Genomic DNA, 72,089 nt, shown 5'->3' with positions numbered 1-72,089 from the left:
AGCCATTTTTGACATTTTTTCACATTGGATCTTTAAAGACACTGTCAGTGGTTCACAGTATTGCTTGTCAAAGACATGTCTATTAAGATAGTGAATGCTGCATTCGAAGAGGGACTGCTCGATTCTTTCTCGGAAATTTTGCAATCGTCAAAAATCTAAAACACCCTTTTCTATTCAAAAAAGATATTCTACATTATAAGGTGTCGACTTTAAGTTAGCAATGGAACTTAAATAATAACTAATGTTTAACTTAGTACAAGACTTTTACAAAAGGTTGCCACATATGTAATATGATGGACACATCAACCTTCAAAAATAGGTCCCTTCTATGTTGCTTGGTCCTTGCAATTCTAAGGTATTACTAAATACCTAGGTTTTCTCTAGAATGGTAGATAAAAGTTGAAAGCTAAGTTGCTTTAATTTTCTCCTATTCTTCTACGTATTACAAGATCAAAAAGATTAAGATTCATGTCCAGTGGCACATATTACAGTCATATCGGGATTCATCATTACACGATGCTGGAAAATTCCTATTGTCAAATTCAATTTCAAATGCATAGATTCTTGCTCAATGAAGGATAAGATCTGTGTGTGAAACGTCTGATATATACAATGATTGATTTATTCATTATTGGTCTTTAACGCCACTTTTATTATTATTTGCTATTTCATGGCGACCAGCTATATAATGGTGAAGAAAGCTGGTGCACCAGGAGAAAACTACTGACATTCGGCTGGAAAATGTCAAACATAGTTTTGGAGTCTGGCCAAGCTTCGAACTCTGAAATAAGCAATGAAGCAATAATTTGTACTAATGAAAGAAGCTTTTTTCTCACTTGATCCAGTTTTCGTTTGATAGATAGTTGTGTTCTTTTATCTTTCAAATTGAATATAGCAAGAGGTTTTATAAAGAGTGTAAAAAAATAGAACAGTAGCCGAGTGCATAGTTCGTTTTAATACATTTTTGTCGTTGGGATGCTATCTTGTTGAGTGAAAGAAAAAACTCGCATATATCTGGCTTTCATTCAAACCAAACACATATCTTTTGGTATTTATGTTGCTAGATTGCTGTTTCCTTGACGTTTACCCCATATTGCATATTGATGCACAAGACACACGTATATATAATATATATATTAAAACATGAAATTAAGGTGTTATGTCATGCGTAAATAAGCCAGAGAAAAAAGCAAACGAGAAACTCAAAGAACTCAATAGAAAACGACGAAATGATCTGATGTTTAATATTGACCTGTTTGGTCGCTCGTAATCGGTTGTCTATGAATATAGTTCCTGTAATTTTTTATGAAGGTAAGCTATTTATGTTGTGGGTTTTTTTTTTACATATAAAAATCTATAATGGCTAAAAGTTTTATTCATGTTATTTCTTTAATAGTGAACTTTGTGATATTTTTATTATGCTGTAGATCATTGAGCCATTGTTGGACTACGTGTTTAAGTTGTACGAAGGGCAACTCTGCCTTTTCAAGCAGCGACTTTTCACATGGGACAACATCCCTAATGCGCCTTGAAATGAGGAACTCAAAAGTCACGTGTAAAGAAAAAATCTCTGTGTAGTGATATTGGACATATTTCTATTTTTAGCAAATGACTGAACTTAATTATTTGTGGTGATTAGGAAAGTAGAGGAACATAGAATAAATGTGTAAAAACTATGGAGCTATTGAATGTGTTCAAAGTATTAAATTTTCAAAGAACTTATTGTGTTAAAAAGGGGATATTTTACCACAAGGAGCCGCATCACAACAGGATGTTCGGGGTTTGCTAATTTACGGAAAAAGTAATCTCACTTCGTACCCCGAAAATTTAACCACATATTTGAAAATGTCACAGCTTCGAAACAAGCTATCATACATATCCAAGTTAACGATATGGACTGAGCTACAGGAAAAAACGTTACCATTACCGCCTATGTAAAAACAATTAAAGATTTTGACCCACATGTGTCTTGTGACTTCATTTCATATCTAACCAGTTCCGATTAAATAAATTTTTGAGTTAACGCCAAGACTAGCATCTTCTTTAACTTTTGTTTCATTCTACAGACTGTGTACCTCGAATGTTTTAACTAAAAAAAATATGTCTTCACTGGGAATCACAGAGCTGAAACATGCACACTTCAGTTTAGCAGGGACATTACTCTGTAAGCCATTTTTGACATTTTTTCACATTGGATCTTTAAAGACACTGTCAGTGGTTCACAGTATTGCTTGTCAAAGACATGTCTATTAAGATAGTGAATGCTGCATTCGAAGAGGGACTGCTCGATTCTTTCTCGGAAATTTTGCAATCGTCAAAAATCTAAAACACCCTTTTCTATTCAAAAAAGATATTCTACATTATAAGGTGTCGACTTTAAGTTAGCAATGGAACTTAAATAATAACTAATGTTTAACTTAGTACAAGACTTTTACAAAAGGTTGCCACATATGTAATATGATGGACACATCAACCTTCAAAAATAGGTCCCTTCTATGTTGCTTGGTCCTTGCAATTCTAAGGTATTACTAAATACCTAGGTTTTCTCTAGAATGGTAGATAAAAGTTGAAAGCTAAGTTGCTTTAATTTTCTCCTATTCTTCTACGTATTACAAGATCAAAAAGATTAAGATTCATGTCCAGTGGCACATATTACAGTCATATCGGGATTCATCATTACACGATGCTGGAAAATTCCTATTGTCAAATTCAATTTCAAATGCATAGATTCTTGCTCAATGAAGGATAAGATCTGTGTGTGAAACGTCTGATATATACAATGATTGATTTATTCATTATTGGTCTTTAACGCCACTTTTATTATTATTTGCTATTTCATGGCGACCAGCTATATAATGGTGAAGAAAGCTGGTGCACCAGGAGAAAACTACTGACATTCGGCTGGAAAATGTCAAACATAGTTTTGGAGTCTGGCCAAGCTTCGAACTCTGAAATAAGCAATGAAGCAATAATTTGTACTAATGAAAGAAGCTTTTTTCTCACTTGATCCAGTTTTCGTTTGATAGATAGTTGTGTTCTTTTATCTTTCAAATTGAATATAGCAAGAGGTTTTATAAAGAGTGTAAAAAAATAGAACAGTAGCCGAGTGCATAGTTCGTTTTAATACATTTTTGTCGTTGGGATGCTATCTTGTTGAGTGAAAGAAAAAACTCGCATATATCTGGCTTTCATTCAAACCAAACACATATCTTTTGGTATTTATGTTGCTAGATTGCTGTTTCCTTGACGTTTACCCCATATTGCATATTGATGCACAAGACACACGTATATATAATATATATATTAAAACATGAAATTAAGGTGTTATGTCATGCGTAAATAAGCCAGAGAAAAAAGCAAACGAGAAACTCAAAGAACTCAATAGAAAACGACGAAATGATCTGATGTTTAATATTGACCTGTTTGGTCGCTCGTAATCGGTTGTCTATGAATATAGTTCCTGTAATTTTTTATGAAGGTAAGCTATTTATGTTGTGGGTTTTTTTTTTACATATAAAAATCTATAATGGCTAAAAGTTTTATTCATGTTATTTCTTTAATAGTGAACTTTGTGATATTTTTATTATGCTGTAGATCATTGAGCCATTGTTGGACTACGTGTTTAAGTTGTACGAAGGGCAACTCTGCCTTTTCAAGCAGCGACTTTTCACATGGGACAACATCCCTAATGCGCCTTGAAATGAGGAACTCAAAAGTCACGTGTAAAGAAAAAATCTCTGTGTAGTGATATTGGACATATTTCTATTTTTAGCAAATGACTGAACTTAATTATTTGTGGTGATTAGGAAAGTAGAGGAACATAGAATAAATGTGTAAAAACTATGGAGCTATTGAATGTGTTCAAAGTATTAAATTTTCAAAGAACTTATTGTGTTAAAAAGGGGATATTTTACCACAAGGAGCCGCATCACAACAGGATGTTCGGGGTTTGCTAATTTACGGAAAAAGTAATCTCACTTCGTACCCCGAAAATTTAACAACATATTTGAAAATGTCACAGCTTCGAAACAAGCTATCATACATATCCAAGTTAACGATATGGACTGAGCTACAGGAAAAAACGTTACCATTACCGCCTATGTAAAAACAATTAAAGATTTTGACCCACATGTGTCTTGTGACTTCATTTCATATCTAACCAGTTCCGATTAAATAAATTTTTGAGTTAACGCCAAGACTAGCATCTTCTTTAACTTTTGTTTCATTCTACAGACTGTGTACCTCGAATGTTTTAACTAAAAAAAATATGTCTTCACTGGGAATCACAGAGCTGAAACATGCACACTTCAGTTTAGCAGGGACATTACTCTGTAAGCCATTTTTGACATTTTTTCACATTGGATCTTTAAAGACACTGTCAGTGGTTCACAGTATTGCTTGTCAAAGACATGTCTATTAAGATAGTGAATGCTGCATTCGAAGAGGGACTGCTCGATTCTTTCTCGGAAATTTTGCAATCGTCAAAAATCTAAAACACCCTTTTCTATTCAAAAAAGATATTCTACATTATAAGGTGTCGACTTTAAGTTAGCAATGGAACTTAAATAATAACTAATGTTTAACTTAGTACAAGACTTTTACAAAAGGTTGCCACATATGTAATATGATGGACACATCAACCTTCAAAAATAGGTCCCTTCTATGTTGCTTGGTCCTTGCAATTCTAAGGTATTACTAAATACCTAGGTTTTCTCTAGAATGGTAGATAAAAGTTGAAAGCTAAGTTGCTTTAATTTTCTCCTATTCTTCTACGTATTACAAGATCAAAAAGATTAAGATTCATGTCCAGTGGCACATATTACAGTCATATCGGGATTCATCATTACACGATGCTGGAAAATTCCTATTGTCAAATTCAATTTCAAATGCATAGATTCTTGCTCAATGAAGGATAAGATCTGTGTGTGAAACGTCTGATATATACAATGATTGATTTATTCATTATTGGTCTTTAACGCCACTTTTATTATTATTTGCTATTTCATGGCGACCAGCTATATAATGGTGAAGAAAGCTGGTGCACCAGGAGAAAACTACTGACATTCGGCTGGAAAATGTCAAACATAGTTTTGGAGTCTGGCCAAGCTTCGAACTCTGAAATAAGCAATGAAGCAATAATTTGTACTAATGAAAGAAGCTTTTTTCTCACTTGATCCAGTTTTCGTTTGATAGATAGTTGTGTTCTTTTATCTTTCAAATTGAATATAGCAAGAGGTTTTATAAAGAGTGTAAAAAAATAGAACAGTAGCCGAGTGCATAGTTCGTTTTAATACATTTTTGTCGTTGGGATGCTATCTTGTTGAGTGAAAGAAAAAACTCGCATATATCTGGCTTTCATTCAAACCAAACACATATCTTTTGGTATTTATGTTGCTAGATTGCTGTTTCCTTGACGTTTACCCCATATTGCATATTGATGCACAAGACACACGTATATATAATATATATATTAAAACATGAAATTAAGGTGTTATGTCATGCGTAAATAAGCCAGAGAAAAAAGCAAACGAGAAACTCAAAGAACTCAATAGAAAACGACGAAATGATCTGATGTTTAATATTGACCTGTTTGGTCGCTCGTAATCGGTTGTCTATGAATATAGTTCCTGTAATTTTTTATGAAGGTAAGCTATTTATGTTGTGGGTTTTTTTTTTACATATAAAAATCTATAATGGCTAAAAGTTTTATTCATGTTATTTCTTTAATAGTGAACTTTGTGATATTTTTATTATGCTGTAGATCATTGAGCCATTGTTGGACTACGTGTTTAAGTTGTACGAAGGGCAACTCTGCCTTTTCAAGCAGCGACTTTTCACATGGGACAACATCCCTAATGCGCCTTGAAATGAGGAACTCAAAAGTCACGTGTAAAGAAAAAATCTCTGTGTAGTGATATTGGACATATTTCTATTTTTAGCAAATGACTGAACTTAATTATTTGTGGTGATTAGGAAAGTAGAGGAACATAGAATAAATGTGTAAAAACTATGGAGCTATTGAATGTGTTCAAAGTATTAAATTTTCAAAGAACTTATTGTGTTAAAAAGGGGATATTTTACCACAAGGAGCCGCATCACAACAGGATGTTCGGGGTTTGCTAATTTACGGAAAAAGTAATCTCACTTCGTACCCCGAAAATTTAACCACATATGTGAAAATGTCACAGCTTCGAAACAAGCTATCATACATATCCAAGTTAACGATATGGACTGAGCTACAGGAAAAAACGTTACCATTACCGCCTATGTAAAAACAATTAAAGATTTTGACCCACATGTGTCTTGTGACTTCATTTCATATCTAACCAGTTCCGATTAAATAAATTTTTGAGTTAACGCCAAGACTAGCATCTTCTTTAACTTTTGTTTCATTCTACAGACTGTGTACCTCGAATGTTTTAACTAAAAAAAATATGTCTTCACTGGGAATCACAGAGCTGAAACATGCACACTTCAGTTTAGCAGGGACATTACTCTGTAAGCCATTTTTGACATTTTTTCACATTGCATCTTTAAAGACACTGTCAGTGGTTCACAGTATTGCTTGTCAAAGACATGTCTATTAAGATAGTGAATGCTGCATTCGAAGAGGGACTGCTCGATTCTTTCTCGGAAATTTTGCAATCGTCAAAAATCTAAAACACCCTTTTCTATTCAAAAAAGATATTCTACATTATAAGGTGTCGACTTTAAGTTAGCAATGGAACTTAAATAATAACTAATGTTTAACTTAGTACAAGACTTTTACAAAAGGTTGCCACATATGTAATATGATGGACACATCAACCTTCAAAAATAGGTCCCTTCTATGTTGCTTGGTCCTTGCAATTCTAAGGTATTACTAAATACCTAGGTTTTCTCTAGAATGGTAGATAAAAGTTGAAAGCTAAGTTGCTTTAATTTTCTCCTATTCTTCTACGTATTACAAGATCAAAAAGATTAAGATTCATGTCCAGTGGCACATATTACAGTCATATCGGGATTCATCATTACACGATGCTGGAAAATTCCTATTGTCAAATTCAATTTCAAATGCATAGATTCTTGCTCAATGAAGGATAAGATCTGTGTGTGAAACGTCTGATATATACAATGATTGATTTATTCATTATTGGTCTTTAACGCCACTTTTATTATTATTTGCTATTTCATGGCGACCAGCTATATAATGGTGAAGAAAGCTGGTGCACCAGGAGAAAACTACTGACATTCGGCTGGAAAATGTCAAACATAGTTTTGGAGTCTGGCCAAGCTTCGAACTCTGAAATAAGCAATGAAGCAATAATTTGTACTAATGAAAGAAGCTTTTTTCTCACTTGATCCAGTTTTCGTTTGATAGATAGTTGTGTTCTTTTATCTTTCAAATTGAATATAGCAAGAGGTTTTATAAAGAGTGTAAAAAAATAGAACAGTAGCCGAGTGCATAGTTCGTTTTAATACATTTTTGTCGTTGGGATGCTATCTTGTTGAGTGAAAGAAAAAACTCGCATATATCTGGCTTTCATTCAAACCAAACACATATCTTTTGGTATTTATGTTGCTAGATTGCTGTTTCCTTGACGTTTACCCCATATTGCATATTGATGCACAAGACACACGTATATATAATATATATATTAAAACATGAAATTAAGGTGTTATGTCATGCGTAAATAAGCCAGAGAAAAAAGCAAACGAGAAACTCAAAGAACTCAATAGAAAACGACGAAATGATCTGATGTTTAATATTGACCTGTTTGGTCGCTCGTAATCGGTTGTCTATGAATATAGTTCCTGTAATTTTTTATGAAGGTAAGCTATTTATGTTGTGGGTTTTTTTTTTACATATAAAAATCTATAATGGCTAAAAGTTTTATTCATGTTATTTCTTTAATAGTGAACTTTGTGATATTTTTATTATGCTGTAGATCATTGAGCCATTGTTGGACTACGTGTTTAAGTTGTACGAAGGGCAACTCTGCCTTTTCAAGCAGCGACTTTTCACATGGGACAACATCCCTAATGCGCCTTGAAATGAGGAACTCAAAAGTCACGTGTAAAGAAAAAATCTCTGTGTAGTGATATTGGACATATTTCTATTTTTAGCAAATGACTGAACTTAATTATTTGTGGTGATTAGGAAAGTAGAGGAACATAGAATAAATGTGTAAAAACTATGGAGCTATTGAATGTGTTCAAAGTATTAAATTTTCAAAGAACTTATTGTGTTAAAAAGGGGATATTTTACCACAAGGAGCCGCATCACAACAGGATGTTCGGGGTTTGCTAATTTACGGGAAAAGTAATCTCACTTCGTACCCCGAAAATTTAACCACATATGTGAAAATGTCACAGCTTCGAAACAAGCTATCATACATATCCAAGTTAACGATATGGACTGAGCTACAGGAAAAAACGTTACCATTACCGCCTATGTAAAAACAATTAAAGATTTTGACCCACATGTGTCTTGTGACTTCATTTCATATCTAACCAGTTCCGATTAAATAAATTTTTGAGTTAACGCCAAGACTAGCATCATCTTTAACTTTTGTTTCATTCTACAGACTGTGTACCTCGAATGTTTTAACTAAAAACAATATGTCTTCACTGGGAATCACAGAGCTGAAACATGCACACTTCAGTTTAGCAGGGACATTACTCTGTAACCCATTTTTGACATTTTTTCACATTGGATCTTTAAAGACACTGTCAGTGGTTCACAGTATTGCTTGTCAAAGACATGTCTATTAAGATAGTGAATGCTGCATTCGAAGAGGGACTGCTCGATTCTTTCTCGGAAATTTTGCAATCGTCAAAAATCTAAAACACCCTTTTCTATTCAAAAAAGATATTCTACATTATAAGGTGTCGACTTTAAGTTAGCAATGGAACTTAAATAATAACTAATGTTTAACTTAGTACAAGACTTTTACAAAAGGTTGCCACATATGTAATATGATGGACACATCAACCTTCAAAAATAGGTCCCTTCTATGTTGCTTGGTCCTTGCAATTCTAAGGTATTACTAAATACCTAGGTTTTCTCTAGAATGGTAGATAAAAGTTGAAAGCTAAGTTGCTTTAATTTTCTCCTATTCTTCTACGTATTACAAGATCAAAAAGATTAAGATTCATGTCCAGTGGCACATATTACAGTCATATCGGGATTCATCATTACACAATGCTGGAAAATTCCTATTGTCAAATTCAATTTCAAATGCATAGATTCTTGCTCAATGAAGGATAAGATCTGTGTGTGAAACGTCTGATATATACAATGATTGATTTATTCATTATTGGTCTTTAACGCCACTTTTATTATTATTTGCTATTTCATGGCGACCAGCTATATAATGGTGAAGAAAGCTGGTGCACCAGGAGAAAACTACTGACATTCGGCTGGAAAATGTCAAACATAGTTTTGGAGTCTGGCCAAGCTTCGAACTCTGAAATAAGCAATGAAGCAATAATTTGTACTAATGAAAGAAGCTTTTTTCTCACTTGATCCAGTTTTCGTTTGATAGATAGTTGTGTTCTTTTATCTTTCAAATTGAATATAGCAAGAGGTTTTATAAAGAGTGTAAAAAAATAGAACAGTAGCCGAGTGCATAGTTCGTTTTAATACATTTGTCGTTGGGATGCTATCTTGTTGAGTGAAAGAAAAAACTCGCATATATCTGGCTTTCATTCAAACCAAACACATATCTTTTGGTATTTATGTTGCTAGATTGCTGTTTCCTTGACGTTTACCCCATATTGCATATTGATGCACAAGACACACGTATATATAATATATATATTAAAACATGAAATTAAGGTGTTATGTCATGCGTAAATAAGCCAGAGAAAAAAGCAAACGAGAAACTCAAAGAACTCAATAGAAAACGACGAAATGATCTGATGTTTAATATTGACCTGTTTGGTCGCTCGTAATCGGTTGTCTATGAATATAGTTCCTGTAATTTTTTATGAAGGTAAGCTATTTATGTTGTGGGTTTTTTTTTACATATAAAAATCTATAATGGCTAAAAGTTTTATTCATGTTATTTCTTTAATAGTGAACTTTGTGATATTTTTATTATGCTGTAGATCATTGAGCCATTGTTGGACTACGTGTTTAAGTTGTACGAAGGGCAACTCTGCCTTTTCAAGCAGCGACTTTTCACATGGGACAACATCCCTAATGCGCCTTGAAATGAGGAACTCAAAAGTCACGTGTAAAGAAAAAATCTCTGTGTAGTGATATTGGACATATTTCTATTTTTAGCAAATGACTGAACTTAATTATTTGTGGTGATTAGGAAAGAAGAGGAACATAGAATAAATGTGTAAAAACTATGGAGCTATTGAATGTGTTCAAAGTATTAAATTTTCAAAGAACTTATTGTGTTAAAAAGGGGATATTTTACCACAAGGAGCCGCATCACAACAGGATGTTCGGGGTTTGCTAATTTACGGGAAAAGTAATCTCACTTCGTACCCCGAAAATTTAACCACATATGTGAAAATGTCACAGCTTCGAAACAAGCTATCATACATATCCAAGTTAACGATATGGACTGAGCTACAGGAAAAAACGTTACCATTACCGCCTATGTAAAAACAATTAAAGATTTTGACCCACATGTGTCTTGTGACTTCATTTCATATCTAACCAGTTCCGATTAAATAAATTTTTGAGTTAACGCCAAGACTAGCATCATCTTTAACTTTTGTTTCATTCTACAGACTGTGTACCTCGAATGTTTTAACTAAAAACAATATGTCTTCACTGGGAATCACAGAGCTGAAACATGCACACTTCAGTTTAGCAGGGACATTACTCTGTAACCCATTTTTGACATTTTTTCACATTGGATCTTTAAAGACACTGTCAGTGGTTCACAGTATTGCTTGTCAAAGACATGTCTATTAAGATAGTGAATGCTGCATTCGAAGAGGGACTGCTCGATTCTTTCTCGGAAATTTTGCAATCGTCAAAAATCTAAAACACCCTTTTCTATTCAAAAAAGATATTCTACATTATAAGGTGTCGACTTTAAGTTAGCAATGGAACTTAAATAATAACTAATGTTTAACTTAGTACAAGACTTTTACAAAAGGTTGCCACATATGTAATATGATGGACACATCAACCTTCAAAAATAGGTCCCTTCTATGTTGCTTGGTCCTTGCAATTCTAAGGTATTACTAAATACCTAGGTTTTCTCTAGAATGGTAGATAAAAGTTGAAAGCTAAGTTGCTTTAATTTTCTCCTATTCTTCTACGTATTACAAGATCAAAAAGATTAAGATTCATGTCCAGTGGCACATATTACAGTCATATCGGGATTCATCATTACACAATGCTGGAAAATTCCTATTGTCAAATTCAATTTCAAATGCATAGAATCTTGCTCAATGAAGGATAAGATCTGTGTGTGAAACGTCTGATATATACAATGATTGATTTATTCATTATTGGTCTTTAACGCCACTTTTATTATTATTTGCTATTTCATGGCGACCAGCTATATAATGGTGAAGAAAGCTGGTGCACCAGGAGAAAACTACTGACATTCGGCTGGAAAATGTCAAACATAGTTTTGGAGTCTGGCCAAGCTTCGAACTCTGAAATAAGCAATGAAGCAATAATTTGTACTAATGAAAGAAGCTTTTTTCTCACTTGATCCAGTTTTCGTTTGATAGATAGTTGTGTTCTTTTATCTTTCAAATTGAATATAGCAAGAGGTTTTATAAAGAGTGTAAAAAAATAGAACAGTAGCCGAGTGCATAGTTCGTTTTAATACATTTGTCGTTGGGATGCTATCTTGTTGAGTGAAAGAAAAAACTCGCATATATCTGGCTTTCATTCAAACCAAACACATATCTTTTGGTATTTATGTTGCTAGATTGCTGTTTCCTTGACGTTTACCCCATATTGCATATTGATGCACAAGACACACGTATATATAATATATATATTAAAACATGAAATTAAGGTGTTATGTCATGCGTAAATAAGCCAGAGAAAAAAGCAAACGAGAAACTCAAAGAACTCAATAGAAAACGACGAAATGATCTGATGTTTAATATTGACCTGTTTGGTCGCTCGTAATCGGTTGTCTATGAATATAGTTCCTGTAATTTTTTATGAAGGTAAGCTATTTATGTTGTGGGTTTTTTTTTACATATAAAAATCTATAATGGCTAAAAGTTTTATTCATGTTATTTCTTTAATAGTGAACTTTGTGATATTTTTATTATGCTGTAGATCATTGAGCCATTGTTGGACTACGTGTTTAAGTTGTACGAAGGGCAACTCTGCCTTTTCAAGCAGCGACTTTTCACATGGGACAACATCCCTAATGCGCCTTGAAATGAGGAACTCAAAAGTCACGTGTAAAGAAAAAATCTCTGTGTAGTGATATTGGACATATTTCTATTTTTAGCAAATGACTGAACTTAATTATTTGTGGTGATTAGGAAAGAAGAGGAACATAGAATAAATGTGTAAAAACTATGGAGCTATTGAATGTGTTCAAAGTATTAAATTTTCAAAGAACTTATTGTGTTAAAAAGGGGATATTTTACCACAAGGAGCCGCATCACAACAGGATGTTCGGGGTTTGCTAATTTACGGGAAAAGTAATCTCACTTCGTACCCCGAAAATTTAACCACATATGTGAAAATGTCACAGCTTCGAAACAAGCTATCATACATATCCAAGTTAACGATATGGACTGAGCTACAGGAAAAAACGTTACCATTACCGCCTATGTAAAAACAATTAAAGATTTTGACCCACATGTGTCTTGTGACTTCATTTCATATCTAACCAGTTCCGATTAAATAAATTTTTGAGTTAACGCCAAGACTAGCATCATCTTTAACTTTTGTTTCATTCTACAGACTGTGTACCTCGAATGTTTTAACTAAAAACAATATGTCTTCACTGGGAATCACAGAGCTGAAACATGCACACTTCAGTTTAGCAGGGACATTACTCTGTAACCCATTTTTGACATTTTTTCACATTGGATCTTTAAAGACACTGTCAGTGGTTCACAGTATTGCTTGTCAAAGACATGTCTATTAAGATAGTGAATGCTGCATTCGAAGAGGGACTGCTCGATTCTTTCTCGGAAATTTTGCAATCGTCAAAAATCTAAAACACCCTTTTCTATTCAAAAAAGATATTCTACATTATAAGGTGTCGACTTTAAGTTAGCAATGGAACTTAAATAATAACTAATGTTTAACTTAGTACAAGACTTTTACAAAAGGTTGCCACATATGTAATATGATGGACACATCAACCTTCAAAAATAGGTCCCTTCTATGTTGCTTGGTCCTTGCAATTCTAAGGTATTACTAAATACCTAGGTTTTCTCTAGAATGGTAGATAAAAGTTGAAAGCTAAGTTGCTTTAATTTTCTCCTATTCTTCTACGTATTACAAGATCAAAAAGATTAAGATTCATGTCCAGTGGCACACATTACAGTCATATCGGGATTCATCATTACACGCTGCTGGAAAATTCCTATTGTCAAATTCAATTTCAAATGCATAGATTCTTGCTCAATAAAGGATAAGATCTGTGTGTGAAACGTCTGATATATACAATGATTGATTTATTCATTATTGGTCTTTAACGCCACTTTTATTATTATTTGCTATTTCATGGCGTTCAGCTATATAATGGTGAAGAAAGATGGTGCACCAGGAGAAAACTACTGACATTCGGCTGGAAAATGTCAAACATAGTTTTGAAGTCGGACCAAGCTTCGAACTCTGAAATAAGCAATGAAGCAATAATTTGTACTAATGAAAGAAGCTTTTTTCTTACTTGATCCAGTTTCCGTTTGATAGATAGTTGTGTTTTTTTATCTTTCAAATTGAATATAACAAGAGGTTTTAAAAAGAGTGTAAAAAAAAGAACAGTAGCCGAGTGCATAGTTCGTTTTAATACATTTTTGTCGTTGGGATGCTATCTTGTTGAGTGAAAAAAAAACTCGCATATATCTGGCTTCCATTCAAACCAAACACATATCTTTTGGTATTTATGTTGCTAGATTGCTGTTTCCTTGACGTTTACCCCATATTGCATATTGATGCACAAGACACACGTATATATAATATATATATTAAAACATGAAATTAAGGTGTTATGTCATGCTTAAATAAGCCAGATAAAAAAGCAAACGAGAAACTCAAAGAACTCAATAGAAAAAGACGAAATGATCTGATGTTTAAGATTGACCTGTTTGGTCGCCCGTAATCGGTTGTCTATGAATATAGTTCCTGTAATTCTTTATGAAGGTAAGCTATTTATGTTGTGGCTTTTTTTTTTTACGTATAAAAATCTATAATGGCTAAAAGTTTTATTCATGTTATTTCTTTAATAGTGAACTTTGTAATATTTTTATTATGCTGTAGATCATTGAGCCATTGTTGGACTACGTGTTTAAGTTGTACGAAGGGCAACTCTGCCTTTTCAAGCAGCGACTTTTCACATGTGTCTTGTGACTTCATTTCATATCTAACCAGTTCCGATTAAATAAATTTTTGAGTTTACGCCAAGACTAGCATCATCTTTAACTTTTGTTTCATTCTAAAGACTGTGTACCTCGAATGTTTTAACTAAAAAAAATATGTCTTCACTGGGAATCACAGAGCTGAAACATGCACACTTCAGTTTAGCAGGGACATTACTCTGTAACCCATTTTTGACATTTTTTCACATTGGATCTTTAAAGACACTGTCAGTGGTTCACAGTATTGCTTGTCAAAGACATGTCTATAAAGATAGTGAATGCTGCATTCGAAGAGGGACTCCTCGATTCTTTCTCGGAAATTTTGCAATCGTCAAAAATCTAAAACACCCTTTTCTATTCAAAAAAGATATTCTACATTATAAGGTGTCGACTTTAAGTTAGCAATGGAACTTAAATAATAACTAATGTTTAACTTAGTACAAGACTTTTACCAAAGGTTGCCACATATGTAATATGATGGACACATCAACCTTCAAAAATAGGTCCCTTCTATGTTGCTTGGTCCTTGCAATTCTAAGGTATTACTAAATACCTAGGTTTTCTCTAGAATGGTAGATAAAAGTTGAAAGCTAAATTGCTTTAATTTTCTCCCATTCTTCTACGTATTAGAAGATCAAAAAGATTAAGATTCATGTCCAGTGGCACATATTACAGTCATATCGGGATTCATCATTACACGATGCTGGAAAATTCCTATTGTCAAATTCAATTTCAAATGCATAGATTCTTGCTCAATAAAAGATAAGATCTGTGTGTGAAACGTCTGATATATACAATGAATGATTTATTCATTATTGGTCTTTAACGCCACTTTTATTATTATTTGCTATTTCATGGCGACCAGCTATATTTTCTTTTTAATTCTTTTTATATTTTCATAGCAATCCACTGTGACTTGGTCATGAATTATATCTCATTTAAATATTTGAGCGTATTGTAGATTGTAAGTTATACATGTCTGTTTGACAAAGCTTTTAATGTTTACCCTACATGTGATGTGTTTGCTCTTTAAATCTTTCTAAAATTTAAAGTATTGTAAATCTGAAGTATAAGCAGTTTTGTACAATGATAATTTGATATCTATTTAAATTCTAGTTGAGAAAGATGATTTGCACTTGGTTTAAATTGTATCATTATTATCATTCTGAATACAATAACATGTTTTTGATCAAGTCGTTTTCCTTCATGCAATAATTACAATGACATTATTAAAAACCAGTTACACCATTTGTTAAACATACATTAAAAGTGTTTGAAGGGATACTTTGTCTCCTTCATTTCTTAAATAATATAAATAAGAAGATGTGGTATGATTGCCAATGAGACAACTCTCACAAGAGACGAAATGACACAGAAATTAACAACTTTAGGTCACCATACGGCTTTCAACAATGACCAAAGCCCATAACGCATAGTCAGGCATAAAATGCTCCGAAATGACAATTAAAACGAGAAATCTAATGGCCTCATTTATATACAAAATATGAACGAAAATCAAATATGTAACACATCAACAAACGACAACTACTGAATAACAGGCACTGGACTTTGGACAGGCACATACATACAGAATGTGGCAGGTTAAGTTGTTTATATTCTTTCTTAGTGATTACATCAATTTTTAAATTGTATCTTTATCGTAACCATCTATCTGACCATTAGTGAATACGCTTATTCAAAAGATAACCGAAAATAACAAGCATATTAGAAAAAACAACAGACTACACAAACAAAGACCTATATCAACAATTATAATAAGGTCAAGATACGTTGACGTTTCTAATAATAATCCCCTTTTGTTCTTACTTTACAATATTGCGTGAAACTTTTAAAAAATTGAAATGTCCGCAAAGCAAGAATATATCATCCCGCTTATGTTTTTTAATTGCTGCTGTGAAATTCTGTGTTTAGACAATGCCGTTTCTAGATTTATGGCTTTATGCCATATCATTTGACAATGATCTTGATTGTTTTATAATCTTAATTACTGTAAAAACAAACAAATATGTGAACAAAGAAAACAAAAAATGTATATAGACAAAGCACTTTATAAGAAAGTAAGACAATGAACACACATATGTACCATATCACAGTAACATAATGATGGGACGTAAAAGCTATTTATTGTGTGTCTTTCTATGTTGTAATGTTACACTATTGTTTCAGATAAGAGTGAAGGTTGGTACCTATTAAAACGTTTAAATCAGCTGCATTTGTCTGAAACTGTTCTTAGTTTGGAATTTGGTGGTCAGTGGTTGTCGATTGCGGATGTGGTTCATGCTGTTTTTTATGTACTGTCCTCAATAAGTTTTAAGTATTCGTCGTTATTCTGTCGTTAACATGTCGAAATGTACTTTTATATTATTTACTTATATATGTCTCTATCCTCAGTGTTCTTCCATTTATGTGTACTGTATTCCTGTCATTTAATGTTGTCTTTTGAGTGGTATATTTAACATTTCCATAAAAGCGCAAGGTTTGGATAGCCACATAATCAAGTTCACAACCCATCATTTTTTTTTTCTTAAAATGTCCTGTACTTAGTCAGGAAAATGGCATTTGTTATCTTTTAATTTTTTTCTATGTATTTTGAATTGTCGTTATTTTTTTTTATTTTTTTTGTTGCACTTGAGTGAATCTGTTGTTTTGTTGTTTTCCTCTTATAATTTGATGTGTTTTAGTTTGCAACCCTGTTATATTTTCTCTCAATCGATTTATAACTTTTGAACAGCAGTATACTACTGAGGGCCCTCATGGGGTTTTTGATTATGTGATTACTTGGCCGTTTTTTTAATGATTATTTGATTATTAAGCCAAATATTTCATGATTATTTGATTACCTAGGACTGTATTTTTAGTTTATGATTATTTGATTACTAAAGATAAGCAAATATTTAATGATTATGTGATTATATTGGCAAAAAAATGGTGATTATGTGATTACTAGGACCCCCCCCCCCCATGAGGGGCCTCACTACTGTTGACCTTATTTATAGCTTCTTTAAACTGTGCAACACTATCAATGTCAATTGTAACCATATCTATACTTTCAAAATGTGCACGTCTGAATCAAAGAATCTTGAACAACATCACAATTAAAAAGCTTATAACATATTTCAGCACATATTTGTAGTCCCTTAGAAAATTGTCAAGGAAATTTTATACGTATGGTCGCAATGGATTCTGTGTTTATTTTATTTCCAATGTTGTCTTATTTTTGTTTTGCAATATCGTTTTCATATTCCTCTATACAATCACTGTTTTTTTTTTATCTAATAAACTTTTCAAAGAAATTTCGTAATAGAAATAAAGTTATGAGAAAACACGTCAGTTGCAATAATCCGCTGATCTACAATCACTAACGTAAGGGTACCCAAATTGCACCGAGTACCCAAATTGCACCTATTTAGAAAAAATTGCAACGGAATTCTTACAAGATTTCCTAGAGACTAAACAATTTGTATTTTTATGATTTGATACTATGCACGTCTTTCAACATAGGTAAACATATTTAGATATACACAAAACGTTCACAGTCTTTATCAACAGATGGACTGTTTACTGAAAAAGCAAAATGTACGAAAACGTCACCATGCGACGTCATCAAAACGTCATCTTTTTAAAATTAGCAAATACAATATATTATAAGTATCCATTTCGTAAAATATGAGGAGTAAGCATGGACTAATATCCAATTGTTCAAAATATTTGAAGAAATTAAACAAAAGCTCGGTTATTAGACTTTTGACGATGTGAATTTAAGCATGGATGCAATTTGGGTACTCCTCATTACAGAATCATGGATAGTTTGGAGGTTGATTCAAACCCATTTTTTTATGACTCAATATGGATTAAAAATCAAATTGGTGTACCTATACAATAAAGAAGGATAGGGCTACAAAATAAACCCAGTACGGACATTTTTTTCTTGATCATAAAACAACGTAGGTGAAAAAACTGTCAAAATAGGTGCAATTTGGATACCGTCACGTTATATTCAGTGTATATTAAGTGCGAATCCAGTCAGTTCATTTTCACTGTTGTATGCGAGTATGTTCATTGTAGAATAAAGGATCCTGGGAAAACTTTATTTGTTTACGTTTTGAAAATACCAAAATAATTGATTTGAAACTAAATCTTAACATATTTTCATTATGATGTGTCTTTTTAATGTAAAATAACAGTATCAAAGTTCAAATATGTGTTATAAAAGCAACATAACATAGAATATCAGTTATTAAAAGCGATCCATTTTTACTATAGATGCGATGAATTATCACTGTATGGCATTCATTTCTGATGTAGAATTTTCGAAAATGCGATAAATTTTTATTGAAGATTAATGTAATAATTAGACTTGCAACAAATGAAAAACTTATTTGATTAATTTAATATTTATATCTATTTATAAGTTGTATATGTCTATAGAAACTGACTGGCCATTTATACGTTTTCCAACAGTATTGACATGTTTGAACTGTAAACTGAAATGTTTCCCCGCAATGGTTTTTTTCCGGTTCGTATATTGCTATCGTCTGCGTCGTCCGAAGACCCATTCGGTGTCCGAACAACTTTAATTTAAGTTAATTGATCTATATAAATTTTAAAGAAGGTTAAATACCACAAAAGGAAGGTTGGGATAATGTTGGAGATGATGGTTCCAACCGTTTACGAAAAACGGGCATAAAAGAAGCATGTTTTTAGTTTCAGTATAATTACTTGTGTATAAGAATTTTGATTGTTCTGAAATTGTACCGCAGTGTTCAATACCACAAGTAGAATGTTAGGTTTCATTTTGGGGTACTAACAGTTTAGAAATGAAGGAACAAAAAGGGACAAAAAACAAATCATGTTTGTAGTTTCCGGATAATTACTTGTATGTACGTTTTTGAATCTTTTTCGCATTATCACAAAGGGAAGACTGGGATTTTGTTCGGGGATAATTTCCCTAAACATGCAGAAATTAGGGGCAAAAGAAATGGCAAAACAAACATTTTTCTAGTTTCCAGACAATATCTTGTGTTCAAGTGTATGGACCTCTCTAAAATTGTACTACAAGGTTCGTTACCAGAAAGGAAAGACTGGGATTTGGTTTGATGGTTATTTATCCTAGAAGGAAAACAAAATGGTATGGGCGGGAAGAAACCTTCAGTTGTACAGTATTGCGCATACGATTTAAGATCTTCGACCACATTTACCTTGTGTCAGAAACCTATATAACGTCATAAATTTGATCACAATTCAAATTCAGATAGTATCAAGCTTTACTATTATGTCCAAATTTGCCCCAACTGTTCAGGGTTCGATCTCTGTGGTCAGCGAAGCATTTTTAATGTTTTACTATAAAACGAGCAGATGTGATTAAAATTTCCTGTTGCTTTCTTCATATGGTAAGCTATGCCAGCATAGGCGTATCCAGGGGGCCTTGGAAAATGTTGGTTGATTATATAGGGAATCACTGAAGCATGACTTGAGCCCCCCCCCCCCTCCCCCCATTTTAGGTCAGCCATCCGGCGCGCCTTACAAAAAGTTCTGGATCCGCCACTTCCCAATTCTCCTTTTGAAGTGTTTGGAACAATGAGTACAAATCAGGCTTTCTCCATGCTATCAGTTGTTATGCTTATTGAGAAGTCTTAAAATTGTAATTCACACTGGTCACATTTGTTTAACCCATTAGTGTGGATCTTCTTATGCCTTGGAAAACTAGCTACCCATTTTGTCTTGAAAGGACAATATGTGCATTGGTATGAAGACCCCTCCTTAACTTTAGTTATTTTTTTTGTGATTCATCTTCACTTGCCTCCCCTATTGTTGAGCCCCTAAATGCTTCAACATCGTGATATAGCCAAAAATTAAAAAAATAATAATAAACACAATCATGTATGGATTCAGCCTACTAAAGAACAGCAAATTTTATTTTGGACCCTGTGGGCCAATTTAAAACCGGACCCAAAATCAAAAATCTTACTTCAAAACCTCATTGAAATTGGTCAAGAATTGATTTATAAAAAAATATTTGAAAGTATTGTTGTTTTTATCCCTTTTTATCCCATTCTATTTCGATAGACATGCGAGATGTACGTATTCAGTGATGAAGTTTCAATGCATTGGATAAATATAACTACACTTTAAATAAAGATTCTGATGAATTATAAAAACTTCTATGACATGCTTCTTCTGATTGGTAAATAGACCCATACTCGAAATCCAATGATAAAATTTGTTTGCACATGCGTATAATGACTACTGCAGAAACATGAATTTTATCAAATTGGCATGCATTTGAAAATATTTCGCATTAATCTAAAAGCACTTTCAACTCTGAAATGATCCACATATTGTTATATTATGACAACGATGTGTTTTATTTGAAATAAATCAAGTCGGCTGAATTTGGAATTTAATACATAAAAATTAATAAAAATCATACAGTGAAAATGCACAGCATATACAATACTAATGAATCGCTCCACAGTGAAAATGAAAGTAAAGTATCATTATTCAACAGTAAACATGACTCGCATAAAGATAGCATCATAATGGAATTCAATACAATATGGGCAAACTGAATAACAAAAGCTATTCTACGTTATACAACATTAATAATTGTGTTGTAATGAATATTTTTTTGCAACTACATCTTTCCTGTCAGTTTTTAATCACCTGCACGATTTGTTCGTAAAACGTCCTAAATATTCACCTATTACGGTATATATTTCACGTATGGATGGCTCTCGGCGCGATAAAAACCCGTTCCCATCTCTTACTTTGTATAATTTGTATTATTTATTACTAAATATAATACATGTGAACAATTTTCTTCATTTTCTTCCAAAATCATAATTTTTTCGTCAGTTTATTTACCATTCTACATCAGAAATGCATGGCGTATACAGTGAAAATGGTATTTTAGGATCCGCACTTTACATACACTGATATTTACGCCTGAAAACATAGACAATCAAAGATCATCAATTGATCAATCAGAATAAGCTCGGAATTTCTCTATGGCGATAACATTTAGCTGATCGAAGATTAGTCATCTCTTTAACGGGGACCAATCAAAATCCAGGATTCGTTCGGAAATTAAAAAGTGTAATGAATTCAGGTCCTCGCAAGTAGGAAAGATTGATTACATGGATTGCTTGAATTAATCGAATTAGGTACAGTTATGAGATTGATAATAATCTTATTTTTCACATTCTACACTGTGTTAAAAAAAGATCACATGTATAATTTAATTTCATTACGTGTCTACTTTTCAAACATAACAGAAAAATAGAAAACAGGGTCCTTTTATAACGTTTGTTGACATTTTGCATATAAAATTTCATATTTAAGATATCTTTTCCAAATTGATCTCTGAATATGTCTTTTTCGTTGATCTTCCTGCTTAAGAGACTTGATTTGTTACTGTTTCAATTAAAAGCAGGTATGTTTATTTATGATAGCCTGCACTTTTGTTTAATTTGTTATTTTTGTTCAGGTAGCTCCTACTGGTTTTACGTATTTGTTGAACTCCTGCTTTAAAATGTTTGGGTAAAGGCGTTACTGATGAAAGTTTATCAAAAAGGAGCTTTGAACGTACAATATTCATAAAGTTTTATTTTCAAGAGTATGTGTTTGTGCTAGTAGGCCATTTACAGAAATAGCTATACACATATGTGCTTTTAATGTTTCAAATTTTAGAAATGCCTCTAGGTAAGTGGAATGGGGAGGATGACATGCTTTGTTGCTTGCAATATGAATTCTAAGAATTATCATTATTGCTTTTCCATCTCCTTCTTCTTCCACCGCTTGTTGACTTGTACTTGCCACAGCAGATCTATAAAAGCGTTTGCCAAAGTTTCTCTAGGATCACCAATATATTCGACTATCTTGTATCGTGGAGATAAATAGATTTTGTCTATGAATTGGTGTCTATTAGAAGAAGTTTGAGGGGGCAAGGAAGGATCAGCCCTTTGGGATAGATTTTTTTTAATTTTCAAATAATTATTACTTGAGTACAATTAGTGAAACACACATAGTTTCTTCATTAGTGATCACAGAATCATATTACCTACCTCAAGGTTGAAAGGTAGATGGTCCTTTATGGTATACAGGGTAAGTCTACAAAAAATACTCCAATCCACTGTTTTTTGATTATGTTCAAATACATTGTAAGTTTGTAAGATCCCAACCAAAACCATATATATTATGTTTTGTCATTCCAGGATGATGTAAATTATATACAGGTTATATACTAAGGGGTCATTCTCACACCTGGCATATGCATATGTTCAAATATAATATAAAAAGTAAAATCACAAAAATACTGAACTTCGAGAAAAATCCAAAACGGAAAGTCCCTTACCAAATGGAGAAATCAAAAGCTCAAATACATCAAACGAAAGGACAACAACTGCCATATTCCTGATTAGGCACAGGCATATTGTTTGAGATCCCAATCCCTACACCTGTATATTCTTGTTTAAATTAAAAGATACATTAGATAGAATATTAAAGAAGTGCTCATTGGTCACCATAGTCCCCTGTCATATGAGAGATGATAAGGGGTGTCATTAGGGGTTTATGCTTATGGAAGATTTTGTTTGGGAGCAGTATCCTGTTTCAATCATTTCTTATCAATCATAATTATTTCATTTCTTTACTTTCAAAATTAAAAAAGATATATTTAACGTTGTTCGTGTCCTTATATCATAATTTTCAACAATCAACAGTTGAAAATATAGACAACATGATGTAACAGTAGTACATACATATTAACCAAACAGATCATTAACATTTTATTACATACTATATCTAAGTTTATTTGCAAAATACTTAGTCCAAAATAGATAAATCACTTGTACAATATTTCATTGATACTGAAGAACTTTATTTGCCCAAATAAATATTTGATAACGTAGTAAAATAAAAACACAGAGAGTGCGTAACTCGTCAATAGACGTTAAAGTTATATTTGTAACACATCATTTGTTCAAGTATAATGCTTAAACAACACCAAAAAATGTTTGCTGCGCAAAATACGTAAGGCATTTCATCATAATCCGATTAAACGAACTATATTTTTTGATTGAGTTAAGCCTTCCAATTGATATTTTACAGTGTGTCTTTCTATGTTGTGATGTTATACTATTGTTTCAGAAAAGGGAGAAGGTTTGGTACCATTAAAACGTTTAATCCCGCTGCAAATGTTTGCACCTGTCCTAATTCAGAACAGTGGTTGTCCTCTGTTTATGTAGTTCATATGTGTTTCTCGTTTCTCGTTTTTATATAGATTAGACCGTTGGTTTCCCTGTTTGAATGGTTTTACACGTCTAGTAATTTTTGGGGCCCTTTAAGGCTTGCTGTTCGGTGTGAGCAAAGACTCCATGTTGAAGGCCGTACCTTGACCTATAATGGTTTACTTTTTATCAATTATTGCTTGGATGGAGAGTTGTCTTATTGGCACTCATACTGAAACGAAACTGGGGTACTGTCTGTGCGACCTTAACCTATACTTTCTATAAACTAGACAGCAACCCAACTTTTCATTTAATCTATCTCGAGGGTAGGTTCGGCCTATGCTTTCGCTCTAGGACTTCTATAATAGTGATGCCCGACTAGAATATTTTAAAGAGTTTTATTAGGTATAATTTTTACCGGTCTATGCCACCAGTTTATAATTCATTTAAAATATGTGTTCTGGAACAAGATGTCTCTGATGTTCTGTACTCTCCAAGTCTCAGTAAGGTGTGACTTCTGGATTCTATTACCAAAGGTAAACAAAGAAGATCTTAAGTCTACTCAGAGGGCCAACTAGATCCTAACCTTTGACCTTGACCGCAGTCATGCTATCCTAGTGTAGAACTTGGTGAACAACTGAAATGACAGTCTGGACTGTTACCAAATATAGGATCTGGCAATATCAGTTTACCAGAGAAATCAGTCCTAACACTACAGTTAGGGTAGTAGCCGAGTAGTATACTGCACCTCTAAAAATATGTCTAGGTATTCTTATTGCTCAAGTATGAAGTACCGTCCTACACTAATTCTATATTATAGATCTGTATGGGTTGGAGTAAAACTAAAACATTTCCCATAAACCTAAAGGTAAACAATAAATAAAGGGGCAGACAGACAGACGGACCAAATGTAAATAGCCCGACCCAAAAAGTGTGGGTGTTTCAAGTACGACACCACAAAAATAACAGACTTTTAAAACAAATCTATTTCAGTATTTCCAAACCTGTAGTAGGATTTATATACCAAATACACCGACAAATACCAGAAAATAAATATCCAAAGGGAAGCTAAGGCAACATAAGACTCGTTCTGTCCTGAATATGCTCTCACTTAAATAATCTGTAATCAGCAAACCATGAAACGCAGATGTGAGCCAAAATTTGTTCCTGTGAAAAAAGTTCCAGTGGAACTAATTTCACAGGAAATATGTTCTGGGAGAACTTTTTTCACAGACAATTTTAATATAATTTGTTCCATCTCTATGAAATAAGTTCTACACTTTACTTAGTGAAATAAGTTCTGGGTTGGTGAAATTTGTTCCTTACCTAGTGAAATAAGTTCCATGTTTGTGAGATTTGTTCCTTACCTGGTGAAATAAGTTCTGGATTTGTGAAATTTGTTCCTCACCTGGTGAAATAAGTTCCTTGTCTGTGAAATATGTTCCACTGGTTAAACAAGTTATCTTATATACTGAGCACTTGTCATCAGTGAGTTTAAAGTGATTATAAAAAAACATGTATTATATTGATAATGTAATAAATAAAAAGTGTAAACATCCAATTGGATCATGTGGAGTAAAGCAAAAGTTTAATTACATGCTCAATTAATAATACTAAAAATGGCACTTATGAGCCAGGAAAGAGTAGAATAAGAAATAATAATAAAAGTCATTCCGAAAAAAAAGTATTATAGTTAAAGATGAACATTTGTACTTTTTTGAAAAGGACAAAGTGACTGGTCAATTATATTAAAAGACATAAAGAAACAAAAGACACACTCTTTTAAAACTGTGCAATGACCATAGCTAAGTACATGTATGATTAGAACACCCATGACAGATCATCAGGAAACAAGGAGGTCGAATATCATATAAACGATAAAACATAGATACATTATCATCGCTTTTATTTCTTATCTTCATCCTACAGTCATGCCTTCAATTGCAAATGTACCCCATGCAAGCACAGAACTTATTTTCTGTGAAATAGGTAAAGCAGAAAATTTTCATTGATTTCTATAAAATACCTTCGTTTAAAACTAGTATCACAAGAACTTATTTCACTATTTTTTAAATTTTAATATTGGAACAAAACTCATGGTGCTGTGATTTTTGTTCTGGAACTTTATTCACACTTGATTAAAAAATTAGTTCCGGAACAAATTTTATAGTGCTGGAACATATTTTCTGTGACATAAGTTCCGATGGAACATATTTCCTATGAAATTTGTTCCGGTGGAACAAATGTCACGCCGGAACAAATTTTTTGTTACACAGACTCGTGGGAGGTTCAAAATCTAGGTTGTTACCAATACCAAGGGAAGTAATCAGGACGAGTTTTAATCGAAGGATCAATTCAGGCAAGGGACAAGGCGTTTCTCTGCAATAAAATAATTCAGTAAGATACAAATTTTATTAGACAACACGCATATGAATCAGCTGCACATTTAATGAGTTACAGTTTTGCGAGTCAATGGTCCATTTCTGCAGTCTATAACAAGATTTCTTAGACCAAGAAAATAAATTCTTTCAGTATCTAACTTTCTTTAACGACTCACTCTGCCGTTCTGATCAGGGCTTGCATGTGGATTTCGCTTGTTAACACTTTAATACTTAAATTTACCGTCCTTAAGTTCAAGTCATAGATTTGAGTCACTCACGTGAATGCCAACAAATAATGACTCCGAACTTCTACTTGCTTTAACCCGCAAGTTATAAATAACTTTAACCTTAACAACTGAACAGATGAACAGTTAACCGAATCTCGTTATTCGCCAACTGACAACTTTTATTCAGTTCAAAGAACTTTTCAAAAACTCAACTCATAATTTAACCAGCGAACCGCTTTCTAAATAATTCACGCCTCAACACGTAAATATTCAAAGTTTCCCGCTAAATCTCCAATGCAAACCGTGATCAAAAACCAGCCAGTTTTAGTCACTCAAAATATGTACATGAAAATCATAGGAGGGGGAATTTCTTACCTAAAAATATTGTAGAACACCTTTTCTTCAATACACTAATTATAGTATAAAAAAATAGCGCGTGATTCCTACCGAGACCACTTCCAAAAATATCGCGCACATGGTTGAAAATTCCCCTTTTTACCTTACATCTACACACCTGGAAGTCTGGGCTGAGAATGATTTCTAGCAGACAATATCTGCAAGAGCTAAATTTTCCCCGGGAATTCAATCGAGCTCTCTGATTGGTTGAGAAGGGAAAACATTTTTAATGCTAATGCGAGGTTCGTTACGTCACTAAAATTTAATGAATGAAATAAAAATCGGAAAGTAATAAAATAATAAAAAGCAATCTTTCTGGAAAAATAATTAAAAATAGTAATAATGAAATAAATAAATGAACCAAATAAAGTGACCCACAAACGTTACATTACCCCCTTTCCCACAGAACAGATATGTCCGCATATCTGGCAAAATCCATGTACTAGTTAACGCGCGCTGCTATGCAAAGCTGGTGGTCTCGGGTGCAAGAAATCAAAATTTTCAATTAAGATTAAAACATCTCCCCTCCTGAAATATACAAATAATTATACAAGCTGAAAAATATATTTACTCCACATTATTACGAAAAAATATATCTCAGCCACCACCAACCACTCCACATTAAAATGTATATATCTATAATAAGTGACAACAAATGGCATTATTGATTTATATTTTCTAAGAGAAAGCTTAACAGCCCTCTTTAAGGAATAATAATAAGTCCTCATTTTGGTTTTATTCAAATGGACACCATCTGTTGTCAATAGAAACTTTGATGTCAACCTCTTTGGTGTCCAATACACTAGAAAATCTTTAAACTCCCTTTTTGTCAAATTTACAAGTTCCAGATTAATCTGGGTTCTTCTGCCTGCATATACAGACCTTGAAACTCTAGTTTTCAATCTATGAAACAATTGAACTATAACCACCTTTTTTACATTTTTAGACTTCAAATGTCTCAAAAACTCTTTAAAAGTCTCTATAAAAGTATTAACCTTAAAATTATGGCTATCTATGTCATTACCTCCAATTTGTAATACTAATACCATTAATATAAGTAATACCAAAGTTGGTTGACATCCTATTCATTTTACAATAATTAGATAATCTTCGAATATAACTATGTCCCAAAGTAAGTACAGTGGGATTCATTTTTAATCTTTAAATCTATTTTCCCAATATAATTTTAATATATCTTTACTTTTGGTTTCTGAAATTTAACCCTGAAAAATAAATTGTAAGGCGATATTAATATTGAATTAGTCATGATTAACCGAAATAACATCTATTTATAATTGGCTAAGTATTCAGTATAGTGTTGCCAGTGTGTGACAAAATGTATGATTTTAAAAGTAGCTGTTTCAATCATAATAAAATGATTTTCTGAAAGGAAAATGATTCTAGTTTAGGTTTTTACATGTAAAAAGATAGTTATTTAGTCAGAAAACATACAATTAGACCTGAATAGCATGTTGGTCGAAGGTTATGTTGGACGTAACAGGACATTCAAAAATGAAATTTTCCCCCATTATACAAAGGCTTAGTTAATAAATATATCAATTTTCCTCTGACAGTTCATAAGATCTTCAAATAAAGTATATAATTTTGTTAAATTTTTTAAAAACTAACTAATAATTTTGAAAAATCTTAAAATATGTCGGACAAACATGGACATTTTTGGAAGAGAATTTGTTCCAATTGCATCATTCAAAGTCAAAAACAAAATCAAAACTATGCTGTTTAAACTAATATCTACACCTGGTGTTCCTCACCAAGAGGTAAAATGGTTCATTGTTGAATAAATGGATAAATTAAAACCATAAAAATCTGTTGGACGAACAGAGGACAGATTCATTTGTTGTAGGACAAACATAGGACAGAATATATTCCCTGTTGGACAAAGGAAGGACAGAATTCATCATTTTACTGATCCAAATGGCAATTTAAAAATGGGCACCTCTTACGAAGAGACCAGGAAGGGTCTGATAACTGTTTTTAAATTTATGTGGACTAGTTCGTTGTAAATAAGTTTGTTTTTACTTATAATCATGTTTGTTAAAGTTTTTTGTTTCCTTTTTTGCATGTGCTTTTTTTAGTTGAATTTGAACATCTAACTGACTTTGATTCACAGTCAATGTGGACTTATTCATGTCATTTGTTGTAAAGCATGTTTCTTTTTAACCAAAATCATTTTTGTTTTCTGTCTGTCCTGTTTCTTTTTTTCCATGTGCTTTTTTAGTTATATTTTATCTTCTTACTAACTTCAATTCACTGTTGCGTTGTCTGTTTTAGTTGACTCAAGTTTATGGTGTATTTCTAACTGATGAGTCCTGAATGCACTGTATGGGTCATTAACCTCAATTAGGACGAAACACATCCAATAGTTTTTTTTCAAATTTTCAGATATATTTAACCCCATTCAAGATTAAACATTTCATATTAAAATCAAGAAACACATACATTTATGTGATATTACTTTTGGATGTGTCTTAGAGCACCTAGCCTGCTTTTTTTTTTAAACTTCTATGTACCTCTATTGAAAGATCTTGGTTCTAAGATCATGAATTCCAGAATATTTTATATATTTTAAAATTCATTTTTGCTCACACGAAAACGAAACATTCTAGAGGGCAGTACTCAGTCTCTTATGAATTAAGATGATGCCTGTGAGAGACTGATCAATGAGAATACACCTGTTATTCCACTAAAAGCACATCTGTAAAAAATAAACTAAGTCCGTAAATTATAAGTAGGTGCTGCATAAGTATGAAATTGGTAAGAACAGTACAGGATCCTTAACTGAGGTTTGTATACCAAATATCAAATAGCTATGATCAGTAGTTCATGAGAAATATGTTTAATACGACAATACTTGTTTCTGACAAATGGACATTTCTACAACATCAGACCCCCTTCTTCAAAGCTGAAGTATAACAAAATCTTGATTGTTCCTTGATATTTTTCTTTTTTTTTTATTAAAAGAAATACTGAAAAGTGTATAGGAAAATTTTGTGACGCTAACGCAGGACGACAGATAGTGCCATAGTGATCCCTAAATGTGGCTTCTGTGTGAACACAGGCAACATAAAAAACACTGTACAATAACTTCCTAAAATTTTATTTATTAAAAGTCTCCTTTGTCTTCCTTGGTCCATTTGGAAAATCTGCAAGAACAAGAAAATTTAAATTAAAAGAATCAAAATGACAAAAATTCATTGCACACAATTTCCTTAATGAAAAACAACTATTATTATATAAATAAATTCTCTAAAACCTCATTTATAAACCTTATACTTTTAAGTATCAAAATCAGAATACACATGTGGAGATAATTTCTTTCAAAGTTTTAGTTTCTGGTCATTTTATAAGTTTAGTTCACATTTTTTTTTTAAAGTACAAAAACTATGTACACCAGAAGACAAATGGGATGTGTTTCTAATTTATTAATGATAAGAATTGCATATGAAAAGAAATTTCCAACTGCCCGCTCTGTTTAGTTTTTGGCTAAGTGTACTGTTATGAAAGCCTAAACACATTTTGGCTTATATAAATTTTGGACTAAGGTGTGAGAATAAAAAAAGCACAAAGGTTCAACTTTTCAAGCATTTGTCAAAAGTCAATCCTTATTTCCTCTGTAACTGTATCGTATGCCTTTTAGCAAATAAATCACTATATAAATTTTAATCTATTTATTTTACTTAACTTACCACGAAAGATGTAACCCATACTTCGACCAAGCATCTGAATGTCAGGAGCAGACAAGTCCTGCACAATGTCCTGAGTAGAACAGGTAAAGGGAGTTTCATTAGCCAACCAAATATTGCCTTTCTTTTTCTTAAAGTATAGTATCCATGGCCAATGAGTAACCTGTAAATACATATATATCAGTGTGAGAGCAAGTTATCATCTGGTGACTGTTTCACAAAGCACTTGTATGTCTTGCATACATAAATCCATAAGAAAAGTATGCAAGTCTCATGATAGCTATGCGAAACAGTTACCAGGTAATCTGCATAGTAAGAAATTACCCAAACAAAAAAAAAAAAAAAAAACACAGCCTAACAACTAACTAAACAGATATTCATTGGTAAATAAGTTGTTGGTTTTCTGTTCAGATTTTTTTTTAGAAATTTGCTAATATGGATAACTGTCCAAATTAAGAAACAAATAACTATTGGATAACTAACGAACAACTAGTGGATAACTAATGAATAACTGCAAATAAATATAACTGCTAAATTAACTAATGAACAGCAAAAACATGTGTTGACATTTCAAACTTTGAACTTTACTTACAACAACCGGGAATAAATCATTGCCATGAGACAGACAGAGGTACGTCCCCGTAGGATAGCTGTTGGAGAATACAAGTTATTTTACAGTTTAATAACTTTTAACTAAACCTAATAACTTTAAAATATTTGACCAAATGCACCAAAATTTGAAAATGTACATCTTCATTACTAGTATCATGATTATATGACAATAAACAATTATGTAAAATTTCTTTGTTCAATGTTGTGTGTTGTATACTTTCTGAGTAATAAAGACAAAGATAAAGTGAAATGTTAATGTGGATTTGAAAACTTAGTCTAATTTGTTTTCATCTGTTCATAATATAAAAAAAAAATGTGGTATGATTGCCAATGAGACAACTGTCAGCAAGAGACCAAAATGACACAGACATTAACAACTATAGGTCACTATACGGCTTTCAACAATAAGCAAAGCCCATACTGCATAGTCAGCTATAAAAGTCCCAGATAAAACAATGTAAAACAATTCAAACGAGAAAACTAACGGCCTTATTTTTATAAAAAAGTGAAGAATATTAAAGGACACTAAAAACAAAAGCATGATAAAAATACATCATTACAATTTATTACCTGGCAATCTGTCTATCAATGCCTCCATCAGATACTGACTTGACCTCCTGATGGACTTCTGTCAATAGATCAGGCTGTATCAAATCGACCTCTGGGTGGACTTCTGTCAATAGATCAGGCTGTATCAAATCGACCTCTGGGTGGACTTCTGTCAATGGATCAGGCTGTATCAAATCGACCTCTGGGTGGACTTCTGTCAGTGGATCAGGCTGTATCAAATCGACCTCTGGGTGGATTTCTGTCAATGGATCAGGCTGCATCAAATCGACCTCTGGGTGGACTTCTGTCATTGGATCAGGCTGCATCAAATCGACCTCTGGGTGGACTTCTGTCATTGGATCAGGCTGCATCAAATCGACCTCTGGGTGGACTTCTGTCAATGGACCATGCTGTATCAAATCGACCTCTGGGTGGACTTTTGTCAATGGATCAGGCTGCATCAAATCGACCTCTGGGTGGACTTCTGTCAATGGATCAGGCTGCATCAAATCGACCTCTGGGTGGACTTCTGTCATTGGATAAGGCAGCACCAAATCGACCTCTGGGTGGACTTCTGTCATTGGATCAGGCTGCATCAAATCGACCTCTGGGTGGACTTCTGTCAATGGATCAGGCTGTATCAAATCGACCTCTGGGTGGACTTCTGTCAATGGATCAGGCTGTATCAAATCGACCTCAGGATGGACTTCTGTCAATAGATCAGGCTGCATCAAATCGACCTCTGGGTGGACTTCTGTCAATGGATCAGGCTGCATCAAATCAATATCAATTGGGTTTACTAGCATCTCTAATGAACACAATGAAAAGGAATCAAAGTCGAAGTCAATGCTAGTACTTGAGTCATGACTATTTTCCACTAATGAATTGTCTCCTTTTTCCTGATCATTACTTTGTAAAGGCAAAACAGGCACAAAATGATTGGGGATCCAGTGCTCATCTCTCATTTCCTTTGTTCTTGTACTTGTCCACATTAGATAAACAACATCACTAGATTTGGTCATCCTTGGGCAAACCTCTCTGTTAAGATGACTTCTGACAACTGGGTTTCCTTTTTGTGGATAAATTGCAAATAAGCTGCACTTCAATATGCTTGACAAAGCAAATATCAGCCATGCATTACCATATGCTCCAAGTTTCGCAAAATTAAATGTATCTTCTCGTAGTATTCTTCTTGCTACAGCTGGTGTTATTCTATCACCTGCAATATAACTGTCAGAGTACATCACCAAATTGTTAACAATGTGCTTGTCTTCCCCAGTAGTTCCCCTATTCAAATAATATTCATCTAGATAGACATCTTCATGGGTAACAATTTCTATAACCATCCGAGTACGAACCTCTAAATGACTCTCCTCATTTCCATTTGCTAGAACACTACCTGCACGGGGAAGGCAGTTTCCATCTCCTTTCACACAGACTGGATACTTTAATATATGTTTTTGGGGTTCATCTTGTGGCCAAATGTCTAGAGAAAGTTTGTCAACAGTTTTGGCTGTGCTAATGACACTATGACAGGAGGATCCAAGAAATGGAATTTCGTCAATTAAATCAGTATGTCTCGTACATATCAACTGAAGCTCCTCAAAGCTTGATGCATTTTGGAAGTCATCATAGATATATTGAAAAACAGTTTTACGCATGTCATTGTCAACAGAAATTTCAATGATGGGCTCTATGGTCCTGCCAGGTTCCTGATGTGTATCTATTATCTGCCATTCCTCATGTGTTTCTTCAGTATGAGGCTCCTTGTGTGTTTCTACGATCTGACTTTCGTCAAGTGATTTTACGATCTGAGGTTCCTCGTGTGTTTCTATGATCTCGGTGTCATGTGTTTCTTTATTCTGACATTCCTCATGCGTTTCTACAGTCTCATGGTTCAAAGCAGATTCCATGTTTGTTAATGTTTCTTTTCTTTTACCCACCTTTCGTTTCTTCGATTTTGATTTCTGGTTCAATTTTCTAAGGTCATTTGTTAAGGTCTGTTCTACCCATTCATCTACATAGTTATTGTTTATGCATGTTCCTTGCTCAATGTCTAGACATACAACACATGTACATGAAACTCTTCTTGTCTTGATCAATCCTTGGGCAACTGCCTTTACACAGTGAAACTGTCTTGTTCCAGGAACAGTTACAGCTTCGTTCCTTAGTGGCCTTGATCGTGGTACATCTTTCTTGTCAATCAACAAAAATGTTCTCTTAAATGTGTCTGCATCTTTCGTCAAATCTGAGGTTACAAAGGAGAAAATGTCTTCTGCACTAGAAAGAACATTTCCTGCTATTATCCCTCTTGTTATGGCAGATTTCACAACTCCACTACAGCCATCAGCAGGTCCTTTACCATGGCCACTCCCAAAAAAATGTCTCTCAACTTTAATCCCATCTAATTCTTCAGCGTATGAACTTATATCAAAGAAAGGCACTTTCGATTTATATTGGCTAGAGCAGCCATCGGTGAATTGAAGACATTGATTAAGCCTGTTAAGTGACAAATTTGTATGCAAGAAATTAATACAGTTTTTGAAGCAATAATCAACAAAGTTTGCATCATGTGTTAGGTCATCTGATATATAAACGACTTCATGTGTGACTGTTCTCCCTAAATTATCACTATAATAGCAGACGATTGGATGAATTGTGATCTGCTCATAGCACCAATGAGCGCTTTGGCACTCATCTTGGTATCTGGTGCAAAAGTTTTCGGCGAAGTTCATTATGCATACCATTATATTTGCGGGTATATTTTCTTTTAAGTTCGAAAATTGTCTGTATTGCCAGTTGGCAAGGAATAAGTGGATAGAAAATTCTGTCATGTCTTCTGTCAAATTTTGAAGTAGATCTTTAACATATGTGGACTTTGAAGCCAACACTTTTCTTGTTGAAACTTTAGGCTCTGTTATCTTTTTCGTCTCCCATTGATACCAATTGACTGTTTCATCTGTGTTTGCTATTACACCAAGCTCATGAAAATGATTTTCTAGTTGCTTAACCCCACAAGTTTGGCACTTTCTCTGTATACACTGTAATTTCGGATCTTCACCTTTAGAAACCTCGCACATTGTTAACTTATTAGCTTCATATTTGTTAGCAACTGTTTTGATTGACTGTTTGCTGGGATTCTTGTTTGCAATAACTTTGTTGTTTAAGGCTTTTAACTTTAGCTCCACGTTTATACATTTTTCGCAAAGACAACTTCTGAATTTACCTTTCTTCAGGGGAACAACATGTTTGGGTTTTAAGGCCCAAAATTTGCTTTCAGAAACCTTGACATTTTTATTTTCATTTTTAAAGGTTTGATATGCGGTTTTTTTACACACATTTAAGAAATGTTTTGGTTTCAAATCTTTTCCAACTTTTCTCTTTTCGGGATTATTGACTGATATGTATGGTTTAACAAAGAAATCCCTGACCTTTTGTGTTGACTCTATTGACAATGCATCTTTTCTTTTCTTTCTTTCAGAGTCTGAATTACTCTCACGTGACCATTTCAGCATGGTACAATATCTTATACCTAATTCTTTTGACATTGTTTTTATTTTCTTATATTTTCGGAGAGATCTAGACAGTCCAGATACTATCAATTTTCTTTTCCTTTTATACTTTCTGGCATTTGATGATTTTTGGATATCTAGATTTTGTTTCAAAGACACCATGCTTTCTTCCAAAAAATCCAGTCTAGCTTTCTTTGAAGGTGTTAAATGTGTTTCTGAAAACAATTTCCTCTTTCTAGGTGTTGCTTTTAAGATACATGTTTGAATTAAGGATACAAATTTTTTTGGTTCTGAAGGCATTTTTTTCTTTAGTCTACTGAAGGCCTTTCGCTTTGCTGCATGTGTATAATCATCATCAACAAAAGCATCATTAGTTTCACTTCCTTCCTTTGGTTCCATTTTCTTCTGTTTTTCAACTTTTGAAATTCTGTCTCTTTCTCTGATTCTTCTTTTCTTTTGAGGCCCTAATTTTGCCCTGAAGTAAGAAAGGTTTTAATGATTAACTATGATTGAAATGATAATATAAAAAAGAAGATGTGGTATGATTGCCAATGAGACAACTATCCACAAAAGACCAAAATGACAGAAACATTAAACAAATATAGGTCATCGTACGGCGTTCAACAATGAGCAAAGCCCATACCGCATAGTCAGCTATAAAAGGCCCCGATAAGACAATGTAAAACCATTTAAACGAGAAAAGTAACGGCCTTATATACGTAAAAAAATGAACGAAAAACAAATGTGTAACACATAAACAAACGACAATCTCTGAATTACAGGCTCCTGACTTGGTACAGGCAAATACATAAATAATGTGGCTGGGTTAAACATGTTAATGGGATCCCAACCCTCCCCTAACCTGGGACAGTGGTAGAACAGTACAACATTAGAACGAAAGTTCTATAAAAAATCAGTTGAAAAAGGCTTAACTCATCAGATAGACACAAAATATGGGATAAATGTCAGCGAGACTAATTTGAAGCCAATATTGCCCACCTATTGCTTTTCTTTTTTTACTCCATTAAATCCCCGTTGCGGATCCAGAATTTTTCATAAGTGGGACCCAGTGATTGTCTAAGAGGGGCCGGCTCCGGTCATGCTTCAGGGAATCCATATATAATCAACCAAATCTTTCCCAAAAAGGGCCCCTGCCTCCCCCCATAATCTGCCTCTGAATCCTTTGTACCTGTAATTCCTCTTAGCATCTCTCCACTTTCCACGTTGTTTTTCCTTCTGGCTTCTAGTCAAAATGCATGTTAACTGTAGGTTTTCTTTCTCTGTCTCTTTACTTTTTTGTTTCTCTCTATATCTCCTCATTCTTTCTCGAGCAGTACTCCTATCTCTACAACACAAATTATGCGTCTAGAGTTAACTGGTTGTAAATTATCAGATCTCCTTTGTATATAATATATATATATAGAGAGAGAGAGAGTTTAAGTTACATTTAAAGTAAGAATATGGATTACATGCATGTGCTGTACAGACAACATGGATTAAACATTAAAGTCCTTTCTGGATTAACCTTCATCAGACAGGCTAGATTTAAGCCAAGTAAGTGGAAAACAAGTAAATTTTAATCAAAATTGCAAACTTAAATAAAATCTACATTAGCGTTTGAAGACCATAACCCAATGATTATTTCCTATGTGTATGAATTTTGTAGGGTCTTGGGTTGTGACGTCACTTAAACATGCTTGATATTTTCCATGTTTCATTATATAACTCGCTTTCTACACATTCTAACTTTTACGTATGCGTATGGATCTAAAAGTATGCCAATATGATTTCTTTTTTTATTTTATACACTTATAGATCTATCTATGTATTTTACTCACTTGCATTGTAAGCCAATATATAATAAATTTTTAAATCTTATATTTATTTTATTACTTTTTTTTTACCTTTCAACCTGTGCAGGTGTTCTGCTTTTCCGTTCCTCCTTTTTCCTCTCGGCCTGAATTTGTCGGAAGGTTGGATCATTTTTCCTTTGGTCCCGCCATCTTTTGCAGTTTTCAGCATTTTTCTACAATTGGTTATGTTTATTTTAATATTGATTACATTAATTACATACACCTTAAGATTAATATTGTGTTTAACTAGGGAGGTCAGTTTTATTTCCCTACATATAAAAAAGGATTATCATGCGTATTGAACTGTCTAAATTTATTTATAAAATTGTGATTAATTCCCCCCCCCTCTCTCTCTGGTAATCGTTGCGGAACATATTCCTCTCCTGGTCATGTAGCATTAACAAATGTTGTTACCATTGATTAGGCCATAATAAGAAATTCTTAGAATATTATCCGTCTTTTCTGAAAATTTTGGGCGGGCAGGGTATTTTATTTTATTATTCTCTGATTAGGGACTGACCATTTAACTTCAAGGGGTTAGCCTTGGTGTTCTTTTCTGTTAAGTATATTTTTTTGAGACAGCAGGCGAAAATTTTGGGTTCTTTTTAACGCCTCTAACCAAAGTATTTTTTTCTTGGGGGCTTGGGTTGGTTTTTTTTTTTTTTTTAATTATTTGGACTAATAAAAAAAAATCCTGGCCAGCACTTAGGCTTAAAAATAATCTGGCTCTCATCAAAAAAAGATTTCTCAACAAAAATCTGGCGAAAAAAATCCTAAACATGATAAACAACATAAACAAGGAAATCTCAAGAATTAAATTGAAGCTGGAAAGGACAAACTGAATCACAAGATAATTCTTGCTACTGGTACACAATTTTGAAAATCAATTAAAAAATGTATACGGGTGGGAAATAAAAGTTGGGGGAGGGGGTATGAGAATCTCCGAAATCTAGGATTTTTTTTTAATTTAATATGGCCTTGCATAAATCATGTAAATATACGCAAGGGTTGTCTGTACCAAAAAATCAATACTTGTATTATAATCTCTGAAACAAAAAGATTTTTTTCGCATAATTTATGTCCACTATGGTCAAACAGTACCTTTTTGTCTCTTTGTTTGTCCAACATCTGAACTTTGAGTCCATTTTAAAAGCTGTTATGTCCAACATTACAATATTTAGTCCTTATGTTCGTCCGACAGAACATTATCTGTCCTTTGTTACGTTTAAAATGTGTGGTTTGTTTGTCCAACATTTGCTGATTGTCCATTTAAAAAGCTGTTACGTCCGACATTACAAGATTTTGTCCTAAGGTTCGTCCGACAGAACATTATCGGTCCCTTGTTACGTCCGACATTACAAGATTTTGTCCTAAGGTTCGTCCGACAGAACATTATCGGTCCCTTGTTACGTCTTTATTTTCAAAATAATGTCCGATTTACACTGTCAACAGTTTAAAACCTCTTTATTTTTCATTTATACGGTAGTATTTAAGGTAAAGTTATTGTCGAAGTTGAAGCAAATTGATTCCGTGACTTATGGTAGCCATTGTAGAGAATATCGGATCATATAATAAAAGAAATTGATCAATCTATGCAAATCTTGAATGTTGGACGTAAAATTAATTCGGACGTAACTTACATCGTTTGTTTGGACAGAAAGAGCGTTCACCCCGTTCATGTCGTTGACCTCCAGTAAAAAAGAACGGTTGACGGCAATACCGCAAGCGAATCGCGATTGTCGTAAAATGTGTTGTCGTAAACGTTAAAAAACAAAAACCGAGCTGGCAATTTACGAATGAAAATTGAAATGTTCGCCCGTAACGGGTGGACCGAATTTTCAAGAGTAAACTTTAATGACAATTCCTGAAAAAACTAAAACTTTCAGCTGTATTTTCATGATGAATTATTATATTTTAGATAATTAGCTCAAGCCTCAAGATATTCCGTACAGCTAATTGACCTATATTGTAACATAACTTATACTTCATTTTCACTTAGGAAGAAGACAGAAAATGTTAGTCCGACAACGTGACCATTAAAACAGTTTTTTTTCCTTATTTTTAAAGATTTTTCATGTTTTTAGTGTCCTAAACCTTGCCAAGCATACTTTATTACCTGTAAATCCTTCTTACCTAGTTGCCATTCTTAAAAAAAGGTTTATAAAACAACTTTGATTTTGGGTCATCAGACCATGTCACAAAATGAGCATGCAAAAAACAGGGAATTCAACACTTCATTTATAAAATACTTTATTCAACAATAAACTTTTCATATGAGACTGTTTATATTATCTCTTTATTATACAGTGGATTGATTAGCTACCTTCATTACAACTCAAAATCATTTAAAATATGAGAAAAATGCATTTTTCTGTGACATCCATTGAAACAGCACTTTACTGAATACTTAGCCAATTACATTATGTTTTTCTTAAAATAAAAGAAACGAAAGTCCTTGTTCAACACCTGATTCCTAGCGAAAAAAGTTCATCTCCACCAACACGAAATCAGTGTAAGCGTTGAATAATGATAAAGATCTGACGCACTTCCAAGATTTGTAGGTATTTTTTTTTTCAAACCAATGACACAAGTTTACGGATAAAACAATGAATATATTTCCCTTTGATGAGTTTACGGATAAATTTCCCTTTGATGAGTTTACGGATAAATTTCCCTTTGATGATAATTACCATGGTTTTAGAAGGTAATAAAGTTATCAGCCGGACTCCGAATGTTCTGAATCCATTTCTCCAGATACTTCTAGTCGTCTTGGTATTGTAAGTTTAGATACTTCTAGACGTCTTGGTATGGTAAGTTTAGATACTTCTAGACGTCTTGGTATTGTAAGTTTAGATACTTTGTATAAATGTCTTTTATACAATCGCCTCAGTTTGAGACTAAAACGATTGATAATACGTATTTTGTTGTACAAAGCAATTAATTTTCAAAAACTTGGATACAGTTCAATTCTAAATAGGACATCCTGCATGGAGTAGGCCGGGGAACACCTCATAAAATCTATCTGTGGTAATTACCTCCTCCAACACCTAACTGTTGGTTAGTTTTCTTGCGATACATAAATATCAGTCATACCAATTGAGTGAATTTCCACCATAGAATTTTACCGTGATTTTAATCCTGGTTACACATAGATTCACAGACATTTTCAAACACAATTTCCTTTTTAATAGCTTATAGCAACAATATTGTATGAATATCGGTTGAATTATAGGCACTAACTGGTATATTTCGCACAAAAATTAACTTGTATCTTTCATTGATTTGATATTACACGATGGAAGTGTTAAGATAGGACGCACAGACGTTTTTATGGAGACACCACGATCCACCATTTATCCAGCGTTGTAAACCACGAACAGATGTTGAACCCTTATCCCTCATTACTTATAATTAAATATATATAATAAATGAAAGTTCCAACTATTTGAATTTATATTATTAACAAGAACTATAACATTTGACAAATTAAACTGTAGTGAATCTGAATTATAAAATTAGCTTTTAATAGGATTCAGTCATAGAATCCGAGCAAGAAAAAGAACATCAAATTTCAGTTGAAACCTTCATTCAGTACTATCGTAATAACAAAAATAAAAAAATAAAATACATCATCATTACACTAATACCTGTATTACTCGTCTGGCTTGGAATGGATTTTATTTCTCAATTTTAGAAGAAAAAAAAACAAATACAAAAAAAAAAAAAAACAATTGGGTGTTCGCATGGACATCAGGCAATTTTTGACCATACGACATCAATACAAACAACCAATTTTTAGTTGAAGCAAGTTAATACATCATCTCAAAATAATTCCTTCTACTATGTTCCAATTCAAGATCACAGGAGGAATTTAATTTTTCTTTCATTCCAAGCAGACATAAACCTTATCTTATGTTAATATCTATAATTATGTGGAGTTTACAAAACTTAGTGGTGTGGCAGCGGTGGCTAAGAAAATAAAAACAAATATATACACATAAAAACAGCTGACAAGACAACTACAAAACAGGATTCTCAGTCTAGCTCAGTATATTTAGTTTAATAAAAGACATAATCTCTAAATCGCCTAGGAGGAAGTCGCCTACGTCTGCCGGGTATAGATGGTGGGGTTTGGGGTTGCTGATCGAACACACCCTCTTCATTCCCACTCTCATCATTACTCATATCTTCAGTTTCTGAACCCTCGTCTGAAGAAAGGGTTCTTTGAGGAGGGCTAATAATAGGCTTTTTAACCAAAGTCCTATCAGGGTGAGGAGTAACATAGATCTTTAACCTATTATAATGGACTATTCGCTTAGCAAGAGAACCTTCAAGTTGGATCATATAATTTGCATCAGACAATTTCTTGACTATGCGATATGGTCCTACCCAAAATTTTTGCAACTTTGGGGACAGTCCCTTCTTTTTACGAGGTGTAAATAACCAAACCAGATCATTTTCCTTGTAGGGTTTCCCAGACTGCTTCAGGTCATAATTGACTTTCTGCCTTTTCTGTTGTGTTTTCATATGACCTCTGACAATATCATACGCTTTATTGATGTTGTCCTGTAATTTCCCTATATATTCTATATGGGAGGGTGGACTTGAGGGTAAAGGTTCATGTAAAAGGGTCAGGGGAATATTAATTTCCCTACCAAACATAAGTTTCTTGAACACTGGAGCGTATTGCCATTAGGGCAAATGGTAACCACTCATCCCAATCGGTTTGACCTTCATCAATATATGAAGCAATAACATTTTTTAATGTATGGTTCATTTTCTCCACTAGACCATCTGTCATTGGATGATATGAACTGGTACGAGTCTTATGGATACCAAACAGGTCACATAATTGTTGAAAAAGCCTCGCCTCAAAACAAGGTCCTTGATCACTCAGAAAAATTCTGGGCACACCAAAGCGGGAAATAAATTCTTTACAAAAATATCGAGCAACTGTGCAACTCCCCATATCTGGAATTGGGCGCCAGTGAAACGAAACTGGGGTACTGTCTGTGCGACCTTAACCTATACTTTCTATAAACTAGACAGCAACCCAACTTTTCATTTAATCTATCTCGAGGGTAGGTTCGGCCTATGCTTTCGCTCTAGGACTTCTATAATAGTGATGCCCGACTAGAATATTTTAAAGAGTTTTATTAGGTATAATTTTTACCGGTCTATGCCACCAGTTTATAATTCATTTAAAATATGTGTTCTGGAACAAGATGTCTCTGATGTTCTGTACTCTCCAAGTCTCAGTAAGGTGTGACTTCTGGATTCTATTACCAAAGGTAAACAAAGAAGATCTTAAGTCTACTCAGAGGGCCAACTAGATCCTAACCTTTGACCTTGACCGCAGTCATGCTATCCTAGTGTAGAACTTGGTGAACAACTGAAATGACAGTCTGGACTGTTACCAAATATAGGATCTGGCAATATCAGTTTACCAGAGAAATCAGTCCTAACACTACAGTTAGGGTAGTAGCCGAGTAGTATACTGCACCTCTAAAAATATGTCTAGGTATTCTTATTGCTCAAGTATGAAGTACCGTCCTACACTAATTCTATATTATAGATCTGTATGGGTTGGAGTAAAACTAAAACATTTCCCATAAACCTAAAGGTAAACAATAAATAAAGGGGCAGACAGACAGACGGACCAAATGTAAATAGCCCGACCCAAAAAGTGTGGGCGTTTCAAGTACGACACCACAAAAATAACAGACTTTTAAAACAAATCTATTTCAGTATTTCCAAACCTGTAGTAGGATTTATATACCAAATACACCGACAAATACCAGAAAATAAATATCCAAAGGGAAGCTAAGGCAACATAAGACTCGTTCTGTCCTGAATATGCTCTCACTTAAATAATCTGTAATCAGCAAACCATGAAACGCAGACTCGTGGGAGGTTCAAAATCTAGGTTGTTACCAATACCAAGGGAAGTAATCAGGACGAGTTTTAATCGAAGGATCAATTCAGGCAAGGGACAAGGCGTTTCTCTGCAATAAAATAATTCAGTAAGATACAAATTTTATTAGACAACACGAATATGAATCAGCTGCACATTTAATGAGTTACAGTTTTGCGAGTCAATGGTCCATTTCTGCAGTCTATAACAAGATTTCTTAGACCAAGAAAATAAATTCTTTCAGTATCTAACTTTCTTTAACGACTCACTCTGCCGTTCTGATCAGGGCTTGCATGTGGATTTCGCTTGTTAACACTTTAATACTTAAATTTACCGTCCTTAAGTTCAAGTCATAGATTTGAGTCACTCACGTGAATGCCAACAAATAATGACTCCGAACTTCTACTTGCTTTAACCCGCAAGTTATAAATAACTTTAACCTTAACAACTGAACAGATGAACAGTTAACCGAATCTCGTTATTCGCCAACTGACAACTTTTATTCAGTTCAAAGAACTTTTCAAAAACTCAACTCATAATTTAACCAGCGAACCGCTTTCTAAATAATTCACGCCTCAACACGTAAATATTCAAAGTTTTCCGCTAAATCTCCAATGCAAACCGTGATCAAAAACCAGCCAGTTTTAGTCACTCAAAATATGTACATGAAAATCATAGGAGGGGGAATTTCTTACCTAAAAATATTGTAGAACACCTTTTCTTCAATACACTAATTATAGTATAAAAAAATAGCGCGTGATTCCTACCGAGACCACTTCCAAAAATATCGCGCACATGGTTGAAAATTCCCCTTTTTACCTTACATCTACACACCTGGAAGTCTGGGCTGAGAATGATTTCTAGCAGACAATATCTGCAAGAGCTAAATTTTCCCCGGGAATTCAATCGAGCTCTCTGATTGGTTGAGAAGGGAAAACATTTTTAATGCTAATGCGAGGTTCGTTACGTCACTAAAATTACATTACTACATCTTCCTATATCTATATATGTCCTTAAACGGATTTGTGTATATGGAATTAACATCCTTATTTGGTTATATAATTTACAGCTTTTTCAATGGTCGCAATATGTGACAAACGTCCTACATTCTAAATCGGATTATATCATCTATATTAATGTGAGGGGAATCCCCCGGTGGTCGCCATGGTAGAACCTTAGAACCTTACGTTTTTACGGTATCATAAAAACCCTCAGATCTTACTACTTTAATCCTTTAGCTCATGTCTAGTTCAAAGCCGATACCGAAAAAGAAGAACATGACTACAGATAAGCAGTACGTCAGTCTTATATGTTTTTATATTCTTATTAATGAAATGCTTAAGTCATTTTGTCATAAGAAGTTACAGATCGTATTTACGCTTAGTTCCGGTTGACTGAATTTCGGAAGAGTTGTTGTCAACGGACATACAAGTAGAAAATGGTTTTAACATTCTTGTTTGTAACAATTGATTTCTGTAATTTCTGTCCACTTAGTCAAAAATACTGGTAGAAAATGGCTTTAACATTTCTGTTTGTAACAATTGATTTCTGTAATCTCTGAATAAGTTTTCTACAAATTTGAATTCAAGCATAAGAAGTTACATGTCGAATGTAGGTTTTATTCAGATTGGCGGTTTTTACGGAAGTTGTGGATCTAGACTATGAAATGTCAAGTATAATACTCATTCGTGACAACTCGGCTGATTCCGTGCGTTCATCTAAGGAGAGTAGCGGATTCATCCGATGATTGTCGATTGGTAAATACTGTTCCTAGAACTTTTTTCTGCAACGTCTGAATAGATTGATAATTTATAGTTTGAAAAGTCCAATCATAAAAATTACTGATAGATTTTGAGTCGTTCTAGTTGAGCAATTATGGGTAAAGTTCTTGGAATAATATTTAGATATAAACTTTTAAAGAACTACAATCCATGATCTTACAGTTGTTGACTGTATCCGCATCTTTAAAAAAAAAAACTCTGACCTAATTATGACAACAAAATTTTTTTTTTTAAATCCCAATATCATAAAAAGAGAAATTTAGAATAGCTTTTTCTATATAAGTGCCAGCTCATCAAATAGAAACACAACAATGGATAGCAAAATTATATTGCTTATTCAATATCATCAGAGTAAAGTAATTTGCGTCCAATCTTTTTTTGACATACGCTTAATTCAATATTTTGACATTGATTCCGCGTTTATCGTTTCTATAGTTCTGTATACGCTGTATAATTCAGCACATGTTTCATTCAATTTAGCATATGCTGAAGTTAATTTGGTTAAAAAATGCTAATATCAATAATTATTACATTGATCCGCGCGATAACAATAATCTACTTAACCAAGTTTTAAAGTACTTTTAACATCAAAATACATCTTGTTCAATAGGTCGACGAATGAGATAGTATTGCCATCAGACATCTATCTATGACTATGAAGACCAGAGGACAAAGCTGTGAATAATTCCCGGTCACTGTTCTGTTTTCAGCCGTTCAAAAAAGCTATGCTTTATAAGAGTATAATGGATGCAAAAATTTAAAACAATTCAAAAGAGAAGCTTTGGGCTTTGCTCATTATTGAAGACCGTTCGGTGACCTATAGTTGTTAATTTCTGTGTCATTTGGTCTCTTGTGGAGAGTTGCCTCATTGGCAATCAAACCATATCTTATTTTATATATATACTAACAATTTGATTTATACTTCAACAGTAGTTATGACAGACAGCAATGAACAACAATCGTCGGATTGCAGCCTCAATTAAAATTATGACAAGATTAAACATGTATGTTGCGAACTTCTACGTCATTTGGTCTCAGCTGGGTGAGAGTCGTTTTAATGACAATCATATCACATCTTCTTAACATTTATCACATCTTCTGACATATGACAGTGGTGTAACACAAAGTTAAAATGTGCTTTTCAAAAATATTTGTTTTTGTATTTTCATTTTCAACACGAAATTCTGAGTATATTTATTGGTTGTATTCCTTGTCTCATCCCAGGTAAAAGCTACTGGCAAAAGAGTGGACACACATCAAAGAAAACACTTAGTTTGACCTTAACACATTTATGTTTTGCAAGTTTGTATCCGTGTATCCGTGTGTCCGTCATGCAATGTTATGTGAAAATACTTAAATAAGGCAATTAACAAAGAGATATACATGTATGTTTTAAATTTATTATCTCTCCTGACAATGTATATATTTGTCTATATCATGATTGTCCGGATTATACTTGTTGTTATTAAGACAGTCCACAAAAACTTTGTCACACATACATATTCTCCCCTTACAGGAACTGGGACTATCTGTAAAAATAATGAAATATGATAATATTTAGCTAAAAAAAAAATTCATTTTTTATAATGTCACCCTGATGGAGGTTAGGTGACATATTGTTATTGTACGATATTTTTTTTTATTATTATTATTTCACACTTTTTTGTCAAAACTATTTTTCTGAATTGGATTGACCAATTGTTACGGAACTATACTAAAATGTTAATGACCATGTGCAGAAGTGCAGTCGAGGGTTGGCATTTCAAAGATGGCTGCCGTTGTCATGGAAACAATAAGAATGTAAAAAATCGGAAAGTCTCTCAAATTGAATGAAACTTTGTCGAAATGATCGAATGTGCGGATCTGCCATCCATCTTTGGAATTTTCAAAATGGCCGCTGTTGCCATGGAAACAGTACAAATGTTAAAATTTTCAAAACTGCCTGAAAATTCACAGAGTGATGTATTTAGAAGTAAAGATGCTAATGCAATGTTAAAAAAATCGAAATGGCTGCCACTTGGTGGCAATTGACGGACCAGGGTGACATCCGCTATTGCTTGCAATGGCAATTCTAGATATCATTATTATTATCATTATTATTATTATCATTATCATTATCATTATCATTATCATTATCATTATCATTATCATAGTAGTAGTAGTAGTGGTAGTAGTAGTAGTAGTAGTAGTAGTAGTAGTAGTAGTAGTAGTAGTAGTAGTAGTAGTAGTAGTAGTAGTAGTAGTAGTAGTAGTAGTAGTTATCCTTTATTTTAAATTATTATCATTAATATCATTATTATTATTGTCAGCGAAATTGTTTAATTTACCTTGACATTTGACTGTTCCGTTTTGAAGTTCATATGAGTATGGCCAAATTTTAGGCCAACATTCAGCCACATGACCATAGCAATCATCGTGGTCTTTGCAACACCTGCAAAAATTAAGTGTTTATTTTTTCATATTTTTTTTAAGCAGGTTCATACAAATTAATGGAAAACTATACAATACTATAAATCACAATACGAACTTTAACTGAACTCAAATTTAAAATAGACGTGTCAAATTGAAAACGTTTACTTAATAATTAATGTTGCTCTTTGATTAATTTGATACCAGCAATAAACCGAAGCAGTTTGAAAGAACAAAAAGTGTTATCCTCTAAAGGGCAATATGCCTTTCCCAAGTTAGGAACCATGCACTCACCAAGTGGTTGTCCTAGGTATCAGAAGTGTTTTACTTTCACAAAAATTTATCTTGCCTAAACTCGTAGCGATTCAGAAACTACACTATTTTTGGCTCCTAGAGATTCATTCTTGGTGTTCTGTTTTGATGGGTTGTTGTCTCAGTGACATATATCTAGCATTTTTTTTATTTTTGTAATTATATGCTATCTTCTTAAATTTAAAATGCTGCTACCTTTTATGGTCGTTATTAGCTTGTATGTATTCCTGCCTTTCAATTAGTGCGAACATATGCATTTTTTATTCGTATATATTCAACTTGTGTTTGAATTGTGCTGTCTCTTTCAAGTTGTTTCAACCTGTTGTCAAATACTGAGCACCATGAATTTATTGATTGATTAATTGGTGTTTAACTGCACTTTCAGCTCTATTGTGTTAATTCGTGGTGATCATTTTTTATTTATGTAGGAAGCCGGAGTGGCAGGAGAAAACTTTTAGTAGGTAAACTAACAATCCAAGAAAATTAGAATTTGGAGTGGAGAGCACCTGCCACTTGTTGAGAGGCTATAGTAGCACTATGGATAGTCTTCTGTGCAATTGGAATATCAAATTGTTTTCTAAAATGAGAACCGTTCATATCTTGACATATTGATATATTGTAAGTGTACGTTTATGATGTATCCATTACATAAACCTCACCACTCCTTTTATTTATACAGGTATTATTCATGCATACTTACTGATCAACGCCATCTACTAGTGTGCAACTACCATACCATCCCCAAACTCTACCTTAGTCATGCATACTTACTAATCAACGCCATCAACTGGTGTACCACTACAATATCATCCACAAAATCAACCTTAGTTATGCATACTTACTGATCAACGCCATCAACTGGTGTACCACTACCGTATCATCCATAAAATCAACCTTAGTCATGCATGCTCACTGATCAACGCCATCAACTGGTGTACCACTACCTTACCATCCAAAAAATCAACCTTAGTCATGCACGCTCCCTGATCAACGTCATCAACTAGTGTACCACTACCATACCATTCACAAAATCAACCTTAGTCATGCATACTTATTGATCAACGCCATCAACTGGTGTACCACTACCGTATCATCCATAAAATCAACCTTAGTCATGCATACTTACTGATCAACGCCATCAACTGGTGTACCACTACCTTACCATCCAAAAAATCAACATTAGTCATGCATGCTCACTGATCAACGTCATCAACTAGTGTACCACTACCATACCATTCACAAAATCAACCTTAGTCATGCATACTTACTGATCAACGCCATCAACTGGTGTACCACTACCTTACCATCCAAAAAATCAACCTTAGTCATGCATACTTACTGATCAACGCCATCTGCTGGTGTACCACTACCATACCATCCACAAAAACATCCATAGTTTAGAAGTGCTTTGGCTCGGCCGTATCCGAAATAATATGTTAACTGCCATGTAATATTCGTCACTGCTCTTTTATTTCTCAGGCTTCTTGACTCTGTAAAAAGTAAAATCACAAAAATACTGAACTTCAAGGAAAATTCAGAAAGGAAAGTCCCCAATCAAATGGCAAAATCAAAAGTTCAGACACATCAAACGAATGGATAACAACTGTCATATTCCTGACTTAACATATACCTGACTTAACACACATATAAATACAAGGTCAACGGCCATAAAACTTCACTCAATACTAGGAGTACAAAATGTGTGATAGAAACACCAAACCCAGTATTTTGATTGGTTGGTTTCTAAGTCAACTCTAGTCGTACTTCATTCTTTATGACTGCAAGGCCAGGCTTTTGCGTACAATCACAAGTATATAATAGAAATTAAAATTATACAGTATTCTTTCCAAGTTTTCGGTGTGTTTTATTTTCACTTTTATTTTATATCAGGTATTTAGTTAACTTCATTGGCCAATTAACTTAGGCGGAAGTCCATGTGATTCTGTCTCATTTGTTTAATATCCACTGAAGAGAGCGGACCGTGTCCTGACTGCTCAGGCCAAGTTGGCAACATACTTCATAGGAAAGGTATATATTTTTTTATTTTAAATGGCAAGAGGCCATATGATATAAGAATGACAAGAGGTCATGTAATTTGAGAATAGCAATAGACATAATACATTTTTAAATGGGCAAGAGGCCATGAGATATGATACTGGAAAAATGGCGAGGGCCAAGGAGATGGTTTGATTTATTTGGAGATGGTAATATTTATTTTTTGATAAAGCAAGAGGTTTTGAGATATAATTGAAGAATAATGACAAGGGTTATAAGGTATAATTTGAAAAAATAACCAGGGCCAAGGAGATATAATAAATTTTAGATTGGCCGGAAAGTCCGACACCACGAGGTCGAGTGCGAAATAAATTATATCTATAGGACGATGTTTTTTTTTTAACATTTGTATTGTATTTATATTCTAAACTGGTTGATAAGATATGTTCATTTCATAGTTTCTCACGAAATTTAATGAGGTATAAAGATTTTCAACAATCCCGTCGTGGCGAAAGGTGCGCTCGACACGTGTTATCATAGATTTTATAAGATTTGATTTATATAATCAAATGATAGACACTTTTAAAAATGTTGTTTGTTTCTTTAAGATTATAATGATAAATAACATTTGCCTATGTTCGTTTATTATGTGTGGTACTTCAGATAGTTTTTAAAAAATGCCAAAAGGGGATTTCCCTCAACAGGTGCGCAAGGTCATTTGATGTCTAGACTAGTGTGTAGAGTTGTGTATTTATTTTCAGATGGTTTTACCCACGTGTTTGAAACGGAGGCACTCATTAAAAGGGGTACGGTTAGTGGCAGCTATTAAGAGAATAAGAGGAGGACAACCACAGGGCTTAAAGGAGTTTGCCCGTTTTCAAAAGGACAACAAATTGGATAATTTATCCATGGATGATCTGAGGCAACAGGTTTGTAGTACTATTAATCATTTCATTGTTTGACTTGATTTATCTTGCTACTATTTTAAAACCATTTATAGACAATCATATGCAAGTCAAGTGTTTTGTAATACATTATAAATAAACCAGTTTTATTTAAATTTAGCAAGGTTACTAACTAGTACAAGAAGTAAAACAAAAGCTCTGTTGAGTTTTATTTGTCATTTTTTTTGTTTTAAATTATTGATCAGGTTCTGGATTTAACTGGTGCAGAACTACAAGATTTACTTCAATTTGCCAATAGAGATAATACAGTTGAAGAAGCCAGGTGGGCCACACATTGTTTGATACTGTATGCAAATGAATATGGGCAACCTAGTGGACAAGATTTAACCCAGTCACAAGATCAAGTAAGTAATTTCTAGTCCTGCACTTTGAATGTAATGTCTTGGCTGGCAGATAAAATTAAATCTATTGAATTTTACATATACAATTCTGCACATTGACTAGGATGATAAGCTTAGAAGACAAATCAATGATCGCACTAGAGAATTTCTAAAATTGTATGCCAATGAGATAATAACCTAAGAAGTAATTGGACAATGCCATCATTTATGGTCTTTGTGTGGCCTTCACTTATGAGCAACAAATTGTACCACATAACGAGCATATAAAAATATAAAATTGTCTTGTTGGTTAATACATAATTACTTGTCTTACTGTGACGTAATCCATACTGGTTGAATCCAAGTATATGTTTATTCATATTTATAAATGAAAATATTGACAACACTGTGGTAATTTACATAGAATTTTGATATTAATAGTGATTCACTGGCATTGACTGGTGTTATGTAATGTGTGTTAATAATGATACCGGTTTTGTTTCTGTTTTTAAGACCGATTTTGTTTTCTGTTTTTAAGACTCCCACTACTAGTGCTAATCCTGTCAATGTGCAGATGAGTGGTGACATTGTGCAGAGTAGTGGTGACAACAACAACAATGGGACAAATAAAAGGAAGAGGGACGATTTGGAAGACAGGATTGCTAACTTAGAGAATACTACAAAAGAAGAAGTTGTTAAGAACTTAAAGGAGAAGGTGAGGACACTTTGTCTGCAAGATAATCCTAGTGATTCACTCATATTACTTACTCTGGAGGAACTTGCTAAAGCTGCAAGACGGGTTAATCATGATGATGCCGATACCTTTGAAAAGTTAACACGTCAGGCAAACCGACATCAATTAAAATTAGATATCTCTTCTTTGTGTTTGTCCGTACTGGGTGGTAAGGTTGCGGATGCAATCACAAAAGCTGTGTCGAAGTGTTTAAAGGAAAAGCAACCTGAAAAGGATACTACTCCAAAACCTGAAGATTCGCCATTGCATAATTTATACCCGCCATACCAGGCTCCTTGTATGTATCCATACAATGCTATGCCTTACTTGCAACCGCCATATCCAGGTGGCTTTAATAATAATTATAGGGGTAGACCCCGAAATTCTGGAAATTTTGGAAATTCTGGAATACGTCAGAGAGGTGCTTGTCTGTTTTGCGAGAGTACAAGTCATCAGATAAGAGACTGTGACAAAATGAAGGCTGCAAAGGGAAAATAATGTTTTTCGTATATTTGTATGTTCAATTAATTGGGGAATTTTAATTTATTGTGAAATATTTTGTTTTTTATTTTATTTTATTTTTTCTCTATTTGAAATGTCTTCATTTACAATTCAAGGGTCACTGATACCCTAGTGGTTCTACATGTTCCACGTGGATTGTAGGTGAAGGGGTTTCTCCTTAAAGTGCTCTTATGTTGGTTCTTGGATATAGAGAGAGTTTTATTTTCTCTTCAGAATAGTAATACATTGGGAAGTTTAAATTCATTCAACATTCATGTTCCAGAATGGGAAATGGAAAGTGGTTTTAATCCCGAAAAGGTACAAGTACGCCAAGAACCAGCATGGGTAACACTTGGAGGTGAAACTCCTTCACTTACAACACACGTTCCTTCGGCTGAAGAAGTTCTGAATGGTGCATGTGGTGTTCATTTTGATAGTGGGACTTTTCCTTTGCGTGATCCTGATCTTTTTCTAAGCGGTCAGATTCATCACCATTTGTCTAACTGGAAAGATATTCTAGTAGGGACAGATGATAAAGATATACTAAAATGGCTTATAAATGGGGTTGATGCTACAGATTTTTTCAGATACTTTAAAGGAAATTTTAAGGGTCGTTTCTATGATTCGGATATCCCTCCAAATCAATATTTTCAAAATTCAAAAATTTGTAAGCAACATGTTGATTTTATTTCAAAAGAATTATGCGAGAAAATTGCTATGGGTTCAGTTAAGCTGTTGGGAGCAGTTGGTGAATGTGAACCCCCTAGAATAGTAATGCCACTTACAGTCGAACCCAGCAAGCCACGTTTATGCCATGATGAACGTTTTTTAAATTTGTGGGTGAAAGATTTACCATTTCATCTTGAAACTTTGAAAGATATTCCTAGATTAGTACAGAAAGATGCATTAATGGTAACATATGATGAAAAGTCAGGTTATGACCATGTTAAACTTAGTCAACATTCATTTACATATTTTGGTATTCAGTTTGGGGGATTTTACATGACTTACACAACATTGCCCTTTGGTTGGAAAGCAAGCCCATTCATATACCAGTCAATAGGGATGTGTGTAACATCATATTTAAGAAAATTAAATGTACTGAATACATTATATATTGATGATAGGTTTTCAGTAACTCGAGGGGGCCCATTGCAGTCTAGTGAGGAGAAAGAGTTCGAAGGTAGGAGGTTGGTTTATGTTATGCTGGAGGTTTTGACAAGGTTAGGGTATACTCTTTCGCTTAAGAAGTGTTCATTGGTTCCAGAATTTTGTAAGAAATTTCTTGGTTTTTTCGTTGATTCGGAAAAGCAAGCATTTATTTTACCAGAGGATAAGCGGAAAAAATTTATTGAGTTGCGTGAATTTATTTTGTCTTCTAAGGAGGTAGACTTGAGAACTTTACAAAGGTTTTCTGGAAAGTGTATTAGTATGCAATTAGCTGTACCTGGCTGTAAGCTTTTTTGCAGGGAGGTGAATGCTGCTATTTCTGTTTTTACTAAATGTAGTAGGCCTGTTAGGGTATTTGGACCTCTTAAAGAGGAGATTGAATATTGGAAATTTTTGGACAAATGGGAAGGCTTCTCAAAATGGAGACCAGAATTTCATAATAAGATTGACATGGTTACAGACTCTTCAGGTTATAGATATGGGGCACTTGTGAATTTAGGTGACAACCATTTGACTATGGGTGATTATTGGTTGGCTGATGATACTAGACCTATTCATGAAAAGGAGGCTGAAGCCATTTTGAAGGCATTGCAATCTTTGGGAAAATCTTTATTAGACTCTCGGGTTGATGTATTAACTGATAGCATGGCGGTAATAGGAGCCTGGAATAGTCAAGGGAGCAAATGTCCGGCCTTGAATTGTATTATGAAGGATATATTTCAGTTGGTCGCTGGGCAAAATGTTGATTTGCATCTAAGTTTTGTTCCATCTGAACTGAATAAGGCTGATGGTCCTTCTAGAATTTTGAACACGGCTGATACTATGTTGAGTAATGCTTCATGGGTTTTAGTTGATTCTCGATTTGGTCCACATACTGTTGATCTTATGTCTTTAGACTCGAATGTAATGCAATCAGTAGACAGTAGGCCACTTAGACATTTTACCCCATGGTTAACACCAGAAACCTCTGGTGTTAATGTGTTTTCCCAAGATTTAAAGGCAGAATCTAATATGTATGTATATCCACCCTATGTATTGATTTTTCCTTTGCTATGTTTTTTGAAGGAACAGTCAGTTTCTTGCACAGTTGTGGTACCTGAACTTTATCCAGTTCCTATGTGGTGGCCAATGTTGACTAGTTGTTCATCAACCTCCATTCTTCTAGGAGCTAGGGGTCAAAAAGGGGTTGTCAAAGCACCTTCAAGGAAAGGCTTTGTTGTTGATGAATTTGGTTTAAGATGGCCATTGTGGGCATTCAGAGTTTCTTTTTCTTGATCTTATTTTTGTTTATATTTCATGTGAAGTAATACATCTGTAATACGGATATTTCAAGTGAACTTAAAATGAATTGAATGTTTTTGTATAATTTTAATGTACCAGTGTTGCTAATCTTTTCATTTATGAAAAATATGTATATTGTTATTGGGTAATGCATGTGCATTGTATTTCTTTTGAGGTTATAAGTCCTATTAAGATATTTTCAATTTTTAATTGTTAAATTTTTTGTCATTGACCTAAAATGGACCTTATATTTGTCATTGCAGATAAATAGTGACATTGATTTGGAAAAAATTGAGGGAAGAATGGACGAGTTAGATAAACGAATAACTTGTTCATCAGGTCACAAGAGGAAGAAAAGTTTTCAAGGTTCTTTTCTCCAATTTCTCCAAGATTTAGATTGCAAACATTTGTCAGTTTGTACACCTGATGATATTCGAAGATTTTTAATTTGGAAGGATTTTTCTGGAAAAACTACTATTCACGGTGTTCATTGCAAACATTTAGGCCAAAAGGGGGAGTTTGACTGTTTTTGTCCAAAACGACTGGCTTCCGGTACAGTTGAAGGGGTGATTAATCAATTGGTTAATATATTTGATGATAATGGCTTTGGGAGATATTGGGACATTTTTTCTAAGTCTGGTAACCCTGCTTGTGCCCCCATAGTAAAAGAATATCTTAAACTAATCAGGGAAGAACAAGCCAGTGCACATGTATTGCCAAAACAAGCTAAGCCTATATTTTTATCAAAAATTAAGGCAATGTGTTCATACATTGATAGGGAAATTAAAAGTCCTGGTCTGTCATTACGGGAGAGGTATATTCTGTATAGAGATAGAGCTTGGATGAAACTACAATTTTTTGCAGGTGATAGGGCTAGTGACCTTTCTTTAGTTGTTGCTCAGGAGGTAAAAGTATTAAATGATAATAGTGGCTTGGTTTTTCAACATACGTTTGGAAAGACACTCCGAGGTGATAAGGGAAAGAGTAATACATTTGTTATTAAAAAGTGTGATGACTTGTCTATTTGTCCTGTACAAGGTCTGCTTGATTATGTTAATTTTTGCCAAGTCAGTACAGTTGATATGTCAGTAGGTTATTTGTTCAGAATAGTTTCTGAAAAAGGCAGAGTGTTGGATAAGGCTGTCAATTACTCTGTCATGTATGAGAGATTGCGTTATTACTTATCACTGTTGGGAATTTATGAAGGAGAAACCCCCCATAGCTTTCGATCAGGTTGTGCAGTTACCATGGCTTTATCAGGGGCAGCTGAAAATGTAGACCAGGCAATGAAACATATTGGTTGGTTTGGCAGAACAAGTGCCGAGTACTATAGTAGAATTCATACATTAGTTGATGCAGGCAGTATTGCATTGAGATTATCTCAAGTTGCAAATGGGTCTGAAAATATTGAAACTGTATTTAAAGAACAAGCTGACTATTCTAGTTTAGTTCATGTTTTTAACAAAGAGTAAAAGTAATCTTAATTGTGATCTAGCCCTAAGATTGAGGAAGTTTAATGAAGTATTTGCACCATATTCATTGTACTTGCATTGGTAATTAAAAATGTTTTCATCGTAACTATCATTTTGATAAGTTTTATTTGAATAATTGAAATTGCACAAGTTATTATTGTTAAATTTATAAAATACCCATGCATACATATTGTGAATCTAAGAGCAATATATAATTATGTTATCTGTACAACACTTGTTATGTAATAAATAATATTAAGAAAGAAGATATGTTTTATTTTGAGTTTTGGGAAGAGGCATTATACTGTATTTGAGATTTTGGGTTTCATCTTCAGGAAGTCTGTAGAGTTTCTGCTACCCATAACTTAATGGAACTGTAGCAAGAAGATATTGGACACTGAGGATATGGTCATAACCTCATTGGCCAATTAACTTAGGCGGAAGTCCATGTGATTCTGTCTCATTTGTTTGATATCCACTCAATGAGGAGGCAAACGTTTGACAGAATAGGCAACGTTTGTACTGTAATGTATGTTTATAGCCTGCAAGTGAAGTTATTTTAATCCCACCTCATCCCACCCATTGTCTGTTTATAGTCGTGTGGTACCAAAATGTGATATACAGGATTGTATGTGAAATGTTGAGTTATTTTTGTTTTTAATTTATTCAATGCAGAGGCACCACAAGTCCTTCTAGTCTTTGATGTTTATTGTCCATCATAATAGGAGTTGAACAATAGACATGATAGAAATCATGACACCTAATTGCTAATTTCATGACATAGACTTGATTGGTTTTGTTATACTGAGTCATTTGGATTGTTGTTTGCTTAAAAGTTAAGCATTGTCTTGTTTAGAATCTATAGGAAAGGTATATCCCCATTTTGGTACTCCAGGAGTGTTCGATATCATCTCACACCAGTTCCCTGCAGAGTTTCTGCTACCCATAACTTAATGGAACTGTAGCAAGAAGATATTGGACACTGAGGATATGGTCATCTCGCAACAGCTCTTAATGAGGACTAATGAAGACTAAAGACGGATAAACAAATTTGACCAGTGTAATTAAGTAAGGGTGAACACAGTAAAAATACTAGTATCAGTAGAATCAATTCATGATAATAAACAACTGGACACATTTGATTGTCTATCAAGAATTTATCAACATGTCGAATTTTAAATCGGCTAAAGATATATGTAAGAATCTACTTGTTGCTTACGTACCCACTTTATGAGAATCAAAGAACACGATGATACACAATACCGATGCAGCAAGGTTCTGAAATATAAAAAAAAAACAAATATATAAATAAAATTAAAATATTCTTTAAAACAGCTTTTTAATTTACAGGAAATCCGTATTTTTGACAAGATGGTATGCATATCTTATGCACTATGTCTGACGCGCTATACGATTTGGTGCCACGATATCTCAGTAGCATGAGTTCAAATCCCAGCGAGAGAAGAACAAAAAATTTGCGTAATTCTTACGCAAATTAACAGATCTGACATTGTTGAGCTGATGTTTAGACGAATAATGTGTACAGAATATATTGTCAGCCTTTTATCACCATCACTGCTGATGATCCGATAGATAAAATCCGTTGAAGTGTGGTCACTGGTTCGGACGTACTTATAATATAATTATGCCTGTGACTGCATTTACAATAATTTGTAGGATCCTTTACAATAGATAGTTCAGCTGATCTGTAACAATTCCAACTTCATGCCTTATATATCATGTACTGTGTTACGACGCGAGATTAAAAACTGACTAGAGCCACCGAAAGCTGTAATTTTAGTAGCCCAGGTGGTCGAGTGGTCTAGTGCGTCGGAGATAGTGCGATGCGATTTGGTGCCTCGATATCTCAGTAGCATGAGTGCGAATCCCGGCAAGGAAAGAACAAACAATTTGCTAACGGAAATTAAAAATCTTACATTATTGGGCTGATGTTTAGACGAATTATATGTATATATGTTCCAGACCTACGAGTATTTGGACCGTACACGTACGGTCTGACTGAAATTAAGTCGTTGGTCAATTTTATTAGATACAAATGCGTATAACAGATCAACATAACTTAACTCTCAAATTAATATAAAAAGTTCAATTGTAATTGAAATAAAAACTTTACATTTTAACTATTCAAAAAAGTCACGCTAATTAAATATGTTAATCTCTTGTATTTAGCATTACGATCAGTAATACATTAATTGAATTATGATCACTGAACTTGAAGATATCGGATGTAAACATAATGTGGGAGGACAATTGTTTTAGAATATTTAGCAACTTTACAAAAAATAATGCAAAGGCAAAGGAATATGCATGATCTGCAAACATGTAAATGTTAAAAAAAATATTACGTTACTTGTGGTAGCAAGTGTCACTTTGGGCGAGAGTACCAAAATAGGATTCGGATATACAATAAAACAAATGTTGAATTTTAATTGTTCGTTTGTTTTTTAATTTTATCCATCTAATTGTAATAATAACAATTCGTAAAACTAAACATAAAGATTGTGATAAATGTTTGTTTAAATTTAACCCATATGATCCAACAAGAAGTATGGTCATCTCGTACTGGACCGTACGCGTATACTTATACGGTCTGACAAACAGCATATTTCAATATATGGATACTTACACGTAAAATGAGCATAGTTGAACTGTTCTCGTCTACTTCAAAGTGACAAAAAGTAGAAATATATTGACAAGATGAAAGACAATTGATTTAAAAAAACAACAACACTGTAATGGTCAGCTAACGTCGAGACAATAAGAAAAAAAATGCATATAGATTGTCCAAATCAATTAATTTTGATACCCTCTTACTGAGCCTCATCTTCGGGATTTTAATTATGTGACTATACTTGGCCGTTTTTATAGTAATTATTTGATCATAGAAAGCTGAAATGTCCCTACAGGAAAAAAAATAATGAAGCTGACTTAATATTGGAACAGAATATATGCAATGATGATTTAATATGCAAGACTACAACTTGATTGTGGGAACAAAATAGTAAATTTACAAAACTAAATCATCGTTTTTATCGCATCCTCAAAGCATGGAAAAATTAGAGAAAAAAACATTAAACATACCATTGGACGGAACGAATGTATAACCGCTTCAATTACCTATAGTTTATAAGTTGTTTTTAAAATGCAGGTATAAACATAAATACTTAATATATTTGAATATTGATTTTTTTTTATTCCTATCTAATATGTACAAGCAGTGATCAAATGGCATTGAAAATTCCCAGTCATCTAAAGGAGTAGGCCCAGTAAGACCCCTTTTTGGCCCAAAAATATAGCAGTTTTACATAAATGTTAAAATGAAAACTTGTAGCTATTTATTGGAAAGTAGAATACTTCTGTTACATAATTATTTGCCGTTTTTGACAATACAATGCACATGTATCGGGTACAAGCACCATTAAGTCATGCTAAATTACTGAAATCTTCACAATTTTAACATTTTAGTTATGCCTCGTTCACACGTACATTTAATTCGAATTGAATTCAAATCGAATGCGAATCGAATTCGCTAATAGCGTTCACACACTCTTCTTTTTTAATTCGAATTGATTCGAATTGGCTAATTCGAATTATCTAATTCGCAATAGAAATACGCTTTTGCTAATAAGAATTAAAGTTAACGTCGTTTGGACAGTATTTAAAGCGAATTTGACGCTCATTGAAATTCGAATTAGAATTGACGTTAGGACGTAAAACGTTTCTAATGAGAATTAAACTAATTCGAATTAGTTAATGCGAATCGAATTCGAATTACGTGTGAACTCAGCATAGATTTCAGACGGTTTCCGTCTAGAATGAAAGTGGCCGCATTTGTGTTCATTCTTCATATTGAAATGTAAGTTGTATTTGATGATAATAAATAACATATATAAAGGTTGAGGATGAACACGGATGCGGCCACTTCCGTTTTCGACAAAAACCATCTGAAAAATGACATTTTTTGGCATATTTGATAGATTTTTCATATTTGAGCTTGAATCGGAGCGTTTTTAATGACTAAATTAGTCAAAATCTTTCACATCAACTAATTGAATCAAATGAAATAGACAATTAAGTGTTTAAAAAGTGTCAAAAATCTTTCGTCAGATGTACCTGACATTTTAGGCCAAATTCGGCCCTTACCGAAACTACTCCTTTGATAAAATCAAATGGATCACAGGTAATGTTAAAACATTAGGGATGTGTCATGGTTATGAAATAGATGACGATAATATTTGGAAAAAAATAATTGATAAAGTTAAAAATTGTATACACGTATGAAAAAGTAGTAAACTTACATTTAAAGGTAAAACACTTATAGTAAAAAATATGATACTTTCTCTCTGTTCTTACGAGATCGAAATATGAGGAATTCCGGATAAATATACTAAAGAGCTAAATAGTATAATTTGGAACTTTATATGGGACGGAAAAGTGTATCAGGTAGATAGAAATGTCTGCTGTTTAAATGAAACAAAAGGGGGATGGGAATGGTAAGTATAGATACGTTTATAAAAAGTAAACAAACAAAACTTGTATATCGATTAATTCAGGAGCCATTGGAAAGCTGAATTGCGATCGGTAAGTATTGGCTCCGGAAATTTGATGAAAAATATAATGATGCCTTTTTTGTATATAAATGATCAAGCTTAAATGGTTTAGATATGAACCAACTACCACAAGTTTATTAGAAAATTAAAAATAAGTGGTCAGGATGCGTTCCAAATGTTGATACACCTTCAAATAAAAGTGATATTTTAAATACGAGGACATTTGGAAACTCTTCTATTCGTTTAAAAAATAAACCATTGTTCTACTCTTCTTTTTTAAAAAGCGATATCACAAATATTCAGGACATTTGGAATTCAGAAACTACAGATTTTATTAGCTGTAATGAAATTTATAGGAGGCTGATTGATAGGAGAAATTGTATTTCCGAATTTTCAAAAATTAAACAGGCAATTCCTAAAGATTTCGTGCTAATTTTGAAGTCTTGCGGAAACCAGAATTTGCATCATGGAAATAAATTAAAGATATCAAATGACCTTGAGAACCGTCACTTAAACAACCAAACAATCAAACAATGAAAGTTAAAACTCAAATATATTCGTACGGTTTTAAATAAAGATGTCTCTCCAACGTGTCAAATTAAGTGGGAGGAAATATTTGGAACAGATATACATTGGGAAAATATATGGTCGGGATTAGAACATTTGAAAATTGAAAATAAAGTAAAAAGAATTTCAATGGAGATCCATGCACAATATTTTAGATACTGAAGAAAGATATAAAAAAAAAGATGACATCAAATGGAAAATGCCACATTTGCCATTTGAATTGACAGTGGTATAGAAACCCTGGCTGCAACACTTGTTTTTCTGTTGTAGTACATCACAGTTAATTAAAACAAATCTCCAAGAAATACATGTACTTAATATCAATTCAAACATAGGAATAAATAATCCTTTTGTTAAAAAAGGACATTCACTAAGGTAAAAACACGAGAGAATTAAAATATGATAATTTTTTAAACATAATTATCATATATTTCAAATGGACACCTATATGGGAAATTAGGAATTCAATAAAATTTGACAACCGCAAGATATTTATTTAACTTTATCAGATCTGGAAACAAAACTTGAAAAATAATCTAAAATTTGTTCTTCTTTTGAAAGGCGTTGACATCATTGATAAGACAAAATTGGAGTCGGTTATAATGAAAATTTAGACAGTAAATATAGTATGTATAAGCTTGAGTCAAAGAACATTTTTATGGTTTATCGTATAAGAAAGAATATCGATTTTATCAATTTATACAAACATAAAAAAAAAAAAAAAAAAAAAACGATAAAAAAAAAGTATTAGCCTTTCATGTTTATTGTAGTAATTGCACATCTTTTGTGTGAGTATCTTATTATTTACTTAATATTTTGAAATTACAGTATAGAACTGTGAGATGCTTCTAACATTATATGGATATATTTTTTACACTAATTGTAAATACAAGGTATAAAGTGGACTAAATTTTCATTGCTTTCTATTTCCCCTGGATAGATGGTTCATTTTGTAAACAGGGACCCTTAGCCTGTTCCTGGACGACTAAGGTAATTGTATACAAGAAATATTTAGAAATAAAACGTTGATATGTCTTTAAAAAACCTACTACTAATTCTAAATAAATGAGAGGTCAAACATATAGAAAATGTGGCTTTCGAAGAGCTTTTATAATTAACCCTGCACGTATATAAGCAACACAATTATCACATGGTTGACAAGACGGATCATGTGCTCTCTGAATGCATTCGTCACAACTCTGCCGATTCTGGAGTGCAGCGGATTAACCCGAGGATTGCCGATTGCTCTGGATATGTCAACCAATTATTTAGAATTAGAAGTAGTTTGTTTTTTAAGACATATAAACGTTTTATTCCTAAATATTTCCTGTATACAATTACCTTAGTCGAATTTATTGATTCTTTTAATGTCCGTGTTGATTATAACTGAATATGAAAATACAAAGATGTGGTATATGATTGCCAATGAGACAACTCTCTTCCAGAGAACAAATGACATAGCAGTAAGCCACTGTATAGATTACCGGAGGTCTTCAACAATGAGCAGAGCCTGAAGCCTTTCTCTGTCTTCAAAGCATGTACCCGTTGATGGTAGTAGAGAGTGTTTCAGCTAATGATAAAAGCTATTAAAAAGTTTACCTCAGTGTCAAATCAATGTTACAATCTGCAGGTCAAGATCATTGAATATCATAAAGCGAGATTTGGCTGAAATATATAGCATTGCTGAGGAACCTGTGGAATTCCCATTTGGAGTTTTAAGATAGGAAGTACTTTAGATTATAAAATGTAATTGTATACATTTGTTAGCAATAAGTCGTTTCGAATTAAAATATGAGAACTGTTTTAGTAGAAGATATTGGAGCAATAATGTGCTACTGTTGGGAACAATGTAAATAAAACACTTGTAAAACATTAAACAATGACGCATTTAAAAAGAATTCCGGTTTTTAAGAGCAAACTTACGGCTTATAACCTTTTTGATCATGAACTTCCTTAGTGGATGGACAAGTACTTATTTATGTAATTATTTCATACTATTTCTTTTTATTCAACGGTAAGTTATTGATACACGTATCAAAACTCTATAACATAATTATACCGACAGCTATATTCCTCAACATCATCAAATCGTCCAAATAAAACGACAAAAAAAGTATCTATAATACTAAAATAACGAGGTCCAATTTGTCAGCCGTCATGGGGTAAAAACGACAAATAAAAAAATTCAACTTTATATATAGCTAATATAGAACAATGGTGTAGATTAAAAATTACACCCCTCCAGACGCTTTTGTTTTCCACATAATTAATTAATATTGCCAATAATTGACACTACTAAATTCAATCATTGTTACATTGTTCCATATTGTAGTATTTTAATCAGTATGACTTTCTAAGATGACAATACGAATACTAAATATCTGGACTTAGAATAAGGCGTATAGGTACAGTTTTCAATTTGTTAGCCGGCATGACCTAAAACAGCGAATAAAAGAATTTAACTTTATTTATAACTAATATAGGACAATGCTGTTGATTAAAAAATACTCCATTCCAGGCCCTTTTGTTTTCCAAATAATTAATAGTACCAATAATTGATAACTTCCAGGTCAACGGGTTCAAACAGAAAGATTTTTAAAGCAGAAAAGACTGTGCATCTTATAATCGGCATGACTTTATCAAATGACAATACCAATACTAAAATAAGACTTACGAATAGTTATATACTTTAAGGATGTACTTAGGTGAGGCTTTGGAATTTGTTTCAAATGTTCGGACTCCTTGGTGTTTTTCCATACAATACAATGTAAAATATTTTGCCCCATAACACCCATTTATTTTTTTCATATAAGACTATATCTCATGAAAGGTCATTTACCAAAATTTTAGAAGATTCATGATTTTCTTTCTTTTGTTTTGAGACCCAAATAATACCAATGCAAATGTAAGGTAAAAGTCCGAGTCAGCCTTTTCCCGCAATATTTTAAAATTCAAATATCTCGAAAAGGAGGTCCATGACCTATCAATATTTTTAGCTTATCTTTATCCTTAATTGATGTTCTACCAGCTTATAGTATCAATTTTAATTTCTTAATTTCTTAATTTTTACTTAACCTCACCTAAGTACATCCTTAATTCAGTGACTTTTATATGTTTAGACATATTCATTCTGCAATCAAACCGCATAAAGCATGGACAATTGCGAAACAGTTTCCCGAACTTCGTGTCTCCGCCAAGTATGTGATTGACTTATGTTCTATAGTACGATACGAAGATGAACATTTACTTTGCGACAAATGTGGAAAGTTCTTCTTGAATATCGTTGAACACTTACTGGTATCCTGTGATTTTATACAAGACAAAAGAGATGATCTATGGCAAGACATTATTAACATTAATCCCATTCAGTTCAGTGTTTTTATGGACAGTCTTTCGGCACATGAATTCACAACAACAATTCTCTCTTGCAATACGTCATATGAATTAGAAAATGATGAATTAACTTTTTTCTCTAAGACTTGTGTTCGTCACGTTGAAACAATCTGCAGAGATTTCTACAATCGATAGAAGATGTGTCCGTTACCTATATTATAGACAGTGCTAAAAAAAAATTCTTATATTAACTTTAAACGGTGACTTTAATTCTTTGTTTTTTGTAATTTTCTGATTTATATATTTCATGTACACCAAATCTCTATAATAGAGGAAATAAAGTTATATATGTTTAAAAATGAGCTGATTAGTATTCTAAGTTTTGTTGAAATTTGGTATAATCAAGGTAATTTCATAGAAAGTTTTGCCTAAGTAAGAACATTTGTCTGAGGCTTTCAAAATTTTGTTTAAGCTACTCTTACACATTTATATTGTATATACATGTTTGTATATGTCTTTACTTTAGATTTTATTACCTCTACAACTTTTTCTGTTTTAATTTTTTTTTTTACCTCCATTATTATACAAATTTTGATTGCAACATTATGAGATATTAAGACCACGCATTTTTTTCTTGTGATCAGAGATTAACAGCTGGATACTTGGTTTCAACAGATGATTGAATGATTAGCTCCGCCCATATGTTCTTATACATATAGTATTTACCATGCGCTTTTATGAATCTTAGTTTTTTGGCTGCATTATTTCGACTAGATCTAGATCATAAGCATTAGGAGAGTGAAGATATTATAAATAATGTCAGTAACTGTGAGTACTCTCAGATCTGTACTTAGTGTCTTTTTGTTGTTGGGATGTACAAGTGCCCGGCCTCGTCCACTTGTATTTGTAGTACTATAGTTTGTTCTTATATTGTACTGTTACACCAATGTCCCAGGTTAAGGGGGGATCCCGCTAACATGTTTAACCCCGCCATAATCTGTATGTATGTTCCTGTCCTAAGTCAGGAGTGGTTGTCGTTTGTTAATGTGTTACATATTTGTTTTTCGTTCATTTTATGTACAAAAATATATTCTTTGGTCAATTATCGCCGTAAATGAAACAACCCTACGCTGATCTTTGGTATGAGGTTTTTATTTTCCGTGGTGGACAAAATATAGTAATACGGAAAGATATTTTGCTTATTAAACCAAAAACTATAAAACTGGTATTCGTGGCTTCTCTGGTACGCACTCGCCCTTTCGGATTAGGCCGTTAGTTTTCTCGGTTAAATTGTTTTACATTGTCATTTCTTGGCCTTTAATAGCTGACTATACGGTATGGGCTTTGCTCGTTGTTCAGTGAAGGCCGTACGGTGACCTATAGTTGTTAATTTCTGTGTCATTTGGTCTCTGGTGGAGAGTTGTCTCATTGGCAATTATACCACATCTTCTTTTTCATATTGTGTAACATGGTAAATGAACAAAAAAGACATTTTCTTCAAGTTTACACATTTTTCACATCTTATTACATTGTGTAACCAGAGACGCATAATAATACATTATATGTCTCTGGTGTAACATAACCATGACTTTGTATAAAAACTTATCTAAAGTTAATTACAATGTTGTCATTACTATGATGAAAAGATAAACGAGGACTTGAAAAAAATCTAAACAAGTTTGAGCTTTCTAAAAAGCTGAGGACTGCTTCGCTCTATCCTAATTCAAGGTAATAAATGTGCTCGTGGTTGTTGATTAAGTATTGGAAATGTAGTATTTTTAAATAGTGATTGATATACATTGGATTTACTGTGCATCATACACCCATGTTTTTAGATTAATTGTTTACTTTAATTGTTGAAAAGTAAAACATTTACAAATAGGCACGACTCTGGAGTTGTGCTTCTCTGGAGGTGTGCCTAGAAGTTATAAAATACATTGTTTAGCAAAACAAATGGTGCATATTGCTGATTAAAAAAGCAAACAAACACGTATTAATACTTGATATTTCAATATTGAATTTCAGTGTTCTATATACAGATATATGTAAAGTGAAACGAACATGAATTAATGACAGTTGATCGGAACTGTAATACACATAGTTAATTTTCCGGCATTTCCAGAGTGCACAATTCTTATTCTACGTATTTTACCTTTATCAAAATTAGGAAATCTGTTTAGTCGTCCCACTTTGATGTAGGGGTGTTTAGATTAGGTGTCGAGTTAATGTATATTATTTTGCGTTGTCTGCGAGAAACAAATCATTTTTCTGATCTAGTAACTAAATTCAAAACCAATATTTATAATGTTAACATATATATTTTATTGAACTTACCGCTGTCAATAAATCTGAAAATTGACTTGAAGACGAACATGACTTACTATTTTATTTTTAACACTTTTCAAAAGATCAAAATGACCGTTCAAGACAAAATTGACTAACTAGTTATAGATTGACATGAAGATCGTTTCGTTTCTATTGTCGATGATTTATATTTACGTCCGACATAATTCTCAGATACAACATGAAACTTTAATAAGTGTGTCAAAAATATGTTTTCTGGAGTAAAAAAGTTTCCTTAAATTTTTTTACTCCTCCCTTGGTTATGCATTGTACCATTACAAATACAATAAAGACAAAGTATATTAAGCAACATTCTTTTTCCTATGTTTAATCATTTTAGAGGCATTGTTGAGAACTACTTACATAGTTTCTTGGAGAAGAAGTGTTCATAGGAATGCAAACATCGCAAAACTTGGTTCCTTTAAATAAAGGCAACAGTAGTAAACCGCTGTTCCAAATTCATAAATCGATTGAGTAAAAAACAAATCCTTAAGCTCTAATTTAATTTTTCTTCTTTTTTTTTTGTTGATAAGTTTGGTTTTTTCATTGACAACCATAGTTTTAAAATATATTTTCATCTAAACCATCTCACTGATCAAGAAGAAATTCATCAAAAGTATTCAAGCAGTACAAAAAGACACACTAACAAGAATGGACAACGTAGATTCAGTATCTTGTCTTAGGGAGGGATAAATCCTACTTTGTAAAAAATCACTCCGATTCAAAAAGAAAATTCTCTGAAACTGATATTAGCAAGATGCTTGATTTTTTGATACACAACATATTTGTTACGTTTGGAGGATATGTTTTTCATCCAGCAATCGGCATTTCAATCGGAATCCTCTTCCTGGCGAATTGTTCCTTTATTCATATATGGCTGACTTCATAGGAACTTCTTAGGAAGAAAGAAAAGAAGTTAGCAGTATCCTTTAACCTTACTTTCCACTATGTAGATGATGTTCTTTCACACAAAAAATCTAAATTTGGTGAATAGGTTGGACGCATCTATTGACTTACATCTAGAAATTGACAATGAGGGACGGTTGAAAACCAAACTTTACGACAACAGAGATGATTTCAGCTTCACAATTGTGAACTTTCCATTTCTATGTAACAATATTCAAACAGCGCCTACATACGTAGTATATATCTCCCAGTTGATGCATAATTTAAGGGCTTGTATATCCTATCATGATTTCCTTGAAAGAGAGTTGGTGCTCACAAGGAAGCCAAGAGTTCAAGTGGAAAAGTTGACATCAATCCTTCGTAAATTTTACGAACACCATCAACTTTTTATGTATATAAAACGAGTTCGTTGACCGTTATGGAATATCCGTTTCACAATGATAGCGGATATGTCCCGAATGTAGTAACTACAATCCCGCCTTTTTCCCAAAATGTGACCGATTTAGACTTATTACTGGGTTGGTGCTAACATGAGCAACAGGATGGATCCACATGTGGAGCAGGATCTGCTTGCCAATCCGAAGCACCTGAGAACACCCTAGGTTTTTGGTGGGGTTTGTGTTGCTTAGTCTTTATTTTTCTAAGTTGTGTATTGTTAACTATTGTATTTCTGTTTGTCTCTGTCTTTGTCTTTTTCTTTTTTAGCCATACGTTGTCAGTTTATTTTCGATTTATGAGTTTGAATGTCCCTCTGGTATCGTTCGCACCTCTGTATATCTGACTATGCAGTATAAGCATTGCTCATTGTTGAATACCGTACGGTGACCTAATGTTGATCATTTCTGTGTAATTTTATCTCTTGTGAAGAGTTGTTATATCACATCTTCTTTTTTATATAGTAAACAGTCGAGTTTTGTGCTAAATAGAGAAAACACAAAAGCGACAGATAATCCCCATCATACAGGTTACACTTGAGAAGTAAATGAGGATGAAACGTATAAGAAAGAAAATAACAGCAATGTCTCTGCATGCAGAAGATCGGACAGTAAGAATGTTTATGTATATAAAACGTACATACACTACTTATAATTCTTTTCAAGGGACATGATTATCACAAAACAGAAATATACTGTACAATTTATAGCTGATTTGATTTTAAAGGAAAACAATTATCTTGAGTAAATATAAGTTCGTACATCATGGACATGCAATTTTAACGATCTTTCATGATGGATTTTCCTTACAAAGGATAAAATGCGTATCATAAGAGGTTTAAATCTCAATAGATCGCTTTCCAAAGAACTAAGAATGAATTCATGCAGTACAAGTAATTTCAATTATAATTTTGAACTATAAAATCCGCTTTGTAAATCTATATGTAAGTAGGACAAATAATTTCTATATACAACGCAAAATTTCTTTATGAGTAAATTGGTATTTTTACGTCACTTATAATTAAGACATCAAATTTAAACAGCAATCAAATCCAGAAAAAAAAAGAAGTATTTATCATCTGAAAGAGATATATATTGTCAGTGTTATTAATCTATTACTACCGGCAACCTTCTAGGAATGAAGAAAAGTATATGTTTACATGTTTGAATCTACCATACAAGCATATATCACTGACCAGAACACAGAAAACCACATTTTTATTAAAATAACCAGTATATTCCCTGAAAGATAAGATCATTGTAATTGAAACAAAATAATTTACAGATTCGTTTTGTTATTGTATAGATAAAAAAGAAACTGTAATGAACCATGTATACTGTAAATAAATTTTCTATTGAAAGTTGTGTCTGAAGGTAATGAATCAGACTTCATATGTATGTGTATATATGTTATATAATACATATACTATTATCAGATTATTGCATGGAATTTTTTATATCAGATGTATTATCACGACTAGGTTAAATATCAGTCCCAGAGCCGAAGTCTCGATGAATGATGAATGATTTTGACCGAGGGCTGGTAATACATCTTTCTAGCATATGCATCAACAGATGAGAGAAACAACAGTATACTATATTTTTATATTGACGATAAACAAAGTCAACATACCTAAAAGAACACTATTTGGAAAATTAAGTCCACATTTGTAAAGTAACTTTCTAAATTATACTGGAAACTTTCAAAATGCATTTATTGTATTATTTGATTTTTTTTGCATTTTTCATCACATATTTTCCTGTTTTCTAATAATTGATTTGTACCCTTCTTTGTTATTTTTTTCACTGAAAACGTATCATTAGAGTGTATTGGCCGGAAATTGCCGAGTAACGCATGACTGTCATGTGATAACGGGACGTTACGGAAAGGCATTTGATAATTTTTCATATCAGCTCCCGCTGAACACCATGTCAGAAAATATGGAATTCACGTAAATCTAATGCTATTATCATACTGTAAAATTTATAAGTTACTTACTCTAAGTATATGATAAATTTAATGTATCAATACTTCTTTTATAACCCGTGTTGTTTACAGAAATGAAATATACAATTATTTTAGATTTGATCTTCAAGGTTAACAAATGTCTTGAGTAAATATGAATACATACATAAAAGGAGGGCATCGTAGTGATGCATTTTCTTAAGACGGATAATATGCGAAGCATAACTTGTTCAATTACTGAACAAACTGACATTTCAGATATTATAAATGTGATACGGTCGATTAATCTTAACGATGTAAGAACTTTAAAACTTAATAGATCTCTCTCAATAGACCCAAGAAGAAATTCACCCAGTACAAAAGATTCAATGAGTTTAAATCTACATATCAATTTATGCAGACTAAAACATTTGTAGAGCAAATACAAAATTTCTTTAGAAAAGTACATAGATATTCCTTTGTCATCAATATCTAGATACGAAATTCATACTGCCATTTAATGTGAAGGAAATATAAGGATTTATCATCTGAAAGAGATCTATATTCGTAAGTATTTAATTTATCTATTTATTACAGTAGCTTTCATCATCTCCCATACGGACATATCTCATGTCTTCTGTGTGTCGTTATGATTTAAAAACTCGAGTTCCTAGAACAGAGAAACTTACATTTTTATCTAAATATATAGTCTCTTCCACTCATATACAATGTATTGTCATCGAAAAAAAATAGTTTACAGTAATATCAACTATTATACTATATAAGAGGAAACTTCTGTCGTAAAACTTATTTAGTTTTGTAACCATAGCAATCAAACGATATTTCATTGTGTATAGTAAGTGTAAAAATATTACATGATGACGGTTTTAATTTTGAAATGATAGAATATTCTAGTATTCTTTCTGTTATTGTGCAGATATCTCAAAATAGTAAAGAACCATGTATACAGTAAATAATGAACTATTTTGGTTATTATCATCACAAGTCTAATACCCATTTTAATTCATATATTTAATTACATTATATTTTCCTCCCACGGCACATCTTCAAGAGGTCAATATATAAAGCGTATACATAAACAACAGTAGAAGGCAATATATGATAGAGAATATAGAAAAATGAATATCTTTACATATACAAGGGATACGGATCTTATTATATCTTACATGATGCTTTTTGACTAACACGAATAATATACGAAGCATAACCGATTTTTAAAGTTAGTATGGATTAATTATAACTATGTAAAAACTCAATAGTTCTCTTTCAATAGATTTAAAAAGGAATTCATGCAGTACAAAAAAAATCAATATGAGTTTAATTTTGAATTTAAAACCTTTCAGTATATTACATGTTTATTTATCAATAAGAATAATAATTTGTAGATCAAACGCAAAATTTCTTTAACAAAGTAAAGATGTATACCTTCGTCATAAATATTAGGATACGAAATTTATACATGTACAACCACTTTATCTAGTGGAAATATCTCATGACAACTTCTCTCTTATATAAGAGTGCTTGACATAAAACAGCGCACACAGCTTTTTTTGTCGAGAAATGATTAAAAAATACCAACCGAAAACAACTGTCAAATTCCTAACTTGTTACAAGTATTTTCTAAATAAAAGGTTATGAAAACCATGATGGAAATAAACTCATCATAGATACCAGGATTGAAATTTTATATTTACGCCAGACGCGCGTTTCGTCTACAAAAGACTCATCAGTGACGCTCGAATAAAAAAATGTTAAAAAAGCCAACAGGTTTCTCACATGATGTGACACGTATTCGGAATAAGTGTCATACTTGGTGTTAGACAGTAAGATTATTTTATTTTTCGACTACCTTCTAATCGCAAATTAATTTTGGATTGTTTATAAAATGTATAATGAGCTTCGATCAGTTATTTATAGCTAGGTCAATTGGGTAGCAATGGAATGGAAGAGTAACAAAAACAAACATTATAAAGATGTCATAAAAGATGGTTTCATATCATAAGAAATAAAACAATACTCCATAGAATTTTGGACTAAATGCAAATTAAGGACGAAGTTGGTAATTTTTTAATGAAACTGATTATCTTTAGATAATTATCAAATGTGTATGCCCG

The 72,089-nt window shown here is 33.1% G+C and overlaps 2 protein-coding genes across 3 annotated transcripts; one reads left to right on the top strand and one right to left on the bottom strand.

Annotated features, from left to right (window-relative positions):
* Window positions 1-28,766: 28,766 nt before the first annotated feature.
* LOC143056906 (uncharacterized) lies at window positions 28,767-38,996 on the bottom strand. Of its 2 annotated transcripts, none has more exons than XM_076230090.1 (6): window positions 38,643-38,996; window positions 37,054-37,175; window positions 36,339-36,494; window positions 31,659-35,624; window positions 30,480-30,639; window positions 28,767-29,936 (listed from the first exon to the last, which is right to left on the bottom strand). In XM_076230090.1, exons 1-6 carry the CDS (start codon window positions 38,679-38,681, stop codon window positions 29,790-29,792), a joined length of 4,590 nt encoding a protein of 1,529 aa, XP_076086205.1. In that variant the 5' UTR covers window positions 38,682-38,996; the 3' UTR covers window positions 28,767-29,789. The 2 variants fall into 2 exon arrangements, with proteins under 2 accessions (XP_076086205.1, XP_076086206.1); XM_076230091.1 differs by lacking the exon at window positions 38,643-38,996 and adding an exon at window positions 38,104-38,145 and having other exon boundaries at window positions 29,775-29,936.
* A 10,345-nt stretch (window positions 38,997-49,341) lies between these two features.
* Window positions 49,342-52,171, top strand: LOC143057404 (uncharacterized). The gene is made up of 5 exons (XM_076230707.1): window positions 49,342-49,446; window positions 50,175-50,342; window positions 50,564-50,722; window positions 51,237-51,537; window positions 52,167-52,171. The coding sequence occupies exons 2-5, from the start codon at window positions 50,175-50,177 to the stop codon at window positions 52,169-52,171; spliced, it is 633 nt and encodes a 210-aa protein (XP_076086822.1). The 5' UTR covers window positions 49,342-49,446.
* Window positions 52,172-72,089: the final 19,918 nt, after the last annotated feature.

Source organism: Mytilus galloprovincialis, chromosome 13 (assembly GCF_965363235.1).
Source record: "Mytilus galloprovincialis chromosome 13, xbMytGall1.hap1.1, whole genome shotgun sequence".
Classification (NCBI taxonomy): Eukaryota; Metazoa; Mollusca; class Bivalvia; order Mytilida; family Mytilidae; genus Mytilus; species Mytilus galloprovincialis.
The sequence above is the reverse complement of the archived record's forward strand: the minus strand, read 5'-3'. Positions and strand labels throughout refer to the sequence as shown.

Excerpts from the sequence above, each read along its gene's own strand:
- LOC143056906 (XM_076230090.1), bottom strand. The coding sequence starts at position 38,681 with ATGAACGGGGTGAACGCTCTTTCTGTCCAAACAAACGAT. Across the intron at positions 37,176-38,642 it reads TTTCTGTCCAAACAAACGAT|AAAAATGCTGAAAACTGCAA; the intron begins GTAAGTTACGTC and ends AACCAATTGTAG. Across the intron at positions 30,640-31,658 it reads ATTGATAGACAGATTGCCAG|GTTACTCATTGGCCATGGAT; the intron begins GTAATAAATTGT and ends ATGTATTTACAG.
- LOC143057404 (XM_076230707.1), top strand. The coding sequence starts at position 50,175 with ATGGTTTTACCCACGTGTTTGAAACGGAGGCACTCATTAAAAGGGGTA. Across the intron at positions 50,343-50,563 it reads TGGATGATCTGAGGCAACAG|GTTCTGGATTTAACTGGTGC; the intron begins GTTTGTAGTACT and ends ATTATTGATCAG. Across the intron at positions 50,723-51,236 it reads TAACCCAGTCACAAGATCAA|ACTCCCACTACTAGTGCTAA; the intron begins GTAAGTAATTTC and ends TCTGTTTTTAAG.